At 43.6% G+C, this 60,948-nt stretch overlaps 2 protein-coding genes across 6 annotated transcripts; one reads left to right on the top strand and one right to left on the bottom strand.

Annotated features, from left to right (window-relative positions):
• Positions 1-3,757: 3,757 nt before the first annotated feature.
• Positions 3,758-25,796, top strand: ATP6V1C2 (ATPase H+ transporting V1 subunit C2). Of its 5 annotated transcripts, none has more exons than XM_037391404.1 (13): positions 3,758-3,847; positions 4,789-4,947; positions 6,506-6,573; positions 11,879-11,964; positions 16,674-16,768; positions 17,438-17,529; positions 19,818-19,916; positions 20,973-21,041; positions 21,982-22,074; positions 22,470-22,563; positions 22,857-22,954; positions 23,352-23,481; positions 24,288-25,796. In XM_037391404.1, exons 2-13 carry the CDS (start codon positions 4,819-4,821, stop codon positions 24,381-24,383), a joined length of 1,149 nt encoding a protein of 382 aa, XP_037247301.1. In that variant the 5' UTR covers positions 3,758-3,847; positions 4,789-4,818; the 3' UTR covers positions 24,384-25,796. The 5 variants fall into 5 exon arrangements, with proteins under 5 accessions (XP_037247301.1, XP_037247303.1, XP_037247302.1 ...); XM_037391405.1 differs by lacking the exon at positions 3,758-3,847 and adding an exon at positions 3,868-3,936; XM_037391406.1 differs by lacking the exons at positions 6,506-6,573; positions 11,879-11,964.
• Positions 25,705-40,266, bottom strand: PDIA6 (protein disulfide isomerase family A member 6). The gene is made up of 13 exons (XM_037391403.1): positions 40,174-40,266; positions 37,206-37,347; positions 35,946-36,003; positions 35,125-35,251; positions 34,538-34,644; positions 33,008-33,141; positions 32,492-32,606; positions 31,536-31,676; positions 30,278-30,362; positions 30,110-30,182; positions 28,878-29,036; positions 26,895-26,991; positions 25,705-26,185 (listed from the first exon to the last, which is right to left on the bottom strand). The coding sequence occupies exons 1-13, from the start codon at positions 40,205-40,207 to the stop codon at positions 26,117-26,119; spliced, it is 1,341 nt and encodes a 446-aa protein (XP_037247300.1). The 5' UTR covers positions 40,208-40,266; the 3' UTR covers positions 25,705-26,116.
• Between the last annotated feature and the right edge of the window lie 20,682 nt (positions 40,267-60,948).

Genomic DNA, 60,948 nt, shown 5'->3' with positions numbered 1-60,948 from the left:
GGTCAGGAGGACTGAACCTACAATTAATTCCTAGATGTGTAAAACACTGGAGATTCTTACAGACTGGAGAATTCTATAACTTTCTTTAGATGAGACTGCACAAGGATTCCTGACCTTCTTGTCCATTCTGTAGATGCATTTAACTGATCACAGTGCAAACAAAGAAGGGCAGAACTCAGAGGTTCTGGCTGCACAGCGGTAAACAGTGCTTTATTTCAAGTTGCTTGAAATTAACTTTTTGTTCTTTTCAGTCAAATTTAGTTTTCAGGAAGAGCTGATATATCTGAGCCTGGGCAGTCATACATTTAAGACTTCTTAGAAAATCAAAGGAGAAAAGATCAACTAGAATGTGAACTACTAACATTTCAATCCAGATAACTTAAGAGCAGCCAAATCTGCCTGATACACTTGCTACAGAGTTAAATAAGTCGGGATCTAAATAATGCAGGAGAAGCTTTGACAAAGCATTTTGCTTCCATATATAATGAATCTTTGTTGTGTGTAGTAATGATATGCTTTCAGATTTTCCATCCAGATGAACATAGATGAGGAGGTAAGTATACTGACTGAAAACAGGTGTGATACAGGATGCTTTCAACCAAGAGCAAATCATTTTGCTTGCTTTTTCTTTCATTCTTTTGTCAGAATTTGCTATGTGCATTACCTGGTGACAGACATGGTGGTGCAGTGTTGTGCAACAATGTGGTGATAAGCAACCCGCATGTTACCTTTACTGATTCTGATGACGACTGCACAGTGCCCCTTCAGCACATACATACATTATGTTAAGTACAAGTTGCCACGTACATTCACATTGAAACAGCATTTCATGTTCAGTGTACAAAAGCAATTCATCAGGGAGGTTCTGCTGCACTTAATGTACAGAGACAGTGATTAACCAGTAGTCCAAATAACATATTTAAGAAATAGATACACCGCTACGGAATTATAATAAAGAAGTCGTTTGCACACTGATCTTAAAAGTACACAGAAAAATATTTCCATTCAAATAATAATTTATTACCCATTATCAACTTAGTTAATAGTTCCTTCACTGAAATATATTAGACTGTAATTTTAAATACATTGCTACAATAATAATAAAACACACAGAACTAGGAAATAGGATTTAAAAGATTCTTTCTAAGCAGAGGAAAAAACCCATACACATTACTAGAGGACTAAATAGGTAATGCACATGATAGATGTATAAATTGTTTTATAGAGAACTACAGCTCTGTGGTTGCTGATTTGCAAGCTTAAAACATAAACTTAACATTCCCATTAGTGTCAATGTCATAATTGTCTAGGTAAATAATTTTGGTTATCCATTAGAGAAATTTGCCTTGGGAGATACTTCAAGTAGGATATTTCAGGACTCTTAATGACTGTTTGGAGACAGAGTTTTGCTCCTTAGTGTGGCATCTGAGGAAGTGCTCATAAACAGAGAGAGAGGCAAAGCCAGAGAAAGGTTCAGTGTCTTGATGGATCAAAGGGAGCAGAAAGACACATGATGATCATGGGGGAATTAGACAGCTTTGAGATCACATGGCATCACAAGGATCAGTCAGGGAAATGGCAGGGGAGATATGAGCTGTCACAGCTGTGTTACCGCCAAAGTGTGCGGCGCACTCTCCATATCCCATGGCATGTGGTGCTGCATGCTCCTTCCCTCCTCCACCTTCACTGCTGCTTCATACAGCCTAAAAAAATGTATAATGGGGGGAAAAAAACGTTTAAAAGTCACAGTGAAACCAGAAAATGTGATAATAGAAAACATTCAGTCAGACATTGCTTAGGTATTAATATAATGTTTCTTTGATAATTTTCTATTAAACCAATAAATTAAGTAGCATAATATTTTCCACTGTAATAACAGTAACCAAAAGCAAATGATTCCATATGAAAAAATAAGAAAAGTGACATTGCTGCAATAAAAACACTTAGGAAGGAAATAGCATATATTGTAGTATCTAGAAATCTGACAACCCCTTCAGCTTGGATTTTACCTTATTCACTATAATATCTGTGTGTACAGAAGCATCCCCAACAGCTAGCGCTACTGCAGCAAGTAACATTTCCCGTCTGTTAACTCTAGTGTCAACTGACAGAATTCTAAATTTAAGAAGCTTATGAGAATGTAACATTTCTAAAATTAATCATGCAAAGCATCTCCATGGCTTGAGACTGCAGCAAGGATCCAGTGAAAACTGTACTTGGTTTGAGACAGGAAAGAACTGCCTTATCTAGGTGATGATGTTTACTATACCTTTCAGACCCTTCTTATGGGTAGAAATACATGATGTACGTACTGAAACATCAGCTAATTCTGTTTTCATTATTAAAACATATAGTCTAAAGAAACAAAAAAAATAGAAGATTAGACAATCACTATTTCTATGAATGCCATCACACAAATCAATATGTTAGGGTTTTTGCACAACTTCTGCAAAGTCCTTTGTTGTGCCCTAGGGAACACCATGGTTGAAAAGAACCAGAATAATCACGGTTATAAGCACTGGATATTTAATTAGCCTAAAAAGGAGAAAGAATAAATGGAAAAAAACCAGGGGGGGAAGACAAAACCAAAAACCAGAGAGAATAGTTATTTCAGCCACAAATCGTTTTGGTGTCTTTTTCTGGAGAGCTTTCAGTAGAGACTTTCCTCCTCCACACATGACATATAAAAAATTGCTTTTTTTATATATCACTAAAAACGTTAAAGAGAAGCAAGGGAAGATGAATCCTGGGCCAGTCTAAAGAGTCTATCAATTTAGAGTCTGAGCCTTTGGCCTGCATGTTAGCTACCTAAAGTACGATTTAGATGGAACAGTCCAGGTCCAAGGCTATGATTCAGGATGTCTTACATCAGCTGCTTTTGCCTAGTGCTGGAGGTACAGAAGCCTGTTAGGGGCCTTCATTTAACGTTCTTGGAAGTGTCAAGAGCTCTGCTTCTGTGCATGACCAGACCTGCCTGGCCCCAGCATCTCAAATCCTCTCAGTTCAGGACAGATCACATGGAAAGCCAAGAGCATCTTTCTGTTTACTTCCTTGTGGGGCTTCATTTACATTTGATATGCAGAGACATGAGAAAAAAAATTCAGTCTTTTGAAGAAAACCCCAGTAACGGGAGAGATTGCCCGAGCGCTGTAAGACAGCATGGTGATTATATCACCCAACTGGAAAATGAGAACGGGATGCACCGTGTACTGTCTGAGGGGGTTAAATTCCTGCTTGCAAAGATGCCGCTCAAAGGTACCTGAAGCGTTCAGACGTTTGTTTCCTTCGGGGCTCTGGTGTGGAAGGCTCAGCAGAACAGGACTCCACAAGACCTAGGACACAGTCCCAGTATCTTAAGGAGGTTTAAGGCAACGTAAGGCAAACTCAAGACTTCGTAAGGACTAAAAGCCACAGGGAAGAGCATCACCAGGGGAGGAAGCACCGCTACCTTGCAGACTCTGCACCGCGTATTTGTGAAATACCGGGAACTCCCGGCAACGAAGGTATCCTAAGAGTTTCTTGAATTATTCCAGAACCTTCAGACTTGCTAAGGGCAGTCAGCGTCTGATAACAACAAACGGCCGCTGCGCTATTTTGCGCGAGTTTAAAGGGCAGCAAAAGAAGCAAAAAAGACAGCTGCCAGAGCCGCTGCCGGCTGCGAAGGGGCTGCCGCGCCCCTACAGCCCTGCCCGCCGGGCGGGAGCCTCCCCCGCACCCCCGCCCCTCGGCGGCGGCCATCCAGCGCCCGCCCGGCCCCCGCCGCCCCGCTCCGCCCCGGCCGCCTCACCGGGCACGTCCGCCCCGGCAGCCGGGCTGGCAGCGGGGGGCAGCGCGGCGGAGCGCGCAGGTAGGGGCGGCGGGCGGGATCCCACCGCGGCAGCCCCCCAGCCTCCCCGCCGGCCGGCCGCCCCCAGCCGCCCTCCGTACCGGCAGCCGGTGCGTACCGGGCAGCGGCCGCGCCTCCGGGCCCCGCGGCGGAGAGAGGGTCCGGCCCCGGGCAGCAGCCGCGCACAGTCCCGCGGGGGGGGGCGGCGGCCGCGCCGTCTCCCCACGCACCGGGGGGCAGAGGCGGGCGAGCGGGCGGGGGGCTCCGCGGGGGAAGGGGGCGCGGCGCGGGGGTCTGCCGCTCGCTGGCTGCCCTGATGCCTGCGGCTAACGCCGGTGGGGTTGGCCCCCGTGGCTTCTCGCCGCCGTTGTAGCTCTGTGGGTCTGCCGGTGCCTGGGCGCCGCCGCTCGCCTTCCTCCAGCGCCTACCTATCCAGCCTGGGGAGGAAAACACGGGGAAAGAAGCAGTATCGCTTCCCGCCGGCGGCATCTTCGCAGCCTGTGTGCTCGACAGGGGTCTTTTTCCGTCTTGCTTTCACTTTTGCTTACAAGTATCCAAAAATTTGAAAGGGACCATTTATCAAGCAGAAAGCCTTATTTATGTTCAGATAATTTAGTGAGGTCCCCGAACTCCACAGTGGAGACTGGACTTAAGGGTGCAAGGGGAATGGGAGAGGCTGGGAGGGAAAGGGGAGGAGGAAGCTTCATTTCTTCATTCAGAAACTGGATGGAACAACCCTGGGAAAGGAGGAACAGACGCACTCTTTCCGTGACATTCTGGAGAAGGTCACGTTCCATTTCAGTCTCAGATGTAGGACTGACTTGCTCTCCTGGTGTTTCTGGAAAAAAAAAGAAGAGAAAAAAAAAACCCTCCGTGATCCATTCTGACTCCTTCTGTTCTTAGGGAAGAGAACGTTTTGTCTGGTGCTTTTTTAGCCACTTACCTGCTTTCTCTTTCCACAGTAACCGGGAGCAAAAGGAAAATACTAGATCATGTCGGAGTTCTGGCTAATTTCTGCCCCGGGAGATAAAACAAATCTGCAAGCATGGGAGAGAATGAACACAGTGACATTGAAATCCAACCTGTCCAGCAACAGCAAATTCCATATTCCAGACTTAAAGGTAAATGAGGAAGAGGTTTGTGTATGGGTAATACAGCAGCATTAGCCAGGGCTAAAGACTTTTGGGGTAAATGTGGGTTTTACCTTTTGGTGTAATACGCAGAGAGTAGAAGAAGATTGCAGTTGGGGGATGAGTTCTGTTCAGTCAACTGAAAATTGATCAGAGAGAAAAGCAGTCATTGTGCTCGAAGCTGACCTTCACATTGGAAAGATACACATACAAGGAGTGAAGATGAGTGGGATGAGTTAAATAACTAATCTGTTGCATTTGTTCTACCCTTTACTTCCAGTCATGAAAGTCGTATGGCATACATCTTGGGTCACTAATGCAAAGCAAGTAGCTAAGTATCTAGAACCGTGCCAGTAAGACGGCTGACAGAGAGAACTGTGCTATAATGCACATTACTCCTTGGGAAATGGATGTGTATGTTTATTCAGCTACATTACCCAGCTTCATCTCATCATATAAATAGGAAGATTATTAATCTGTGATTTCTTTAGTATCTTTGCATTATTTAATCCTTATTTTATAAGACCTGCACCTTATTTTTATTTTACCTGTGGCTATGAAAAATCCAAATACGCTACGTTAAAGTCAACAGAGCTACCGCAGATGTAGAACTCGGTTCTTTGGGGCATTCCCATCACCCATCGCTTAATGAAGTTACACTTTGTGCATCCAGGGTCTGGCTTTAATCCAAAAAGATTAACAGTTATAACGCGAGGTATTCCGATTACATAAGGATGCAAGTAAAAGGGGAACATAGCCTGTTGTCAAGTAAGAACCTACTGAATTGTCACGTTAATGTTTCAGTCTGAGAGTGTTGCTTTTTGCATGTACACCTAGTATTTTTGCTGTCTACGGGCCTTATGCAGCTGGTGTTGGTGTGGGTCTGCTAATGTTAAAGGAAATAAAGCATTTGCAGTATCTGAAGATACAACCAGCCCGTTAATATTCTGTTAATTGTTCCATATAAAATTTGTTTCTTCTCCTTCAGCTTGACCCTTCATAATGTTGAGCTGGCAACATTACAAGAAAAGGTTCAGCAATGTATTGCAATACCATAAACATGGGGTTATGACTGTGACAGTCACAAAAAGCAGATGTTGGTCTTGGAGGAAATGGCTTTGTGAGAGTCTTAGTCTTTGGCAATAGCAAAGAACGCAGACAGAGACCCCCTTTTGAATAAGTGCTGCTTCCCTTGGTTCTCTCAGTACATCTGATTTGTTTGTATGTATATTGTGTGCATTTCTAGTCACTATTTTATCAGGTTAAAGACTAGTTTATGCAACCTGATGGTACAGGAAGGAAAATGGGAAGGAAGTCACTGATGTGTAATCTTGAGGTTATACATACTTTTTTCCTTTACTGGAAAAGGCTTTTTATGCCCTAGGTCTCCGGTAAAGGAATTGCTTCTATTTTCCACCAAGGAAATATAAGTTTTGCCAAATTGTTGAATTCACAAGTGCTAAACACAAGTCGGTGTCCCTAAGACTCTGCCAACAGAAGCCTTAGACAGACTTGTGCATCTTTCACCTACTTCTCATCTTTTGCACAGGTGGGGACACTGGATGCTCTTGTTGGTCTGTCAGATGAGTTGGGAAAACTTGATAGCTTTGCTGAAAGGTAAAATAGATCTTATTTACTACCTACAAATGAGAAACAGACATTGTTTTTATGGGACGGTATGTCCTTGTGTTCACCTTGGTCTGACTCTGTTCAGCCCAGACTATTACCGGACTGAAGTGGATAGGCTTTGTTTAACCCTTGTGTTGATTGTCATGGAGTCATCATGAAGAAAGGATCATTCCTTAAAATTTAGCTGAAATAAGTCCATGATAGCTTTGCCTGCACAGCAATCTGTTTGAGTGGCAGTGCTAGGGAGGCTGCTTCTTGAAAGTAAACTGCTTACAAAGGTTCTTTTTTTTTCTTTTTTTTTTTTTTTTTTAAACAACATCCTCCCATCCAGAAACTTTAATTATAAGAAAAGCATTTAGAGAATATGAAGCCCTCCCTGATCTTATTTTCCCCAGCATATTTCTATGAAGCTTTCTGCCCCTTTTCTACCAGATACAGGAGTTCCAAGGAGTAAGTTGTGAATGAAATCTCTCAGGCTTTTAAACTCCTTGAAAACTACAATATTGACTTACATTGTATCAAACCTACTTAGGCAAAGACTCACTCGTTGGTGATCATTGCCTAGTTCGCTTTTTGGGCCAAACTGACCTGGGTGTACAGAGAACAATACAGTACAACAAGCTGAGAACATGCCAAGTTGTAAGATTGTTCATGGCACAAGGTAGACTTTGTTGTTGAGGCAATGAAAGTATAAGCTGGTCTGTGTCTGTGTGTGTGCATGCGTGCGTGTGTGTGTGTGTTTTTTGTGAGGTTTTTTGCTTTGGAAGCATACCTCACATGTAGCTGTGGTCTTGGTCACAGAGGCATGTGTTAACTCTGAAGCTTTTTGCCTTTTTCCCCCCCCAGCCAGGACTGATACGGATTTGCTTGCCTAAATATGCTTGATACTTTAACAGATTTTGTCTGGCAATTGCCAACACATACAGAAACACCTATATAAACTGTTTACATCCATGCTAGACAGTCTAGGTAAAAGTAAGTCTGCTAGAGTACCTTTCTCTGTAGGATTCTTTTAAATTTATTTTATTGTACTGGTGCTACAGCAGGGCTGTATTAGGATGATTGCATTTAATCACTCTGGGTTGCACACAACATTGTTATTTTTACATTTTTTTTAATGATTCATATCTTGAGTTGGAAGAGACCTGTAAGAATCATTGACTCCAACTCCGTGCTCCTCACAGTACTACCTAACACTAAACCATATTAGTTTTTTCAGGATCTTTAGCAGGACAGAGCAACTTAATTCATCAAGAAAACCTTCTCCATTGAGACTCTGCCAAAATATCTGCCCCAAATTCTTTGTAAACATGTTCAGGCCTCTGTTTTGCACTGCAGAGATTCTTCATGAAGTGGGAGCGAGGGCAAATTCGGGAAGAGATAGTGCCGATACCTGCTATCTGTTCTAATGGAAAGTGTGTCTAGCCAGCACAGCAGGCAAACAACTGTGTGATCGGAGTTTGAGGGCTGCCAAAAATCATGCAGAATTGATTTTCAGAAGGGCTTCACTAATTCCCAGCTTTGTGAAGAACTAGGGCTTCTGAAAATCTGACTGTAGGATCCATGTAAGATCATGGAGGGTAGTTTTAAGTGCAATGTCACCATGAGCTGCCTAGGCTCACTGGCTCCTTCTTTTACCTTTGTCTTAATTTGATGACATGGTACAGCTCCTTGTTCAAGCCGAATGCTACTTTACTCCACTAATCGTCCCTTTAATGACAGTAATTACTTTTATTGCATGACATGCTATAGGCATCAAGCAAGGGGGTCAGTGAGGCCCTTCCACCATAACCTGCTGGGGTAAGGACTCTTCTTATTTGTCTCGTTTGCTTATTGAGCTAGGTAACCAAGAAAGATCAACAAGATTTAAAAAATAAGAAAAAAATGTGAAAAAGAAGAAAAATGCATTAGAGTAAAACACAGTAAGTGTATTAACAGATCAACTCCCACAAGAATAAGATCATCAAAAGCATTTTGTGTTAAATAAATGCCCATGGTTTTTAGTCTAAATTGTGATTCAAGGGTTAAAATGCCAAGCACCGTGCTTCATTGAAGTAAACTGCATCCAGAGGGTTACGAGCCTGTTCAAATGACCTGAACGTTTAAGTTCCTGCTCCTCTGAAACAGCTACCTGCTAAAGTGTTGCTAGATAAACACAACTGCAGTAAAGTCAGGCAGTGCAAACCTGTCAGCGCTGCCTTCTGCCAGGACAGCAGAGAAGGGGCAAGAGTTTGCAGGATCTATTGTTTCCACATACTTTTATTATTTATTTACACAGGGAGGTGGAGTGTTTTTCCGTCTCACCGTGTGGCAGCATGAAGCTCTCTCAAGCTGACAGTCCCCTCAGTCACTCTTACCTGGGGGCTCTCCGGGGTCCTCAGTCGGCAGAGCATTCTGCGATGGCCTTAGATTGTGGGGCTTCTGCTCTCCGCAGTGTTTCAGAGGCCTAGCTGGTAGTACCTTTTAATACACACTATAATTTAAAATTTTAGACTTTTTTTTTTTTTTTTAATGAAAGTAATGACATTGCAGCAATTTTGGAAACAAAATGTGAGAGTCTTCCAAGCCATAATAATAGGCTTAAATGGAGTTACTCTCTTTACATGTTTTTATTACTGCTTCTTGAGCCAGTTTAGCTGAAACCCTCTCCTATTATAACGCATCATTTGAGCATGGTATTTGCTCAAGGTGGGATTCATATCATCTCAGCCAGAGGTTTAAGAGTTGAATATGGAAGCTGCTTGCGGCTGGATGTCGCTATAGTCCGTGGGGCAGCTCCGAAGGTCTGATTCCTCTCGCTTGCTTCAGATATCAGTGGTGCACAGGGTGCGAGTTCTGTCTTTGCATGGGGAATGTATCAGATGGGTGAATCCCACTTGCATTTCACAGGGGGCAAGGCAAGGCACAGAGACTAAGCCAGGACTGGAGAGCATTTCTCTGACTCATATATCCTGGTCATACCCTGCTGCAGAGACCTTGGGGCATGTGGGCTGGAAAGGAGCCAAGTTTCGCCTGGGCAGCTGGGTCTGCCAGGTGCGTGGGAGCACATCCCTGTCCCACCATCTATACCTAGGGAGAGAGACCAGAGCTAACTGTCTCCCAGCTGTCAGGTTAGCTGCCAGCTGCACTGAACAGTAATAAAAGCAGCTCAGGCCCCTTGGAAAAGCTACTGGTTTATACACTTCCCTGTTGCCTGCTTTCTCTGTAACATCTGTAGGCTCCTGCGGTACTGGTCTTACCAACTGGGCTGGAGTTGTGTCTTGTTCCAAGTTCCTTTGGACTCCCAGAGCATCGTGAAGGAGCCAAAAACCAGCTGTGTCTACAAGCTGAAAATTGCAGAAGTGTTTGGCAAGTTCACAGCTGACGGGGAACGGCTGTGTGCATCCCTGCACTGTCCCTGCAGCCCAAGTGTGGGCAACGTGCTGTATTCCAGCAGCGCTGAGCTCGCACTGGGTCCCTAAGTGGCTGCAGCCAAATGGTGAAAAACTGCAGCAGCCCTGAGGGAAGGATGTGAACCGGAGTGCAATGGTGTATATTCCTCCTACAGGCACTCCGAACTGCGCCTGTTCAGGGTCATGAGAAGAATGGTTTGGGTTGGAAAGAACTTTTATAAAGATCATCTACTCCACACCACCTGCCATGGGCAGGGACATCTTTCACTAGACCAGGCTGCTCAGAGCCCCATCCAGCCTGGCCTTGGACACTTCCAGGGATGGGGCATCCACAGCTTCTCTGGGCAACCTGTGCCGGTGCCTCACCACCCTCGCAGTGAAGAATTTCTTCCTAATGTCCAACCTAAATGTGCCCTCTTTTGGTTTACCAAAACTGTTACCTCTTGTCCTGTACTACAGGCGCTGGTAAAAAAGTCTCTCTCCATCTTTCTTATAAGCCCTCTTCATATACTGAAAGGCCACAACAAGGTCTCCCTGGGGCCTTCCCTTCTCCAGGCTGAATGATCCCAAGTAGCAGGAATTCTGACTACTCCATTCTTGGCAGCATCAGCGATCTCAGATTTTTCCTCCCTGTCGCAGGACTGGAAAACCTTTCCAAAGATTAAGTTTCTTAACAGGAATGGAGATAGAGGAAATCTTTACCTCCATGAATTACTGCTTTTAAATGGCCCATGTAACTGCTTTGCAGTACATCAAAGAAAATACTTTTCTCTGATGCTTCCATGTTATCTGCACCTGGCCTGAAGCCCCTTTCCTGAGCTCTTGAAAGCCAGAGGATGTCACAACACACATTGTCCAAACACTGTAGGTGCCCTCTCAGTCTCCAGCTGACCTGCAGCTGTAGTAATCTCCCCTCTGTAAGGAAAGAAAGAACCCTGCCATTAAGCTCCGCTCCCTGTCCCTATGCCAAGGATTATGTCCACTTCATGTCTCTGCTGTTTTCATCATTATGCAGTTACTGTTGAGGTGTTGCTTTTTTTTTTTTACAAAGAGTAGTCAACCTGAAATGGTTAGGGACCTGAGGGCCGAATTCTGTGAGTATTTCTGACTACTGTAACAGTATAGTACTCAGTACTTGCTATAACGAACTGAGGCTACTAGAACAGCTGGAAAGGCTCTTGGCCTGTATGAGATAGGTACTTCGACTAGAGCCAGGGGGATCTACTTCTGGAAGGATTTAATAAATCTTCTTTTTAAAATAAGCAAAGAATAAGTAACTCGGTTGATATAATGTTCTCCAGGAGGTGCTCTGTTCAAATCACTGCTCTGAGTCAGGCAGAATGAAGGTTTGAATCTAGCTCTCCCACACCTTAAAGGAGTTTCTTGTCCACCATGCTAAAGAGAAGAGAGAAAGAGCACCCTAAAGAAGAGGAATAAGAAGGAAATTCTTTCTGTCAATCAAGCAAACATTGTCATTTTTCCCGGAGTACTTTGTAAGAAACTTGTCTCAGCAAGCCCTAAGGGTTTATTTAGCATCCTGTGGAACAGATTTTCAGTCTTGTCCTCCATCACTTTTGGAGTTTTAAACATGGGTTTGTTCCCTTCTTGTTTCTGCTATAAGTATCATCAGTGTAGAGAAGACTGAATCTTGGTCTTCTGAAAGTCTAGAGCATTGGGGAGATGATATTACCTATATGTTTGTAGAGATCAGTGTATTTAGAAGTAAGGCGTTTAGTTCTGCAGTATGCCATAGATAGTTTATCATCATTTGAATTGCAGATCAACCTGCTTGCTTCAGAAGTGTTTTGTTTGGGCATCTCCATGTTTATCAGATCATTGTGGAAACTGTTCTATATTCAATTTGTTTCTTCACTAACAAAGCCTCTCTTGTTACATCTAAGCGTAATAAAGAAAATAGCCCAGTACATAGGAGAAGTTATGGAGGACTCAAAAGATAAAGTCCAGGAAAATCTTCTGGCCAATGGAGGTAGGTGCTGTGAATGTGTTTTTTTTTTTTAATGCATTGATGCTGCTTTTGTTTGCTTCAGAATATAAACATGTGGAATTGAAACACACGTTAGAAAGGACATCCATCAGCAAAGTTTTTTAAGAACACACCTAGCCTGCTTCCATTTTTCTCAAAGTTAGCAGAAGCTATATCCAGCACCAGTTTCACTTCCAGGACAGTGTTTAGCAATTAGTACTGGGCTAGTTTCTAATGTCAGAGCTGAGGAGTGGAGAGGAAAGCAGGAGACATCCTTCTTCACTCCTAAAATGCTCTAGCACCTTTTTGTGCCCTGTATGGGCTTGGTATTTTACAGGCAGCTAAATCTCATTCAGTGTGGCTGCATGACGTCCGTCAGTGATCTGTTAGTGATTTGCCTTCCCTCCTACTGGGCTGGGATGGATCACGTTGTTAACTGCAGATTTCTGACGTTACAGGTGGATGTGTCAGGCACCAGCTCCAAGATGTGAAGCTAGGGCTGCACTCACAGGTTGCGCCAGGGGCTGGCAGGACATGCACATGCTACCCCTGTTAAGAGGACGTGTCCTCCAGTGGTGTCCTGCCCTGGCTGGCAGCAGTTGTGTAGCAAAGAAGAGCAGGCAGTGACAACAGGGACACTTCTGATATGCCAAAGGGCTGTGAGAGCCCACTACCTGTGTGCTCCCCAACATCATCTCTAAGCAGTCAGCGTGGTGGTTTTATAACCTCCATGAACTAAATGTCCCCCTTTATTATCTGCTATGGTACTCAAGGCCCTAAAGGGACCCTGTGTCAAGGACAAAATTAACGTTTAGAAACTGATTGCCCCTAGATCTCCACATGTTTTGTTAGACCCTGAGTGTGTTTCAAAGCAAATTCCTCCCCAGCTATCCTGGAAAAGTACAACAAAATTGGATGTGTTACACATGCTAATTGCAGGCTTGTAGAATTATGCTTTTAATTAAGAGTGCACACTCCATCCCTCTTTGACTGTTTGCAATGTTGTATTTCAGATCTGTATGAGTAAAGGATGAGGAGGAAGTTCTTCTAGAAATGTCCTCCTTGCATGACATAAGGCTGATATTGGATGAGGGCAACTGCTTGACAAGTACAATAATCCCACTTACTGTGTTTCAGGACTAAAGGATAAAATGAAATGTCTCAAAAGTATGTTGAGGATTGATGATTGCTGTGTTGTTACAAGCATGCATTTGTGTGCATTAGTGCTAGAGACAAGTCTTGGTCTGGTTGTAGAGATACAGTGATCAGGTTACGATGGATTTCTCAAGTAACAACCTCGTAGCTTGATCACGATATCCCTATGACTTGAGAAACAACAGGTTTCACTTATTTCCTTTGATTCCTCTTTATACACCGTTTTCCTTTCCTATCAGCTCTGCATATGTTGTAATAGAAGGATGTGGAAATAACTTGTATGTGTTACTAATTTCTGTCCTCTGGATTTTGTCATCCAAACAAATCATATTAAACTAAGACATTAACCTTTCCAAGATTATTGACTACATCTTAAAAAATTGAGGATTCCCCTAATATATTGCAGTGTTGTACTTCATAAGCAGAAGCAGCTTTGCTGTATGAATTTTTCCTCCTTCCCTTTCTGTTTAGCAAAAGGACCCTGAAATTGAAGACTTCCTTGAGGTCATGAAATCAGAAACAAAATATAAGAACAACTTCTTGCTGCATGGTCCCATTTCAGACTATTAGACCATCCCAACTCACATTTTGTTATGTTACACAAGTTTTCTGATTTTAGCTCAATTGTATATAATCCTGACAACAGTTTGGTGCACAAACTGATGAAGATGTTGGCTGTGTGTCTACCAAATTTTTGGTTAAGTTTTTGTGAAGAAAAATGCAAAATACTAGAAAATCAAGCACTTTTAGTTACATGAACACACACACTGCTTTCCAGTGGACAACAGTCAGAAGCAGCCATGCGGAGATGTCTCTCAAAGAGGGAAATATGTGTTTGTGTAATAAAGGGAGTTTTAGTATATCACAACAGCAGGAGATGCTTTCTTGCTTATGGCAGAATAAAAAATGTGAAATGTAAGTAAAGTTTTTCTTCAAAGATTTGGACCAAATTCTCTTCCATTTATAGCAATGTTAAACCCAAATGAATTTTAAAATTTGGTAGGTGGTGGAATAACTCCATTCTTTATAAGCTCAAAACAAAGCAAAACAGGAAGCATAACAATTTTGAAGAATTAAGTGTTTTGAAGGGAAGGTATTTAACATTGTCTCTTAGAGCTGAGTTAGTAAATTAGAATTACAAGAGATTCAGGCTGTGGGGTTCCTGGGCAGCTGTGAGTGCATTGGGGTAGGTAGGAAGCATCTGGGCTGGATAGGCAGCTATGTGAAGTCTTTGAGAAGTGACTTGACAGGTTCCATAAGTGAAGGGTGCTGTTCCAGGAACAGCAGGGTGTTTGGACTGCTTGGCATTTTAAGCTCAGTTCTGCTAGTGTGTTCACAGTAGTTTGTGCCATCCCCAAGATCAGGCTGCTTAACTAAACTGTACCAGTGCCAGAGCGCTGCTCAGGAGTGAACCTGTAAAACAGGCTGAGAACTCCTGCTGTGCTTCACTGCCTAACACTTGAATTCTGCTGAGATTCCAGGAATGCAAGGATAGAAAGGGCATGTGTAGGTCTTCAGGGAACTTTCATATCTCTTCAGCTATAAATAGGTCAGTGTCCGTCTTTAAAGAGCCTGTTCCTCCATGCAACCCAGTGATACCGTGCCCTCTTGCAGGTGTTATTCCCATTGAATTTAGCAAAGCCAAAGCAAGAAAGCTTGAAAGAGGGGCAGCAGGATGAAATCCTTGTGTCGCGTACCTCATGCTGAAAATGCTCGGTGAAATTTGCCGCTCAAGTATTTTTGACTTCCCTGCCTTCCCCCTGGAGATCATGAGCAAGCAGTGCCGGAGAACTGCACACCAGGAGCTGTGGGATAGCTGTCCCTGCCTTCTGCAGTTTTGCCCACTTTCTGCACCCTCCCAGTGCAGCAGCATTTATTGATTCCCAATCAGGCCCTAGCAGGAAAGGTTAGATCTTTGCCTCGTGACTCCTGTCCGTGGGATGTGGGGGAGTTTTACACAGCTGCGGTTTTGGAAAGAGGGGGAGAACACCATCATGCTGGTGCTCTCTGCCTCCCAGGCAGTTTAGCCCTTGCTAAGAAGCCTGATTCCTCCTAACATGAGACTTTCCATACTTTGGAAATCTAATAGGGTAAACTGACTCTGTTGTGGGGTGAGAGAAGCCCATGGAAAGGATAGCGCTCACCTGCCAAAGGTATTCAGTATCACACAAGACTGGGTAGTACCCTCAGCCTGGTCATATGGCAACAACTTTTCACACTCCTTCTCATGCATCTCAGTTCATTAAGTTTTCCCCACATCCTGGAAGTCCAGCCCAAAGAAATTGTGCTCAGACCTTGCTATGGGACTGAATTAACTCTGGACAAGGCAGCAAGGAGCACTGAATGCAGCACGCCCCTCATTTTACTTGGCACCTTGAACTTGTTCTGCTCCCCATCTCCCCAGAGCCACTTCCCAGATACTCTCCATGTTTACCCTCCTGGTCTGGAAGGAAGCCCACCCTGCAGGTGACAGTGCCTCTGGCTTCTTTGTCTAGACATTGAGACCCTGCCTGCTGCCTTCCTCTAGCTTCCCTAACCCACAGGGAGACAGCCCCAGTTCCTCTGCTTGTTGTGGCAGGATGTGTGATTTCATCCCATCCCATAAAGCTGCCCAAGAACACTATGTAGGGGTGTGTTTGGCATCCTGAAGGCTCTCAGACTCAGGTAAAGAGCTGTCTGATTTCATGAGCTGCTAGAGGAGAACTTCTGATTTGGTACTGTAGGGTACCAAGCCTTAACATTTTCTAATGTTAAGGAGCTTTGGTCTTCAGAGTGAAACAGCATGATCCCGTTCTGAGAGCTGGGTGTTGTACGTGTTGTCATCCCTCGATCCTGGGGAGCAGCCTTGGCTCCCCATGGTCCAAGGGTACCTTGTTATGGGAGGCTGCATGCTCAGGGTCTTGCTGTGAATTTCTGTTACTGGATGCTGTGACTGGATGTATCCATTTAGGGAACTGTGATATAGCTTTGTGCAAGATGGAGAGCTTTGTGTGCAAGGTCAGTGAGGAACTCCTCATTGCACCTGAATTTGTTTGATTTCTAGTGAGTGCTTGACTGAATCACAGAGAAGTGACATCAGCTATGCTCTTAATACTTTTGATTAAACTCAACAACCCTGAGTATTACTGCTGGTCCTGGGAATAAAGTATTTTTCTGATAGCTCTTGCTGGGATTAAATTCAGGCATATTGCAATAATCAAGACTGAAGTTACATGAAGCTGTTTCTGCTGGGAAGAGGAATGGCTGCACGTTGCTGTGTTCTGCTGATACAGCTAATTTTACAGTTAACACTTGTTCTGTACTGTTGAGTATAATGCAGAGAAGATTTCTGGTTCAAAGTTTGCAAATGTTTAGAAAGATAATTAGATTTGGCATATGATCTGTGTGGATTTGATCTTGATCAAATTTCTATGAGGATTCAGAGGTAGGCTTCTGGTTCACTCTTGTCTCTAATGTTAATCAAAGTTATGCCTAGGCTATAGCTGGGGACTACTACCCAAACTTTGACCTGCCATCTGGTGAGCTATCTGCTTTCATGCATCTCTTTGCATTTTCAGTTGACCTAATTAGCTACCTGACACGGTTTGAGTGGGACATGGCCAAATATCCCATAAAGCAGCCACTGAAGAATATATCGGATGCATTAGCAAAGGTAAATTGTACTCAACATTTTAAGATGTCAGCATGTCCTTTGGCAGTTTTTGGTCTCTCCTCTCATGCCAGTCAGTGAGAGCTTTGTGGTTTGGGCAGGCAGAAACACACACTTTGCACTGAAGCAGTTGATGCTATTTTAATTTCTACTGTAATAATAATGGTACATGTATTTAAACCTATCCAGTCTGTAAGTATATGGCCCTTTATCAGATTTACCGGATTACATTGACATGCTTTCTGCTCTTTAATCCCCCTTCATTGTAATATTTGTCTTTCCTATGCTGCCTTATTATTCTCCATTTTGGAGTTCTTTTGTAAAATTGTTGGCCTGACATTAAATCAAATGCATTGCAGGCTGGATGAATTATTTAGATTGTCAGTCCTTTCAGAAAGATGTGATGTGTTGCTCAAAACAAGTAAGATATGAAACCGTGAACTTGCTCCTTAGTCACAGCTGTAACGCAGGCAGCAGCAGCTCCCTGAACCCTGCTTTCTGCAGACGCCTTTGCCACAGGGGAGCTCTGACACCGGCTCCCTCTGGGCCACGATCAGGTGGTTTTACAAGGGGCTGGCAGCTGTGACCTTGTCTTAAGGTGCAGAGGTAGTGGGAGGGGGTGAGGACAACACCTCAAGCATTGAGTCACTTTGGTTTTTTGCTTTGTTTTAGCAAGTGACTCAAATAGAAACAGACCTAAAGACCCGATCAGCTGCATACAACAACATTAAAGGAAATTTGCAAAGCCTGGAGAAAAAAACTGTGTAAGTATAGCACATGCCTGTTTGCATCTGGAAGGCTGCAGGGCTCAACTGAGGACAGTGCACGCTCACACCCATTGCTGTGCAGTGGACCACGTGTGTTCTGGTGGGAGCAAATCTTTCTGCCTTTGGGGCATGCTAAGCATCTGTAGACCCAGAAAAGCTGGAGACAGGGAGCTGGTGTGATCAGCATATCTCAAAATCAAGAATAATAGCATCAGCAAATCTCAAATCATCACAGCTGCAGATCCTAATAAGATTTTATTGGCGGTGTGAGCAGACAGTCTTGGAAAGAGTCAAAACCAAATGCACCATACTGTTCTGGTGAGATTTTAGGGCATTAGAAATTAGATGAGCTGGGTCAGCTGGTGTGTTCCTTTGCAAGATGGAGCTGTTTCCTATGTTCTGAACAGCATTTGCAAAACTCCCATAGGAAAGAGCTCTGTCTTGCTTGTTCCCGTACCTCACCAGCATCCCACTTACATTTTTCTTTTTTTATTCTGTTGGTTCAGGTAATGGCCTGTCAGGGCTTCCCGGGCATTTTCTCTCTTGTATTCAACTGCTTATGGTCTTTACCTGTCAGTACTGATACTTGGATTTTTTTCCATGGTATCACTGGGGAGAATATTAAATCCCAGTAAGTAGTAAATTTAAAGCAACTTAGATGATGCTATGCAAGCCCCCAGCCAGCACGTGCTCATGTGGGCTGCTCTTTCCTACTCCAGCCCCTTGCTCTGGGTGCAGGACACAGGTCCTCACCTTCCTGGCACCGCAGCCAGCCAGGCTGGCAGCCGGCCCAGAAACCAGCCTTTACTCAAGCAAGATACTCACAGGGGCTCAAACCAGACTCAAGGGTAGTTGGAATTTTGTCCTGAATGTGGAGCTAAAATGAGCATGCCTGGCACCAACGCCACCAAACCCAACCAGAAGCCACAGAAAAAATACTTCCAGGTGGTGGTTCAGAATGAGTTTGTCAAAAAGATGCTATCCCTCACGGAGACCTGCTCAACATGGGGACTGCAGCGCCCAAGAGGGTCGGTCAGCAGAGCCATTTCACAGTTACATCTCCCCCTCTCTCTGCTAAGTTCCTGTGGCCATGCCTCACCACCACCCCCCAGCACCACTGGCCTTTGCTTCCAGCTTGGTATAGACAAGCGTAAGACACATTTGTCTCAGGCTGTGTGCATGTGGATAACCACGGGTAGGAGGGACAAGGGGACATTAGATCCCATTTCCCCTTTTTTGATGCCGTTCAGATTCCCAGCCCACTCTTGCAGCATCTCTCCAGCTTCCACATCAGCTGGAGAGAGGCGGGAGCTCTGGGTGGGGAACATGAGCAGTGCCAGACCTCCAGCAAGGCAATGAGGGAGAATGGAGACCTCGTGGTCCAGGCCTATCTTCCTCTCACTATCCCATCCACATTTAAATGCTGGCATCTCTGGTTGTCTACCGGTGCCGGATAGCTTGGGTCGAACAAACATCTAGTAACGTGTTACTTGCCAGTTAATTAACGTTTAGACTGGCCCAGCAAACCTCAAACCAAAACCTACTGATTCAGGTCATTCTTCACTCCTGCCCAGCGACAGGGAAGGTGGCTGCTTTCTGCCCATACACACCTAGTGCCTCCCAGCCGTGCCCGGCCAGTCCCAGCCATCTATACTTCCTAGGTGTGCGGCACGAGTGGGACTCAATGTGATCAAGTGGGCTTAGGCTGTGAAAAGACCCCCCCCCCCGACAGGTCCCACCTGCATATGAACACTGCTCCCGCTGTCCTTCAGCTGGAGGTGTCTCCGTGTGCTTGTGCACGGCAGTCCAGGTGTGCCAGGGTTGCTTTGATGGCTTAGGTCCATACTAACATTGCTTACATGGACTGAAGCATGGTCCCACAGGCAGCTCAACAGGCAGCCTGAGAAAGCAGGTGCCTCCCACAAGGTGCAGCAAGGACTGGGAGCGGGCTGGTAACCTCAGATGTGCAGTTCCCAAGGATCTGTACCCTCAGTGTAGAAACAATAGCAGCAGAATGGTGCGATTTCACATAAAGGGCATAAACTAGCCTAATGCTAGTCACCAATATCCTGCCGTTAGTATTGGTTTTTTATTCTTTTTAGTTGCAGTAAAAATAACTAAATGGCCATTTTAGAAGTATAGGTGTGTCCTTTAGAAATCTCTTTCCTAGCCTGCTTTTACCCCAGTATATGCTATTAGCAGCTATACCTGCAGCACAATACCTCTCATGTGCCGCTGCTAGCTTCCTGCTAGTGTCATATTATTCTTTGACTTCTTCACCACAGGGGAAATCTGCTGACCCGGACCCTAGCAGACATTGTGCATAAAGAAGACTTTGTTCTGAATTCCGAGTATCTTATCACGCTGCTCGTCGTGGTGCCAAAGTAAGGCGATAGTGCGTGCACATGCGCTCAGCGTGGCGTGGAGTTTCAGGCCCGAGCACCGGATCCAGGTGGTGCTGGGTCAGGTTGGGGCAGCTCATCAGCACCGTGGCTGGGGCATGGGTGGAGCTGTTAGCGAGGGGGAAAGCACGGTTTCTGCCAAGGGTGGTCCTGGCATAAAAGCAAGAGACAGACTGCTCCAAACTCGGACCAGGATAGAAGTGGGATGTAGGTTTTTAATGGCTACAGAGTGGGTTCTCAAACAGCCTCTTGATAGGATTAGTACAAGTTAAAAAAAAAGAGAAAAATAGATTCTTGATGAACCTTAGCCAGTTTATAAAAGGGATTAGACCTGTCAAACTCAGAAGGCCTTTGCTGGCTGTGTATTTGTAAGTGCCTGCACAGAAGTCACACGATGTCTTTCTCAGAAGCCCCCACAAAACTTTTCCTCTCCCTATAGCCCTGTCCCAACACACACATGCAGTATGTACCATCACTTTCCTGTCTATGAAAACCATGTTACAAAAAGCTATCTGAGGTGAGTTTGTTGAGTTTGTTATCTACATTCTTTCAGATTCCCCTTGTAAACAGTGTTCTCACTTTGCAAACTCTTACCATCCCCCTGGCCCCTCTCCCCAGCGGTGGCAGTTGCGGTGTTTGCAGTGTAGCACCAGATCAGCTCTGATGTTGCACACAGCAGATGTACCCTGTGGATCGGGGGCAGCTTGTGCAGGCTCCTGGAGCATGGGATGCTGTGTGGCAGCCTGGAAGTATGTGCCAAAAGCCACGCTCTTACCACCATCAGCTTCCTGCTCTGGCTCCTTCCTCATGCCAAGACCCAAAGTGAGGACTGAGGGTGCATCGTTGCGGGAAGTGTCTCCCTGGCTGGTGACTAGGAGAGGAAAGGTCAGGAGAGGCTTAAAATACCTCAGTCATATAACCCAGCATGAAGGGCTCTAACCTTTCTACCCTAAGCCATTAGCTTAACTGTATTTATCAACACATTCGCTTCTAAGATATAGTATTTATTTACTGTGCTTTGTCTTGTGTTGCTTAAAGGTCAAGCTACGTACAGTGGCAGAAGACCTATGAATCCCTCTCCGATATGGTAGTGCCTCGCTCCACCAAGTAAGTGAAATCCCAAATTAGGCTCCCTGTATGTTTCAGACATCCCTGCCGTATTTCAGCCCCTCAAACGGCTGGATCCTGAAAGGAATCACTTGCCTAATGCATGGGCTCCTTGTTGACATACAGATTTACCCAATCTCATTCTCAACTGAAATCAGAAGTTACTCTGTTGAAGAGAAGTGCAGATGAAAGAAAAAAAAAATATTAGTCTTTTTTTACAGGTAGCTTGTTGTTCTCTTTATCTAGTTGTTTCTGCTTTCAACAAGGCCCTTTGCTTTTTGTGTAAAACATACAATTTTTTACAGTTATTCAGGCATAATTCAGACACGTGCAGTCACATACAACTTCACGGAAACTACTTTTTACAAAGATCAAATGCTGTCTTTGCATCTTTAATTGCTTTCTGCTGTAGAATAGGATATTTCAGCGTACTGTCATTTGCATTAGAAAATGCTGTATTAAATTGTCTTTTTGCCTGGAGTAAGAAAATCCTTCCTAGGAATTAAATATCTCACTGTTCAGCTCACACAGACCATGGGGTCCATTCCAGGGCACAAGAGGTGACAGCGCTGTTACCTGAAATGGAAGAAGTGGAAAGCACAGAGAAAGAAGCAAGCTGTTTGCTGCTGCCCGTCACCAAAACACAAGTGCATGGCAAGTGGGGGAATATTACCAGGAATCACAGAAAAAGCAGGCAGGCAGAACGTGTGTGTACTAGGATGCGTTCAGGAACTTAACTCATGGGAGTTTTACATTGGAGATAGCGTGGCCAGTGCTAGTAAAGTCTTGGTTTCCCATTTCAGTCACAGCAGTTCTTGAAAAGCAGGATGTTGTTCAGTATCGTGAATGAAAAAAAAAAAAAGAATTGCAAAAGAGGAACGTAAAGAAGGCATGAGGGATTTGCCATGTCAAATCACAGCAGTGGATTTCTCTCCCACAGAATGATTGCTGAGGATGCAGAGGGAGGACTCTTCACTGTGACCCTATTTAGGAAAGTGATGGATGACTTCAAGGCTAAAGCCAGAGAGAACAGGTAAGAAGCAGATTGCTAGGTGGGGTGAGCCAGCAAGCAGATGATAAGGTGAGGCTTGTTGCAGGCTGTACAGTTGCATCCATCACTGGTTTTTAGGACTTCACTGTTCCGGCTGCTGCTTGCCCTTAAGCCACTGAGAAGGCAGGGTGGGAAGGAGCTCTGGCAGCAGATGCAGTGATCTTGTTCTTTAAGCACCAAACTACAGATTCTGGAATTGTTCCTCCTGCTCTTGTGCTTTCTGGGGGTGACTTCAACTCCCACCCTCCACATACTTTAGTTGGTTAAACGGCTAGCAACTTTGAAACATCCTGTACCTGCTTCTTCAGAGGCAAAAGAAATAAGCATGCATATTGCTTGGACTGCAGCTTTTGAGAGCAAATGTCATTCAATTGTAGGTTCATGGTTCGAGAATTTTATTTTGATGAGAAGGAACTGAAATGTGAAAAGGAAGAGCTGATGAAACTAGCTTCCGATAAGAAACAACAATACGTAAGTAGCACGTAAAGTTGATGGCCCACACAGTGACAGCCTTTGCTACTGGCATGCCTAAGCACCTCTCACTCATAGCCTTATGGTTCCAACAGACCATTTAGCCCAGAAAACACAGGCACTGGATAGAGAACACAATTTTTCCAAGGTCGCTCGAGTTTCTGATAAACTGGGAGCCACTAACAGGCTGCCTGAGAATTATCTCAGCAGCCTGTGATGGCCTCAGTGGTGCTAGCTGCAGAACTGCTTCGCACCGGGAGCGGATCACAACGATGGGGTGTCTCCTCTCCTAGGGCCCGTTACTGCGCTGGCTGAAGGTGAACTTCAGTGAAGCATTTGTGGCTTGGATCCATGTAAAAGCCTTGAGAGTTTTTGTTGAATCTGTTCTGAGGTAAGTGGCTAAACACGCAGTGCTGTCAGACACCTGCAGAAGTCAAAATGTACAGAGCTCTTCCTGTGGCAGTTACTTTGTGGAACATCCCTTACACACCTCGTTCCAGGAGCTCATGGGAGACAATTCTGATGATCATAAAAGAGGTGACACAAAAAGCTGATGAAAACCAGTTCTTTGGGGAAACTTATGGGGACGTGGGAAAGAAAGATGCTGTTTAGTTGACTTTCAGCTTCAAAAAGAAAATGCTTTCAGATGAGGCAGCACACCACCGCTGCAACTGTTTCTGCAAACACACCGCCAGCTAGCATGCCAGAAGACTGAAGAGGGAGAGGGGCAGGAGTAGAAAGGTGTGTCCCTTCCCAGCAGATGATCGTGTACGTTGATGTATTTCAAGGTATGGCCTCCCAGTGAATTTCCAAGCGATGCTGCTGCAGCCAAATAGGAAGTCTGTAAAACGCCTCAGGGACGTCCTCAATGTGGTCTTCAAACACCTGGATGAAGTTGCAGCAGCAAGTATAATGGATGTATGTATTTGGACTGCACATGCTGTAGCCTGTCTCCACTTAGCCACGTGGGCACTTCCAGCACCCAGGTGCTAGAGCACGCATCTCCTCACACCTTGCAGTGCTAGGAGCCCTGGATGCAGCGCTAATCGCTGGAGGTTAGGGGTTGGATTAGGGTAACAGTCAGGCTCAGATCATGATGGAGATGCATAAAGATGGCTTATGTTTTCTGTTGAAGGGAGCTGATGCTTGCAGCTATCAGACTGAAACAGGTCTGCTCAATTATGGCAGTTCCTCTAGGTAAAAAGCTTCAGTTCTATAAATGTTCAGATACACACAAGGAAATTGACTTCAGAACTAAATGCTAGGACTGGGATGCCTCTGTCCCCCTTAAAAAAGCGTCACTGACTTCAGCAGGCAGCAGTACTTGCTTTCTCCCTCCCCGTATCTTGAGTGCACAAACAATTTAGGATAATCATGATAAACCAGTAGGGTGTTAAAGTAGCCTAAAACTAGCAAGTGTAAAGATTCCCAGTGAACAAAGGGAGGAGGAAATAAATGAGATGCTCTAGAGCTGAAGCACACAAGAACGCTACAATACGTGCTCATAAAGTTGCAGCCAAGCATGACATCTCAATGTTAACTGCATGAGGCAGCCTGAAAGCACCAAACACCACATTCTCAGTGGTGAGTCCCCTATCCTAAGCAGAGCAAATACAAAACTCTATTCCACCTGTGGAAGAAGAGTGCAAGAGCAGTCCACTGTAGCTTGGCACTGTGCAACAGTTTGTTTACCTGTACTAAAGTCATATTGTTTTCTTTTGCAGCCTGGCATGGACATCCCTGGTTTACAACTGAGTAATCAAGAATACTATCCTTATGTCTATTTCAAGATCGACCTTAGTCTTCTTGACTGCAGTTAAAAGAAAAATTGCTCGAGCTTTATCTATTAGTTTTCAAGACCCTTATGTTACAGTAAAACAATCTTTAGCTACTGAAAGTCAAATTAAAACGCAGATCCTGTAGCAGGGTAATTGCTTAAGATCTTCCTACCGCTTTCAGTAATTTCTGTGGTGGCTTCTATATAAATATCTTTTTCATAGTTTTACAAAAACATTTCAGAGGCAGGAGGTACTATAGTAGTATTTATTTTTTTTTTGTAAATTACAAAGATGGAATATCTACTGGACTTGAAATAAAGCAATTTAAAAAGTATGGTGGCTAATGGATCTACTAGATGTATACAGTCCTGTTTTTCTAACAAAGCAAAAAAATCCCAACCAAACAAAAACCTCAGAAAAAGTAGAAAGCATCAGAACAAAACCTAAATTTTTTTTTAATTTAAAAAACGCTTAAGAAGAAAGATCCTCAAAATTGCTATGGAACTTACTGTAGCATGACTTACAGCCCCAGGCACTCACAAGTTTAGTTTTTGCCAAGGCATTTCAGTTCGAACAGTTCCATTAGATTTCATCTGCGGGGATGGCTTAGAGCTGGAGCACATTTCCCACACCAGAGCAGTGGTCAGGTTACTGGGGCCACCTGTCGTTATTAACACTGCCCTTCAGAGGGGTGAGCTACAGGCAATCTCTTACAGACACTAGATGACAAATATCCATAGTAAGTTATTTCCTTGAAAGGAGGGAAACTTTCAGCTCTTACAGTTCCTTACCTAGAAACAAGCTGATCACATCAGGGTCACTTCACTAGACACCAAATACACAAGACATAGAAAGCAACAGAATATAGTAGTATTTCTATTAAAAAAGCAGCAGTAGTAGCCCATTCCCAGTTCTGACTCCTCTTCCAAGGAAACAGTAATTTCAAATCAAACTGGAGACAGCACCATGGTGTTTTTCCTGTTAGCACCTGGAAATCCTCAAGCCCCAAAAACGGGGATTAGCTACACCACTAATCCTGGGGAAGAGACCAACAGCTCCCAGTGTCTCCCACTGCAGCAGCAACCCCACTTCCATTGTTATTAATGATCTCACCAAGTCTGGCACAAAGAAAGAGAAAGCCCCTGAGAAGGAGTAGGAAAAGGAAGACTGAAAGAGCATTTAAAATGAGATTGTCCGTCTAATTAGGCTTTAGGCCAACTGTCAAGACTGTTCGCAGCAAGGGGGTGATTTAGGACTCCGCTCTACACCAGCCTCTCTATTCTACAGTTCTTTTTTCAAGAGTCATCCAAAAAGGGACAGCTTTTCTCATGTGCACCTTTGTTACTCTATACAAGACTAACACTGTGTGTCAAAAATATTGTTTTATTCTTTAATTGAAACAGAAGCTGACCAGGTTCCACCTCCATGAAAAAAAAAATAAATCACATTTAAAATTGGTTACACTAACAGCCTCCAGTATAACACTCAAGCAGTACACTATCAACAAAATGAAAACCAAGATGTTCCAAAGATATCCATGTTGTCCTCAAAATATTTGTTACACAATACAATCAAGTTTACTGGTTATGACAATTCATAGAATTTCTGCAATGTTTTCTTGAGATGCGTACAGTTCACTGCTGCAGTGCATCAAATAGCACAGTGTGTCATGTGCTGTGTCTCCGTAAAAAGGCCACTGGAATATCCATCTGATTGTGATCCAGGTTGCAAACTGCTGCACAAACTGTCCCAAGAAAAGAAGTTTCCTGAAGATCTCACAGCTCATCTTTATCCCAGTCATCCAGATCCACATCGCTGAGATCAATATCATCTTCAACTGGAAGCTGTGAAAAAGGGAATGTTTTGAGCATGTTTAGAAGCGCTTAATACCAGGACATTATCACAGACTTCGAAAGATGCTTACTCCTCCCTGAGAGTAAAGCTCCCTCCTGTCCTCTCTTTCATTCATAAAAATCTGTGTATTAAGCACAGCACAAGCACTCGAAGTTTAGATTACAAGGATGTTTCCTACTAATAAAAACAGTCCAGACAAACTATGCAGCAAAAATACTACCATATTCTGCATTTTAATTCCACCTGAAGTAGATCAAAGGATTGCAGTAACTTTGTTTTTTTACAGCGATGTTGAACCTTAAGAACACGCTTAGTCACAGTGTTGTTGGTTACACAGGCTCTACCTTACAAACTTTGATGGTAAGGTCAGCATATTGCAGAACCCAAGCCTCCACAACATTCAGATCTTGAACATGTACACTACCACCTCCCTTTACTCATCATAGGTAAACACACGATTTAGCCTCAAAGGGGTTCAACTTTCAGATTACATCCTAACAGTGAGGCAGGAATATCTGCCCACAGTGTCAGACTATGAATCTGGTGTTCGATCTGGTGACAGGATTTACAGTGGGCAACCATCAGCACAACTTGCCAGTCTTTGGAGAAGACTTTTCACACTGCCAGTTCTTAGTTACTCTATCCAGTCACTTCTGAACCCAGCAAATCAGCACTTTTAAGAGATGGAGCACCTCTTACCTCACCATCTTTGCCATCCCAAGGTTCAACTGAATGAATTTTAGGAAAAGCTCCACCGCCCACTGGTGCTGTAGAGCCACGACCAACAGATAGTTCCCTGTGAAAAACCAAGTTAAATTTAAGAAGTTTCTCCAGTTTCCATCCACCTGGAACAGTGCCTGCTTCAGAAAAAAGCAAGTCAACTTTGAGATCTTCATCACTTGAAACAAATCTAAACTGTCTATCACTTTCTGCTTCTCAATTTGAAAAGCTTTTGTTTCCAAAGCCCTTAAAGCAGCATTACTAATTTACAATTAGATCCAAGGAGAACAAGTAAGTGAGCTACACTTCCGTATTTCAGCAGCATTAACAACCATGGACAAACACAGGCCTTTAACATTATGCTGTTTATCACTTAAGGCAACTCCAGGAGTCTATAATCCTACCTTTGAAAGTCACCTGTAACTGGTACTTGAAATCAGTAGTAATCTTTTTTTTAGTGGAGACTGAGCCTCCATGGGTTACAATGGGTATAAGGTAACCAGCTTCTGCTGGTTTGCTCAAAGAGCCTAACATTAAAATCCTGAAGAGCTAATCCCTTTGCATTCTTTCAGAGACAAGACTGAATAAGCATTCCTCCCTGGGTGGAATATACAGTTCCTATGCTATTCTCCCTATTTCCTTACTTTTTGTCAACACTGTTGAGACTGCCTATTAGATTACAAAAGCTGCACACAGCAAGATGAGTTAACAGCCAGCTACACCAACTGTGATTGTATTGCTTTCTCTAGGCAGTACAGCTGAGCCGAAGCGTCAAGAGATTATTGTAACAAGTATTGCTCTGCAGTAAGACAATACGTAACAGCTTATATTGCATTAAGTAATTGGTTAAGTCAGCTGTTGTATCCTGGAAGCACCATCCACACTCACCAGGAGAGGCTTCACCAAGATGGATTTTATAGACTGAGAATTTGCCACACGAGGGGCAGACATTTCTTTCACATGCGTTAATACAGACTGTTTGGTATTACTCTTCCTGCACCCAAATCCTAATTTTTACTTGATCCTCTAAGAACGTTCCCTTTTTGACATTAAGAAAGCCTGGTCACTTACACAGGTTAAGAGAATGTAGTACTGTTCCACTAGTCCAGCTGGAACAAGGTTCAGTTAATGTGCTTCTTACGGCAAGGTGGGGAAAGACTTGCAATTCTGACTGTCTGCCATTCTCCAGGCAAGGACATGGAAATAGCTGCTAATGTAAGCTCTCAGAGGCTCTCACGTAGCTTACGCAGTTTAGTGTTTTACCTATAGAAGCAGAATTCCCACTTCACTTTGACCATGCTTATGTAACAGTTAAGCTTAGCTACTGTTTCAGTGTTGTTGCTGCCTTCCCTCCTCCTCCTCTTTGTTGCCTTTCACCACTCAGTTCTTCTCAGCACTGGCTCTTGCCCAACTACACGAGAGGCAGTTTCAGGGAACCTGCGCTAAGAAGTCAGTAGCTTAGATTGATTGCTTCAGCTTCCCCCACTTAGTTTCAGATGCCATGGAATGGGGAAGGCAGAATCAGACCAAACCAGAAAAATGAACAGCAACATACAGAACCTCAAGAACCTTAAGCAGCACCCGCTTAAGATTCCCAAACTGGGAACTTTCCAATTACTAATTAGAATGCACCATTTGAATTTAGTATTGATTACCAAGTCCCATTAATTTCTTAGGCTACCAGAACCAGAATTTCTCAAGATCAAAACTACTTCTGTTTCAAAGCGGTTTTAAAAGGCTTGTGCTGAAACTACCATGTTAAGTCTAAACGGCCAACTTTTTAATTCTGTCCACCACAAAAAAGCAGCAGCTGCTTTACTAGTTGCAATTCCCACTGAAATCATTCCATTACTCCAGTTCTCTTACCTGTGCAAGTTTTGCCTGCTCCAGGAGAGCCTGATTTTGGTCTAGAGAGTTCACAGCCCCTGTTACAGAAAGGTTTAAGTCACTTAAATTTCATACCTGAGAAACTCATTAATCCCTTGCTCGCTGAATGATCCTTTCAGAAGGGCAAATTTCATCTTCCGAGCATTAACAGCTGCCATTGCTGGATAGCCAAAGCCTCCAATCCCTAAAGAGCTCTCAAGATCTGACTGAGCACCTGCTTCTGCCCACAGCCACCTTGAGGAAAAGACAAAATAGAAAATGCATAATTAGGATACACACTACAATCATTTGAAGTCACACATACCCTGCAATTCTGCAGAGGTCAAGTTGGGCTCTGAACTGCCCTTGACTGTGTCAACAGTTACTGAAGCCAGCAGGGAATAGCAGCGGAGTCTCAATCTTGAACAATTCAACAGAAGAAAGCCCCTCCCTCAACAGCACCTCTAGGCCAGCCCCACAGCCACTGAAAGCTGGATCAGAAGAACAGCCATGGAAGACAGTCCAGGGGAAGAAGTTACCAATCTGAACAAATTGCTACACTTATGCCTATATCAGCCATTTTAAACCTTGCTTAAAGTCACAGAACTGAACATGACAAAGTACTGCCCAAATCCCACTGTAGAGGATTCCTGGCCTAAGACTGCAAGACCTGTATTTCACTCTGTATTTGTTCCTCATTGGTCAGGTCTCAGTTCCTCTAATGCTTAGAAAGTCCCCTGAGGAACCTCTGGAATCAGCCAGTCTCATAGCTTCCCCCCACTCCCGGCAGGCTTTCATGCCATTTTGACCCCTTTTCACAGCAGTGTGTCAGAACAGCTTTTACTTCCCAGAGATCCTAACCTCAATACTTGAGTGGAGGGGGAGAAGAGGCAAAGCCTGCTGGCCTGTTTCTTTGACAGCATGAAACTTGTTAATAAACTGCATGTAGGTGTCGTCCCCCCCCCCCCGAGAATTCAGTCATAATGGCAGACCCACCTACCAGCAAGGCTCTAAAAAAACTGGATAAACACTGCCTTAAAATATTTTAGCATTCAGGACAAAAGACTGTTAATCTGACCTCATTAATGCTTAGTTATCACTTGTAAATGCATGATTTGAAAGGTGGATGAAAAGAAAACAAATCAACAGTTTATTATAAAACCACAGCACCCCCTCCCACAGCACAGTTAGTGAAATACCAAGATACACTAACGTGAACAAGGAACAGCTCTTATCTGCAGTTAAATCGTTATCATACAAATTCCATCCTGTTACCTCTAAACATGCTCACATCTTTCCTAAGACAACCACTCTGCAATGACACTTACCCCCACATCTTCTTTTTGTATTTTTCAGCCATTTTTAACATGACATCCAGGTAAGAATTCCTCCCCGAAGCTCCTGTTTGTTAGACAATTGGACAAGTTAAAACACACAACTACATGCTCTAAGTGACAAATTCATATAGAAGTCTGTCTGCTGGCTTGCATGTCTACCTGTGTCAAGAATATGAGGCAGAACAGAAATGATGCAGAGCTGATGAGCATCACAGGTACTCTTCAGAACATCTTCACTAATTATCTAGAAGAAAGTAGCAGAAAGTCAATGAGACTAAGACCTGGTTAACCAGCTATGACTGCAGTTCCCTCCGACAGCCTATCAACTTCATCCTAGAAGGCAGTAAGTGCTGAAGCAATTTGACACAGAAGCTTACAAGCCTCTCCCACTTCACTCGTCCCCCCTCAAAACACAAAACTAATTAGAAAGTTCACAACGTCTTCTGTTAAGACTTGCAGCAACAAGTAAGCAAGCAGTACCAAATACAGCTTAGAGAGAGCACAGTAAGATGCCATTTCTTGCTCAAAATCACACCATCTGTGGACCAGGGCTAGAAACAGCACACAGACCTATGCATGTGCCTGTAGGTTTCATTCATGGCACTGCTAGCCTGAGGTCAGCCAGCACGGCGTAGCATTTGCTGAAGATCGGGACACTTCATCACCATTAATAGATCAGTAACAGTTTTGTGTTATCTACCTTAAAAAATGATCAACCTGTTTATTAACATCAGTCATCTGCAAAATTTGTGTACCCCTGCCAGTAAAAATTTCAAAGCAGGCAGCCCCAATATATCAGTTGTATACAAGTACTACTGTACTAACATTATGTACATTATAAAGAATACAGAAGAAATTTTAAAATTATGCCATATGAAATAAACACCATTTTAAAATATCTGTAAGTTCATTAATAGGCAAACATTTTCTTCCTCCTGCACCTCAGTGGGCTGTCTTGCATGCACCCCACTTTGTGGACAACTGATCACCATTTTAAACCTACCAACATCAACCTGAGACTAGAAGTCACCATAGAGAGGGTGCAGTTTTTGGACCACAAGCACCTCCCAATGATGGCTTCAAATGACAACACCCTGCCCTCTTGTAAGAAAAAAGGATGGGGCACAGAATCCTACTTTTTCACTTATTCCTCAAGAGAGAATCCCTGGTACCGTACCACCCTGTCAGTGCCTTCACTGTGACTGAAAGATGATCAGAATTGATAATCACAAATTCACAGTAAAAGTTAGACAACAGAAAGCTGAATGATCAGACTCGTCATCCTTGACTTTCTGCTGTAAAACAGTGCACAAGCACCACACCTAGGCTGTTTTATTTACAGTTAACAGTCCTGTAAAAACTGCTTCAAAGGACATGATGGAAAGAAAAGCAGTTTGAGAGAATGATGTAGAGGTACCTCCAGGAGCTCAGGTGGTGGTGCATTATCAGAAAACAGATCCAGAGCACGAGCAATGATATCAGATCTAGTTCTTCCACCATCATAATCAACAGGGTCTTCTCCTTTCTGGAAGATTTTAATGGTAGGAAATCCACGAATCTGCAAGGCAATTTTAAGTCATCAGCTCAAATAAATCTGAATATTTATGACAGAAGTTATCTGCTACTCTGACATGTTCTAGATTGAAAGAGAGGGAAGACATTTAACATCTACGTGAAGACTCACATAGCCTTATGACATAACTTGAACATTTTGTAGCTTCCAACTTGTGCAAACAATTCAAAACAAGGTTAACATGCTGAAACACTGTTTCAAGTTTCAGGCCTGATGAATCAGCCATGGTCTCATCTCGGTTTAGGTCCACCAAACACTGCAGGTTTAAGTACCATGAGGACTATCTTCGTACTTTGTATTTATTAGACATTAGTTTCCCCATTTGGGGTGTGTGTAGGGGTGGTCAGCACACCTTCAGCTCCCTTACTGTATTACAGAGTATCTGTTCACTTTGGGCACGCAGCATAGCTGACCTGGGCAGCTAATATTGTTGGAACGATCCCAAATAACTGGCTCCCAGATGTACAGGTATGCGTGGGTTCTGCAGATGCCCAGCCAGCATACCAGCAGTCTGAAAGGAGACACCTCTCACTTCAGATGATAAAGCCATACAAGATCTTATGAAATAAACAGCCTTTTTAATCAGCATTATCCAGATTTATTTCTTTTCTCTTACCATTTATATTGTTACTAACATTCAGGAATGATTGATTTGTGGAAAAATGGTATGTGTCACGTAAGTGTTTTGTGCTAAAAGTAACGTTAAGTGGTACTACATTAAGGAACAGTTCAGTAATTAAAGGGAAATACGACTTACTAGAGATGGAAGGGAAACTGCAACCACTGCAGAGCACACTCACCCCGTATCGGCTTGCCAGCATCTGATTGACTGTTGCATCTACTGCAGCCAGCTTTACTTTTCCCTTTGTTTGTTCCTTCACCTCAGTGGCAGCAGCTGCCCATTCTGGCTCCAGACTGAAAAAAACAAAGAGTATGAGCACTCTGAGCTCTCTCCGAGCTAGCAAATGCATAACACATGCCAACATTATGTAGCATACTCCACTCAGGAAAAAAATAAAATCTCTGTAAAGAATGACAGCTGGGAGGGTTATTCCAAATGAGACTGAAAACCTCCATCTGAAGGAATGAAAAGGTTAATATAACTTCTGGTTCTTATTTCCATTGGTAACTAGGAATTTTAGTACGGAAGAATGCAGCCAGAGCAGCACCAAGGTGCCCCGAGCAGAAGCCCATGTATTTTTGAAAACCCCACTTCTGATATACCAGAGATGCAAGGTGTCTTTTAGGGGATTAAGGCTATTGCACAAACACAAGCATTAATGGGAACTGAACTGCCAAAGAAAAGCCTCATTTACTTTTTGCAGTGCCCACACCACGGGGCATAAAACTCCACCATCCACACATCATCGCTATTTATGACGTTCTTATCAAAGCTGTCATCAGTCAACTCAATCACATCCTTCTTATCTCCACCTCCACTCTCTCGGCTCTGCAAGAAACAAACAGACCCTCACATAAGTAACCAAAAATAAGCTCGCTTGTGTGTCACGTCATACCAAATGGCTTTTATTTGAATAAGATACAAACCAGGCAGTATTAGGTCATACAACTTTTCCATTTCAGAACTGACATTACACACTGTCTACTCCCACAGCACTTTCAGAAAACAGCAAGTGAACCTTCTCTTAAAGGGAAATCAGGTCAAACTGACAAACAAGAAGATACAGGAACACTTCCCCAGTTCTTCATGCTCTATCTATCCAAGAACAAAGTGCTCTCCAACCCTCAAAATCTACTGTGCCCTGGTTTCCAGGCAAAAGAAACATGAGAGTGCAATACACACTACAGGGTACTGTCCACGCAGGTCTTCCATCTGGCCAACCTGAGGACGTCAGAGTACTTGCTCCCTTATTTAGAAACAGCAGTAGGAGCTAGAAGCTTCTCTATTTAACTTCAGGGAGAACTCCAGCAAGCCAACTTCAGAAGAACACTACCAAATTAAAAAAAAAACCTTCATCCATCTACCTTAGACTAGGCAAACGGTACTTCAACCAGCTGGAGAACGGGGCTAACGGGGACCTCAGAGTTCAAAGGGACACACACCTGGGGAATAAAAACCCCATGTACTAGTACATGCCGAGGACTGACTAGCCAGAAATCAGCTTTACAGAGGGAACCTTGGGGGACCTGGTGGACAAGTTGGACATGAGCCAGCAATGCACCCCTGTGGCAAAGGCAGCCAACAGCCTCCTGAGCTGCACTAGGCAGAGTTGCCAGCAGGTCTGAGGAGGCGATCTTTCCCCTCTGCTCAGCACTGTGAAACACCTGGAGTGCTGGCACTCCCCAGTATAAGAGACATGCAAACACTGGTGAAAGTCCAGCCAAGGGTCAAAGCTGATTAAGGGCTCTGAGCATCTGACATGTATGTTGAGAAAATTGCAATTGCTCAGCTGGAAAAAGAAGGCTCAGCATGGATCCTATTCATGTATATGAATACCTGGGTGGAGGTGACAAAAAACCAAAGGCAGACTCTTCTCTGCAACACCCAGTGACAGGACAAAGAGGACATAAATTAAATTCATGTATTTCAACTGAAAAGTAAGAGAAATCTTTTCTACTGCGAGGGCAGTCAAACACCAGAACAGGTTGCCCTAAGAGTACAGTCCATGTGGAGTCTCAGTCTTTGCAGATACTCACAACTTGCTGGGACACAGCCCTGAGCAATCTGCTCTAGTTGATCCTGCAGCCAGTAGGGGGTCTGGACTAGACAACCTCCAGAAGTCCCTTCCAACTTCAACTATTCTGTAACCCAAGTCAGCAACACAAACTCTGATCTCCTGTACAAGACAGTCTCCAGTTGAAAACACACACGTTCACTCAAATACCTGTTTGCCAGAACTATATCCTCCACTCCTGCCACTAAGACGCTCTTTCACCAGGGACCGAACAGCACTTAAAGCAGCATCAACAATAGCATCACTTGTCCTGCCACCTGCAACATAGAAAAATGAGTTATTAAAGCATCAAAAGGACAGTTTAAGGTAGGCCCCTGACCTAATTACAAACTTAATACTCCCTCATCCTAAGGATTCTTCAGAAAAAGCAGAACTAAGCTATGAGTGATATGGTACTAGTGGTAGAACATCACTGACTTAAAACACGAGCAGCAGGACTGACTTCACTTTTTAACTACCCACCTTATTCAATGGTGGTGGCTGTGCTAAGCTCCCAGTAATTAGAAGAGAGGAATAATTTGGAACTGCCTATTAACCTCCACCCAGTACAGACTGCAGATAGGACTGTTAGCCCATGCTAAGACACAAAATTTGGTCAGACCAGTCCCACCCATCTGTGTCTCAGTTACTACATGCACTAGACAGAAACACCACACAAGACAGCATAACAGCCACCATAATTACTGTATTCAGGGAAGTTTTCAGGCATGCAACATGTGAAAGGGCATCACGCTTACCCTGATAATCCTCTGCTTTGTTTTTGTTGGCTCCAAATATCTTGATGGTTGGAAACCCTCTGACTCCATACTGTCCACCCAAGGATTGATGTTTATCTGCATCTACTGCACCTACTTTCACTACACCCTGTGGAAATAAAAACAAGATCCAAGATAAGACTTCTACAGTGTTTTAATACATTTTATACTCTGTGCATTCTAAAGTGAGTTATTAGAAGAGTAAGAAAAGTCACCACAAGAGAGGCGTTATCCCCCCAGAAGCACTGAACTACAGACCAGCATATCTTTCTTCACCCTGACAAACTAAAGTTTGTTTGGGGTTTTAGTTTGGGGTTTGTTTTTTTTTTTAAAGGGGAATACATTTTACATAGTTCAGCAAATCGCCACATGACCAAGTTTTCTGTAATTAAAGAAATGTTAATCATGAACAGCTTACAGAACTGTTTTCAAATATTCAGTTCCTGCTGTTCCTGTACTTCAGAGGCAGGTAACAGGACAGCAAGGAAGAAAAGCGGAACATGCTATTTTGGGGGATGGCTGGATTGTAGCATCATCTGGTGCTGTTAAAAGCAGCCCTGGAAAACAGTAGTTGGAATTCACAGGGACAGAACTGATTTGCTTCCTCTACAATTCAATGGCTTCTTTAAAAAAAACCAACACAAACACAAAATCCTGACTTTTTAAATGCCTTTGACTGGCTGAACAAATATAATCGACACAGTTTTGGAGACCAAATGCCACCTTCATGTTCCCAAGCCAGATGACAAACAGCCAAACTCCTCCATCTACTGCCACAAGCACATTTGAAAGACTGAACTTACTTTTAATGCTGTTGCTGCTTTCTTCCACTCAGGGGTTAGTCTCTGACAATGACCACACCTTTTAGAAAGAAAAAAGGAAAAACCACCAAACCATTAACTGTCATTCAGATCTGACAACTATTTCACAAATAACACTGATCTTTTTGGGTCTGCAATTACAAAACAGTCAACTCACAGCAAGCTGTAGGAGACTTAAGACCTACTCATGAAGAGGGGATGTTGTGGCATAGCCTCTTCACATCTTTCATGATCACCATGATCACATGAGTGATGAAAAACCCCCACAAGTATTATGCAAATGCATACACATATGCCCATATCTCAAAAGCTGCCTGGCTTCCCCAACACAGAAGCAAACACGAGCACCAAAATCCAGATTCACACACTAGTCTGCCTGTTGTGAACTAAAATGGGCCTGTGATGAGGCCTGAAAAAAAATATTCTAGAGGTTTCTTAATTAGCGAGAGTTTGTGGCACACGATTTCCTAGAGGTGTCTGGGCGAGAAAAGCAACAGTTGACTGGCAACTAGTGTACCATCACAGGTCTGTAGGGAAAGAAACTGCCAATTTACTTACACCTGTTCCACACTATTGCCATTATTCAATAAAGCTTTCCATTCCCCATAAAGCTGCAAAAACTCTAGAAGCAGCACAGCATCCTTTCCCCTAAACTTCTCAGTTCGGACCCAGCTAGGCTGTTGCAATGAAAGGCCTCTTCCTCCAGAATGCGGAGCTTTGGACAGCAATAGCATTGAGAATTTGTGCAAAGATGGAATATACATCACAAGAATTTACATGGAAGACACTCCATGCTCTGCATGCGAGCAGAAGAGGAGACAGAGGTGCTATATTAAGATTCACAAAGCCATTATTTTTCAATGAAAATTGGAAATACTAAGTGTGAATTTAGATTTGTGCTTTCACTTCAGAATCAAGTTAAGACAGACGTGAGGGGACTTCTCACTCTCCTACTGCACTTCAATCAGTCATTTTTAATACTAGTTTCAGGGGAAAAACTGAAGTAGTAAAATAGCATATAAGGTTTTTTTATTAGACCTTATTTGCCAACTTGAAACCAGTTCCTGCCTTTTTCCCTCATGAGGATATTTAAAATAGGAATCCCAACCACAGCTATATTGCTAGTCATGAGGCTATCAAACCAGAACTGTACTGCCAACAACTGAATGAAACCCTGAACAGCAGATTCCTACGCTGCTCTTTCATGACAAGCAGCAGCAAGTAGGCAGCTGTAATTCTTACCATGGGGCGTAGAACTCCACAAGCCACACGCTCTCACTCTGAATGACCTCTTTGTTGAAGTTAGTTGGTGTTAGCTCTATCACATCATCACTGGCCGAATATAAACCATTAACTGCCAGGAACAACGTGCAGCTCACTATGCCTAGAACAAAAAGTAAAGAAATCAGCATTCCTGCAGAACATTTATGATTTTCCTGTTGCCATAGCTAAATCATCTCCCCACTCCCTGCAACTGGTGGGAGGCATTTCTATTTGACCGGAAAAAAGAGGGAAATTACAGCAAGATATAAAATTTCCCTCCTCACTTAAATCATGATTCCACAGGATCATACAATATATTCTCTATGCCTAAAGCTAGATGGAGTTATGCCACTCCTACTATGGCCCTTCAGAGAGGATTTTGTCAAAGCTCCTTACCCTAAATACTAGTGGTACCAGACCAACAGAACTTCTACACAATCAGCCACATTTTATTTCAGGTCCTTCTCACAAAAACTCCTAAGTTAGCTGCTCACAGCTCTTGCACAGCAGGAGCTCAAACACATCTTTCACAGAAGCACATAATGCAGGACCACCCCAACTAATCTTCGTACAGTCACACTTATTTTAGTACCAGCATTTGACACACTGGTAGTATAAGGAGCTCCTTCGTTCTCACTCATGAAGATCTTTGTCTACCATTGATTTATCTCTCCAGCAACAGACTGAAGAACAATAGCTAAATCTCTCTGGTTAACAACTCAAGCACTCATAGAAAGCTAAAAAAATTTAAAAAGCTGCAAGGATATTGCTTTCTCTTAAGACAGACTTCATGCTTCTGGATTTTACTATTGCCTGAGACTTTGCACATAAAACCTCAGAACCCTTTCTTCTACCTCATCAGAGACTGAGAGATAACTTGATGAAAGATGACAAGCATCTCTAACAAAAAAATCACATAGCAAAAGACTCTTCTTAATCCACCAAAGACGGGGGGTGGTGGTGGGGGTGGGAATAAGAGCTCAGACACTGAAGTCACAATTAGGCAAAACCCAGCTTTGCTGTCACTAGTTAATAACTTGCATAGGAAGCTGTTAACTTGCATAGGAAGCTGCACATTCTCAAGACTGAATGCGACGGGAAGATACAGTTGAGTGATGCAGAAACACCACAGCACACGGTACACAGACTGCACAGCATCACCTACACTTTATCAGTCCCACTCAAGAAAAGCCAGTTTCATTATACCTATTCTGCAGACGAGAGCAGCTGACAGAAATATCTTCCAGGTTATTCAACCAGAGATCAGGACTGAGTTGCCAAGCTGCAACACAGCGCCCTATCTGCTACACCACTCCCCCTCCTAATGGCTTCTTATAACCCTAGGACCCAACCCTTTTCTTTTGGGGTTATCACCACCAGAATCTGGTGTTTCCACCACCAGACTTACACCTTAGAGCGACTCTCCCTTCAGTATGCCCACACGCAAACAGAACTTCGTCCACACTGATCAACTGACTTCCAAGGCCATCCGTAGCTGTCACAGCATGTTACAGTGACCTACAGTAGCAGCTGCTGCTGGGGCAGAGTAAGAAAATAAGGATAGAAAAAGCTACTTGACCCTTACAGTCACTCTCAAGAGAAAAAAGCCTTGTCTAGACAGAATGAGACCATTAAGTTGAAATCAGCATATTTTGGCACAACCTAACGACATCTCTGGCAGAACACATTCAGAAGCTGAAGAGTTCACTCAGCCATTTCTGCCACTTCAAATAGAGAAGTTCTAGCTTATGCAAAAACACCTGCTAAAGAGAACTCACATACGAAAGAACATGGTTAAATCCACCTAGTCACGTATCACTGCTTTCCCCCCCCCAAGACTATGACTCATGAAATGGCGGCATTCCTTCATATAGTGAAATATTCAAGGTTTAATTCATCATACAAAAAGATCCATTTCCTACAAGCATCTAAGCCAGGAAGATGCAGATCCATCCTTGATATTGAGGCAAAAAAGAAAAATCTCAGATAAACTGATTTCAGAAGTCGTTTTCTGATGTAAGCATGTTACCTAGACAAAGGCATTGTTAAACCAACTAAGGCAACTCCACACTGGTATTACTAGCCCTCATCGAAAAACCAAGTTGTAACTGAAGACCTGGGGAAAAAGCTTTTGCTATGGGACGATGATGATGATTCTGTGACCTCCTCCTTAGCACACGCACCCCTGCTGCAGCAAAGCTGGGCGTACAGAAGCTCACCCCCCACACACGTGCGCTGGGTGAGAGCCCCTCGGCCCTGTGCAGCGCGACCAGCACCCTCGGTACTGCCATAAAGGGGTCCGAGGGGCACTACCCAAGAGGTTTACCCATGTATTCGGCACGGAAGACCCAGCAGCAGGGGGAGGGGAAGAGGAAGTACCGTTCCCCACGGGCTCCCCTTTTAATCATCAGTTATTACTTTCTTACTGCCCTTACAGCACTGGATCGCAGGCGAGGGCAGCCAGGCAAGCGGAACTTCACCGCTTGCTGGAAATCAAAGCGGTTAAGGAGAGATAAGCACCGTCCCGGCTTTTTTGTTGTTGTTACTGGTATCTTCAGGCCATCTGCCCGCGACCCGGTAACCCACCGAGCGTCCCCCGCTCCCCCGCGGGCGGCACAGCGGCTCGGGCCGGCAAGGACCCGGACGCTACCGCGGGCGCGGCCACCGCGGGCGCTGCCCCCACTCCACAAGTCTCCCGCCCCGCCGAGAGCGGCCCGCACAGCCCAGGGCCCTCGCTGCTCCCCGAGCGGGAGACGGGCGCACGGCGGCTCCAAGCCCGTCCCCGGCGCCCTCCTGCCGCGACAGGCCCACACCCCCGGCGGGGTCCGACAGGCCCAGGAGGAAGGAAGCCGCGGCCCGCCGCTCCCTCTGCTTGCGGGCCTGCCGGCCCACCGCCCCCGCGGCGCAGCCGGCCCATCCGCCCCCTCAGCGCCCCTACGGCTCCTACCCCACCAGAGCCGGCCGGCTGCGCACACCCCCATGGCTGCCTCCAGCTCCCGCAGCCGCCGCCGATGGAGCCTGCCCGCCCCGCCCCGCCGCCCACGCGCCGCGCGTTCCCCGCCGTGGCCGCCGCCCATTGGCGGAGCTGGCGCAGGCGCACTAGCGCAGCCAATGGGGAGCAGCCGCGTCAGTCGCTGCGGGGCGCGGGTGGCCGGAGGAGGCTCTGAGGGGCGGGGCAGGAGGTGAAGGTGGGCGGTGGGGCCGGGCCGCGCTTGGGCTGGGCCTGGGCGGCCGCCGAAAGCAGGGAGGAGGCAGCGGGGGGCCTTGGGGAGCGCTGTCAGCAGGGTGCCGCGGGGACAAGTGGTCCCAGCCTGCTTCTGGCAGCTTCCCAGTATCCTGCTACAGCCAGAGCGCCGTCAGCCGCTTCCCGCCTTGCAGCGCTGGATGGGGCCTGGGGGCCCAGGACTCTGGGCCTGGGCTGGAACACACGCAGGCCTTCAAGGAGAAGGCAGGCGTGCCAGTGTTCAGGCCGAGCTTCACTTGTACCACCTCTAAATGCAAACATAAGCCTCAAGGACTTGACAGTCGAAATGGTGTCACAGTGAAGAGCAAGGCAGGCATCTAAGTTGGAAGAGAAATGGTTTGCAAGTCACAAGCTTGCATGCAAAAGTAGGAAGTAGCCCAGCTGCATGTGCTGTAGGCCGAGGAAATAAAAGTGGCCAAGGAAATAAAAGTAGGGGCAGGGGAGGGCTGGTGCATGCTCATACAAGCAGTTAAAACCTGGATAACCTGCTTTCATCCAACAGAGACTTGGAAAGTTTGGGTCCAGCAGCATGATTTCCCATGAAAAATCATTCCAATTCAAAAGCTTCGGAAATGGATTCAAAAAGCTGGGGTTTTTTTCTCCTTCTATTGATTGCACACTGCAGGAGGGTACTAGAGCTCGGCACTCTGCTGTTGATGGGCGTAGATCTAGACAAAGGTTTTTTGCAGAGCTAGGATTCAACGACTTAAGTGAGCTGTGAAATTTTTAGTGTAGTGGTAGTAGCGGTAGCTGGACTTAATGTACTATTGACACAGCATTTTTCAGCAGCTGGATCTGAAGTGGTCTAAATTGCGCCCCCATCCACACACGTGTTGCTTCCCGCTCACAGCTAGAACTTTTCAGTGTGATCAAGTCCTGCTTTTTAAGAGTATGAAATTGTTAGCACAGTAGTGAGAACAGGCAGCCCTTTTCACCCTCAAGTTGTTTCAGAAATGAACAGGGATGCATGAAATAAAATTTTAATTAGGATGGCTACAAAATACTGGCATCTTGGCATTTCCATCCATAAAAGGGCAGCCTGCTGAGCAGGCAGGTTCAAATTTGTGGTGCTTCCTACATCTGAAGATGAAACATACCTCACCTCTTATTTTACTGACTTCTAGAGCAAACAGGACCTGCTTTGCAGACCATCTTTCCCAAGGGAATGTGCATTTCTCTTTAAGTTCCACCAGTAGGATGAAAAAAGTAAACATGACACCTTGGGGCACTATTGAGCAGTTAGCATGACATTAGACATTAGCTCCAGGTAAAATCCTCAAAACCAGAGGTAATTAAAGGATAGTTTTATGGCACGTAAATTAGCAGAGAAATTTGATAATTTGGGGGAGGTGGCATGGTTGGCTAATAGAAGGAGCTGCATAGAGGTAGCGTATTTTATTTTTCATCAGTACCATGCAACAGTAAGTTGAATGGCTGTGTTTAGCATTTCTGTAGCACCAAGAAGTATGTGTTGAAGTACTTATTGCTGAATAGGAAGCTTTTAACACAGCTCTTTACGTACTGTAAATTCCTAGTGAGTTTCTACAGGAAGCAGTTCTGCACAGGAACAATTCAACATTTTCATGTGTGTTCTGGAAATACGCATAAGATAGCGCTGATAAAACCTGCACCAAGACAAATATAAAAACAGTGATAAAGGGTGATTAAAAACAGGGAAACGATACAGGGTATTTGATAAATGAACTGCCTTCAGATAAAGACGTTAAGGGTTTTAATAAGTTCGCATGTGGCATTACTATGTTAGCAAAGACAGTACTTGAGTGGAGTCTCTGAAGGAGACTTAGATGCTGTTTCTCCATTGCAGCATGAATGTCTGTGATATCACTGGCAAAAAACCTCATGTGACTCATTGCTGCATAAAAAGGGGAAAAATGGAAAGATACTTTGTCTGCAGAGGTTAATGAGACAAGTTCTTGAGTCTATATTTACAAATGTGTGCGTAGTTGCAGGGACAGGATTAGAAGGGGCATTGCAGATTTCCGAGGTCAGCACACTGATACAGCAGATATCATTCCACATATAAGTCTGTGAGACCTCGTGGATGCGTGCAGGTGAGACGGCTGATAAAGAAGCTGAAATCAGTTACCACAGGAAGGAAATGCAGTGTTTGAAGAACGCTTGTACAGGTAGCGAGAGGATTAATGTTATAAATATAAGGACTATTCTTGTATTCCGGGGATCTTGCCTGGTTCCCGCCCTGGCAGATGAGTAGGAGGAGTGTAACGCACAGGGATTCTGGCTTTACAAGTTCTGGGTACTTTCTGGCTCCAAAACTGAGATGTGGTTGGGTGTTCCTGGAATGCAAGTTCATGGTAAAGCAAGCTTTGCCTGAAGGAGCACTTTTCATTTGTGTTTTTAACGTGCATTTCATCTTAGTGGCCTGTAATTACCAGAAAGTAGTGGACAGAAGCTTTTACTGGAGACAGAAAAAACAGGGGAAGCCTCAGAGGCAGTAAAAAGCGGTGGGGATGAGGATTGCTCCCTGGAACAACTGGCTTTGTTTCTAGCAGAGGGGAGCCAGCTGCTGCACAGCTTCAGAAGGAATGATGGATGGAGCTTAAGACAAGCTATTCTCTGCCTAATGAGGCTTATTATCTGCTTAGGATGAGACTGGGGTGAAGGTGTGGAAGCTGTAAAAATGCCTTTTGCTAGCTCATTTGATACATGTGACCAGAACTTACGGTGTTTGAAGAAGAAGGGGAAGACTTGGAGGCAGAAAAAGTTTTGAGAGGCCTTCACTAACTGGCAGATGTAGCCCTACAAATATTCCAGGCTTAAGATACCATAGACTGAACCCTCAGATTTCAACAGCAAAAAGAAAATGGGTAATAAGGGTCTAATTTGTTGAGGATTCCTCTGTGCTGATTGGAAACTTGTGAGCAGCAAGGGAGTGGATGATGCGGGAGGTCTCAGATCAGATACCAGGACATCAGAGAGGTTGCAACCCTTCTCTATTGCAAAGTCCTTACGAGAGGAAGAGGATTATAGAAGATGAACATCCAGCTTGGAATATCAGAGGCATGACAGCTTTTCAAATTCAGTCAGTTAACACATGAGAGTTTCCAAAATTTGTCCAGAAGAGTACATGATGACAATGCTTCCCATGCTTGCATTTCCAGAGAGTAGGAGAAGAATGGAAAAATAAATTGTTTTGCTGAAAAACATTGGAGGTGCTTCTGGGTCCATTTCTTTGTTTTCTTCAGCTGGACCAAGCTACTTGTAAATACAGCAAGTCTCAAACCTTCTAGCTTGAAGTACCTAACAAGACTTGGCAGCACAGAAACAGCATTTTCAGCAGCTAAATAAAACATTTAACCTCTTCCTGACAGATGGCCCAGAACATTCTGGACTAAAAGAAGAAATTACACTAAACGATTTCAACTAAACTAGGAAGTTTTTTAGAGTAACATGATGCTTGGTGGTCAGGAGACCATACTCCAGACCACTAGGTCCTTTAGGAATACCTCCAGGTGATTAACATTACTGCAGTTGGGCATAATTTTTGTGCTAAACATGGAAGCTCAGTCTCCATGAATCTCAGGGCTGACTAAATCATATATAGTTGTATAGAAGGCCAGACTGTCTGTTGCTTTGCAAGTCACCTTGGGATTGTCAAGAAAAGTCAAGTGTAATAGATACCTAATGTTATGGAAGCCCAGTAAGCTTCTTGTCGTTTTTGGTTTAATGGCTGGCTTCTTTTGTTTGACTGTTATGGCAAGAAGAAAAATGTATTGTAATAAAGCAAGCATAGCTGTCTTCAGAAAAAAATAGGTTTGATTTGAGTGTATCACTGTCCTGGTTTCAGCTGGGATAGAGTTAATTTTCTTCTTAGTAGTTAGTACAGTGCTGTACTTTGGCTCTGATGTGAGAACAATGTCGATAGCACACTGATGGTTTTAGTTGTTGCTGGGTGATGTTTATACTAAATCAAGGACTTTTCAGTTCCTTGGGCCCTGCCAGCCAGAGGGCTGGGGAGAGGGGGCAAAGAAAATTGGGAGGGGACAGAGCCAGGACAGGTGACCCAAGCTAGCCAAAGGGATGTTCCATACCATATGACGTCATGCTGAGTATATAAACTGGGGGAAGAATAAGGAAGGGGGGGACATCTGGCATTATGGCCTTTGTCGTCCTGAGTAACCGTTACGTGTGATGGAGCCCGGCTTTCCTGGGGATGGCTGAACACCTGCCTGCCCGTGGGGAGTGGTGAATGAATTCCTTGTTTTGCTTTGCTTGAGTGCGCACGGCTTTTGCTTTACCTATTAAATTGTTCTTATCTCAACCCTTGAGTTTTACATTCTTTCTGATCGTCCTTCCCATCCCTCTGGGTCGGGGGGAGTGAGCAAGCGGCTGCATGGTGCTGGGTTGCCGGCCAGGGTTAAACCACATCACATATAGGTTGACCTGTTGTATAGAAAAGCCTCACATGAGCACAGCTTGTTCTCCTCCGTGAGGAGAACCTCAGTTCTGCAGCTTGATTTCCCACTCTGCCTGTCCTGAGAAAGAACCAAGGGAAATATTGCAGCCAAAGAAAATTGCAACAAAGGAAAATCTGGTTAGAAGTTGGGAAAACATTTTTCACTTTGAGAATGACTGAGCACTGGAGCACAGAGATTTTGGAATGTCCATCCCTGTAGGTATTAGAACTCAGCTGAATGTGACCCTGAGCAACCAGACTTAACTTTGGCTCTGAAGATCACCTCCAGTGGTCCTAACTAATTCTCAGAAGGTACATCCCTGCCATCTGCCCTATGCAGGGAACACAGCATTACTAGCGTAGTTAAAGCTTTTTTTTTGGCGTGAACAAACTGTTTCTGTGCAAAGCTTTCTGGTAAGGTAAGTTTTTATAAGGGGTTTTGCTTAATAGCTGTACATAATTCTACACATCTAATCACTGTAACTCTGCTAGACAAACACTGCATGTGTATGCACAGCATCTCTATGGCCACTTAACATCTCCACTCGGTAAAGTCAAAGCATCAGCCCATTGAAAAGCCAAGGGCCAGCACAACAGACTTGAGTTAAAATACCTGTCAGATTGTATTAGATGGAATGTAAGTACGTTAAAAAATTGAAGTGATTTCTAGTTGTCCCTGATGGGCTGAAGCCACGTAAATCTTGTTACAAACATGTATTTCCACAGAAATCTGCATTCTCAGAACTCTCATGTGCAGCTGAGGAATCTGCCTCAGCTCCCCCTCTTGGTGTCTTGCTTAATAAGTCATTCAACATAGAAACCTGATTCCTTCAGCTCTTCTGGGCTATACTGATTCTCTTCTACCCCTAAACAGGAGAGTTTACCTTATACCCCAATAAACACATCTCACAAGGCCAGCCTGGCTTTGCCTGTGTTATAGTGGAGCTTTCAGAAGTGTTGATTTTAAAGGTTGATTGGGAAGAGTAAAGAACTGGGTGGAACAAGACTAAGAGAAAGCAGATACTGAGGGAGTTGAAAAATACAGCAGTGTATGTACATCAATGGAAACTGTAAAAAAAAAAGAGAAACTATCAAACATGGCAGTGAAGGGGAGTATCTCAGAGGTTTTACAGATGTAGATTTCTACAAGCCTGTTTGTGTTGGGCGGACAGAAGCCCAGTCTGGCTGGGAAGGCTAAGCCTGCACACCCAGCTAGCCCTAATGGTACCAGTATCTTTGGAGGTGCTGGCTGATGAGGCGGGTGCTATAGCCCCATCCTACTCCTCTTCTTTCAGCTGGGTCAGTCCAGGATGACAGTACACTCCACCAGAGTATTTCTGCACAATGGCGGGCTGTATTTTTGGCTGGTCAGCAGGCTGAGTGTTTACTGTGATCGACTGCTCTGCGTTGTCTTGTCCTGAAGGCACAGGCTCTTCCACATGGCTCATCTACTGCACCGGCAGGAATGCCTGTAGGACACTGTAAAAAATGATAAAAGACAGTGAAGGGAAAGTCAGACTCAAAAACATGGTATCAGGACTAAACTATGTGAGACATTATTTTGAAAGCATGGCCTGAATATGGGCCATCAGGCTGTAGACCTTATTGCAAGGTTGCAATAAAATAAAAATATGTCCTGTTAGAACCAGGATCAGGAACTCAAGGAAGAAAGTGCATCAGTGAGATCCACAGGCAGTATTATTCTGGAAGAAGCTGCTAAGTACAAAGTAGATCAAAGGCTTATGAGAATGATCAGCAAGATCAGTGAGATTGAATCTGGAGAACTGCAGGCCAGTCTTCCTGGGAGACTGGCTCGAACCTCTGGCACTCTGAGCCATCAAAGCCTAGAAATACCTAGAGGTATCTACAGACCATGGCTTCAACAGAGGAAGGATTTTTATTCCGTTAGTTCTGGTAAGTGGCAGACATAAAGCAAAGGTAAAGGCACTTTATGAATTGGAAAAGCTGAGCTAGTTTCTGTTCCCATGTAACTCCAAAGGAGATATGACTGAGGTGAGGAATAAGTAATTGAAAGTTGTAATTTTCTGCCTCGCTAGCAACACGTTGATAGATTAAATATTAATGTGGTGGTAAGAAGCTGTTCTGTGTAACCTTGTGAAGTTTTATTTTAACTTATAGTAGAAGTGAAGGAGTTAATTTGTGAGTGACATGGAGACAGTGGAATGGGAACAGCTGCTTATTGTGTAGTACAAGAACTAGAGTTAGTCATTAAGGATGGAAATGAAAATAATAGGTGCTTGGTTCAAAGCCAAAAATATAGATACTTTTTTCCTGTGGGTAGTTAAACTCTTTAAGTCCTTGCTTTTTTTTTTTTTTTTTTTAATAGTAAAAATTTAAATGGATTAAAAAAGTGACTGGACAAAATCATGGAAGGAAAAGCCACTCATAGCTGGTTAGCCATGAACCTTGTCTTGGGAAGTCTGCTAGCCACATAAAGGTGGGAGCTGACACTGTGCTGGGAGATGGTTTTTGTTTTGCTGTTATTAGCTCCTTCCAAGGTACAGTGCTGGATGACTCCTTGGCCTCATATTGCTGTTTTATGTTGTCAAATGCTTATCTATCTTTCATTAAGAAGCTGATTACTTTGGGGATTGGGTTGGAGAAAGCTTGTGTAGAGCAGTTACCACCAGCCTTGTTTGCTCTTCTGTAGTTTTTTAATGTGAGTTGCTAATGGGCTACAGAAATTCCCCCATTAGCGGAACAATATATAAGCCTGCGTTTATTTGCACCATAAAAGAAAAAAATTATTGCACCATAAAAGAAATATAAAAGAAACAGTTTTGCTAAAATAAATCACCAATAGATGGAAATTGTTTTAGAAAAGGTCATCAAGGTGACAGAGATTTATAAAGATGAACTGGAATGACCTATTTCCTAAGTAATGAGTAAATTCTGAGTAGGTAGATGAAAATAGATGACAAATATCTGTATAGTACAAATATCAAGGTGATCAAGGAAGCTTTTTACTAGAGTATGTGGAAGCAGAAGGAGAGGTGGCAAGAAATTAAGGTTGAGTTCACGAAAGGTGTTTTTTGTAAGGGTTACTGAGAATAGCCAAGTCTGGGGGGTGGCCCCTGATGCCAGAGGTTTTCTCTGCAGTGAAGAGGGAGGCAGAAGGGCAGATCTCTGGATTTCCCTTGCCCTTTAGCTGTTTTTATACTCCTCTGTCTCACCACTGGTGCAGGGTATGGCCCTAATGAATCATGAGTTATTGCTAGGTATCAGCTAATGCAATGAATACCCATGAGATGCCACTGTGCCACTTCTCAGTCTGTGTAAGACTATGTGCCCTTTGCAGATTGGAGCAGAATATGTTCCTTTCAGTGGCAGCTCTGATGTTTTTAGCTGACAGCAGAACATTTGAAGTTATGAGTGGTTTTGTGTGCATATAATCCAACAGAGACTTATGACAACACTGTCATAGAAAACAACAGGATAGGTTATTCATTAGTGAGATAATGCTAATGAGACTACTTATTATACAACAGGAAGCAGAAGTGGCCATTACTTTATAAAAAGTTTGTAATATTTTTCTATAAGCTCTTATTTGTGCTCAGCCTGAGTTGCCATGTGCCAGTGCCCATAAGCTTGGGGACAGTCAGTGAAATCCTCACTCAGGGCTACTGCATAGGAGCACAGATGTACAAGAACTCCATAACGCACCTAAGCATTATTAAAAAAACCCTCCTATAGTTGACAACTTCTGTGTTCCAGCAAATTGTCACCTATTTAACATTGTTTCATGTTGCCTCTGTTGTGACATGTTACCTCCTTGAGATGTTACTGGCGCTGTTGTATGCAACCTCTTTAATTACTATTAAATCAGGAGATTTTAAGGAGGTGTAGAAAGTTCTGGTGGGCATAAACCACACTATCCCCAAGATAAGAGCTTCCTCTGGGCTAAATATTGCTTAGAGATTAGCCCTTTGTTTGCTTTGAATATACTTTCCTGTCCCCCTACAGCTGTAGCTTTGTGCTGGCTTTTTCTCTCGGCCTGACTGTAAGCTTAATCCTAGAGTGTCCATCTGACAGGGCACCCCAAACCTTCTCCCAGTTATACCATGTCCAAGGCAAGATACTTTTTGCAGCCCTCTCTGTCTTCTTCCAGCACTGCTCCAACGGTGGTTTTGCTCTTGCTCTCAGACCTAATCCTGGCCCTAGCAAAAAGCTAAGCCATAGACCAGAGACGCTGCTCAATCCAGGGACAAATTATTCCTCAGATAAGAGCTCTAGTAAAGCCAATGCTTTACTTCAGTGTTGGGCTGAGTGAAAGAGAAAGCACAGAGCTGTAGGAGCAGGGCTGATGGCCTTCTTCCAAAGTGACTTCTGGCATCAGCCCTTAATTTACTTGGAAAGACACTTTTCAGCCCCTAACAACTGTAGCTTTGAGTTTGTCTCTTGGCTCTGAACTGAACTGTAGTCCTTGGCTGGACCTTAGGCAAGGTACCCAAGCCTTTCTTCCAGCTAAATTTTCTATGGGAGAGATCTTTCTGCAGCTCCGAGCTTTCTTTGGCAGCCACTGCCCAGCTCCACCCCAGCTGAGCTTGGGGCTGTCTCTGTCTCTCAGCACCCAACACCAGGCTGAGCCATCAGCCAACAATCACTTAGATATGGGGATGAAATCAGCACCTCTAATTCGCTTCAGCTAGTGGATCTCTGACAACAAAACTTTGTAACAGACTTGTGTGGGTGTGCAGGTTTGTTGAGTTCCAGAGAATTTGAAAAACATAACAAACTTGCAAAAAGACCCCCCCAACAACCCCAAACACTTGAACAGTACAGGTTGCTCATTATCAAGCTAATAATAAAATAAGAGTATGTAAATGTTATACATTGGAAAACAGAAAAAATGGCTTTTATCTTTTAAAGGGTCTTGTAACTTTCTCCTATGCATTCTGTTTTGCTCTTGGCCTTGTTTGCCAGATGCAAATCTTTGTAAGTGTATGGATAGTGAAGGCTACCAGTGCAGGCACATGTCTGTATGGCAGCTCCGTGTATGTCTGATACTGTGACAAAGACAAGATGTGAAAAATCCAGAATTTCTCAGGAAAGATGCTAAAATGAAAAGCAGCCAGTTTCACTGGAGTCCTTCCAGTACAAAACCTTTAAATATAGTCAATTCAGTGTTAAAAACAGTGCAATTTGCAGAAGACCCATGGAAAGAGAGGCTGAGCATGAGCAAATTTACAACAGAATGTATAACCACCGTGAAAGCTACAGGCGTCCCTTTTGTCTGGCAGCTAGCCAGCCTGGCCAGGCCAGTCGTGTAACAAGCCAGAAGCTGGTCATCCCAGATGCCTATGTGTATTTTTTGCTACTCTGTTTTATTTAGTATTCCAGTAACTTGATGTATGCTATATGACTAGAACCATCTGGGGTCCTAACTCAGTGCTGCTCCTCTGCCTACACTTGTTGGTTTAACAGGTGGAATCCATACTTTCTCTGGAGTGATGCCCTTTATTTTTCAAATATTGGTTCAGTTGTCTTGTGAGTTCTGCATTTTTTCATTTGAGTGATTGACAAATGAGTGACGAACAAGAAATCAAAGCACCTTATCTCCAGACACCAGCTGGTACTCTGTCTGGACTCAACTGATGGCATTTAGAAGTATGTGAAATCTGTATTAAGCATCTGAAAAGGCATCTGTTTTGCTTGTGTTAATGTTTGGATCCTGCTGGATTCTAGTTCTTGCTGTGCCACATGTTTTCTGTGCCAGAATTTACAAGTCTGCAGACTAACTTTTCTTCTCACTCAATCTGCTATTGTAACTAATTAAAACATGTCATCCATGAGAAAGCTAATTATCACTACTGTACAGAGGAGCTGGCGGAGGAAAGGGTATTGCTAGGAGATCAAAGCTGTGGCACATATTTATTCTTTGGAAGCTAAAGGTCTGGGGGACTGTCTCACTTTTGCCTTTTGAAAAAAAATATTATTAATTAGGGAGGATGACTTGGAACAAGTCCTCAGAGGGGTCTAGGAGGCTCTTTTCCTAACTAACCTGCTTGTGTACTACCAGAAAATGAATTGCTTCTCAAAAGTTTTTAAAAAGTGTATTTGGAAAGTCTCTAGCCATCTGTTCCTGTGCAGGGAGGCATGTTCATTCAGATTCTCACACATCTGGAAGGGAGTGTGTCTGGGTGAATGGAGGGAGTGAAGGAATAGGCATGGATGGACTAGAGACCCCCCCTGCCCTATTTTAGAGATTCTCTGGGAGAAAAATTGCAGGATTGTTTGGGATAAGAGAATATTGATTATCTGTGAATGCCTGCAGTCAGGTAAAGGCAAGGTCTCTCTTATCAGATACCCATCTTGGACCTTAGAAAACTTCCCCCCCAAGTCTTTAAATTAAACTAACATATTAATTTTAATGCTTTTTTATTGCAAGAAATCAAAATGTTTTGAAAAGTATGTTGTAGTTTGATGCATTTGAAAAATTATTAGTTTGAGTCATGAATTAAATTGATGGCACATGTACAGATATCTTTACTATAGGCCATTATCAGGGAGTGTGTGGGGAATATAATTTTTCCTTTTTTCACCCACTGCTACCACAGGATTGCTCAAGTTCCAACCTAAACGATTCTGTGATTCTAAGTTCAGTCTGAGCCTGCTGCTTCTTGCACTGCTCTGAAAGGGCTGGCAGATGGTGCTGCTTACCTTTGATATACAGCACATTTTATCATTGACTGTTGGTAATGTCAACACAGTTTGTCCATACAGCTGCTGTATGCTGGAGATCAGGGTGGGAGGAAAAGAGTAAAAAGGAATGAACAGGAGTGAGTCTTACAGTCTTTAAGATTTTGATTGAAAGTAACACAAGTAAGATTAGTCGGAGCCACTGTATTAACATGACAAGTTGCATTGTTTGCTAACATTACAATTGAAAATCATATGTGCAAAATTAGACATACTATGTCATATTTTTTAACTGAGTACTCATAAGTTGATGTAGCCGTCAACTTTTGGGCAAGAAGGGTTCATTCCACTAGTCTGAACTGACCTTGGTTAAAACAAAGGTCCTTGGACTTCCCCAGATTAATTCTTGTCTGAGCTAGTCCATGTCTTTTAGACAAGCAGACAACTGCAGTTTAAAAATGAACAAAGGTCGAGAGTTAGATCGGTATTAATTTATCTCAGCTGAGGAAATGATACATTACATTTTGTGCACTGAATTTTACAGTAGAGGAAAAAGCTCACATTGCCTCATATTGCATCACGCCGTTGTAGGAAATAATGCTGCACCGTTGTAGAAACAATGCTATAAAACTCAAAGCCAGATGTTAAATGGAGGGAAAGGTTGTTTTATTTACAAAAAATCCAGTTTCTCCCATCCTCTTACCGGCATGATCTCAAGCACCAAGACACGTTTGTCCAAGAATCTTGCCCAGCATTCAGGCATCTAGAAGGTGATCTGGTGGATCAGGTGGACAAAGTGGTCTGGTCCATATTCCTTGTGATGAAAATATGTACAAAGGACTCTGATTACTGAGTACTGATCATGTCTTCTGGGTTCTCCTTAGGTTGATGACCATTTGATAGTTTGGGGTAAGCTTTTTTGTGCCCACAGAAGCTGATGGTGACTTTGATCTTTTGCCTCACCATCCTTGCATCTCACTCATTAGAATGTAGTCATGGTTCTTTGTCTCCTTATGAGGGGATTTTAAGGATCCAGCCCTGTTAGAATCACAGAATAGCTGAGGTTGAAAGTGGCCTCTGAAGATCATCTAGTCCAATACCCCTGCTCAAAGTAGGGTAAACCAAAGCACATTGCTTAGCTTTTTCTTATGTTTAAATGGAATTTCCTCTCCTCGTTTTCTCACCATCATCTTGTAATGTCTTGAGTCTTTGTTTTAGTCTTGATGTAGGCTGTCCTTTGGTTTATGCTCTTTTTTTCCCCAACCTGAGTGTGAAGCATGCAGAAGCTCTTGGTAGATATACTATGATCTTGATGATGTTCTAATCTATGTGCCATCAGCACATGCCATTCTTATACCTCCATTTCTTCCATGCATTCTGATTCATTCACATCCAGACATTTCCCTTCCTGAAGCTTCTGTTACAAATCTTATCATCAATGTCATATAGGGACACTCCATTTAAATCAGGCAAATGTTAGCACAGTTACCAGGTGTAACGGAAATTAATGTACCAGAGTAAGGCATTTTTCTTCTCACACAACTTAGAGAAATAAACTTAATTGCAGAAACAGGGAAATGTTTCAAATTAAAAACCATGAGCTCTCCTGTGAGTCTATGACGGGGAAATAAGATCTTAAATGTTAATTTAGGAGGCTGATAATGTGGTAATGAAGGGGGATGCAAGAACATGTCCTTGCAATGTTGCTAAAAGCTGCAACAAGTGGTTTCTTGAATGCTGATGGACATTTATTTAATGAGCAGAGTCCCATATGGATGCTAAGAGATTCAAAGGGAAGACTCATGAAACTGAGTGTATTTATCAGTGAGTGCTTCAGCACATCTTCACTTTATTCAAAGGGAACACTACCCATCTAGGAAGGTTCATGTACGTGTAATTATCAAAATTGGTCTGTATTACCATTGTGAAATGCGAAGTTTTAGGAACACAGCATTCTTCGTCTGTTATGAGAATTACTATGTGAGATGTAGACAATATTTATGTACTTACTTGATTTTTCCCGATACTGATTGAAGCACAGTCTTGAAAGAAAATTACGAGATGTTTTGCTCCTGGAGACCTGAGTGCCACAGTTGTTCACAAAATGCTGGTTTTGGTTTTATTGGCACATATTCACCTTTGGGCTTCAAAGAGCTTTGCAGCTACTATATTGGGCTGTCATGTGAGCAGCCACCAATATGCTGCCCTTCAACAGGGCAGGGGAGGAAAGGCTGCCTGATTTTATGTGCCACCAGATCTACTGTGCTCAGGTTGGGGTGGCTCGGATGCCAAGGCTTCAGTACATCAGGGAGAGGCCTGTTTTTCACAGCTCTTGCATAACTAAGGCTTCTTCTGAAATCATACTGACAGGACAGCAATACAGTAGACAGATTGGATAGATTTAAACGTCTGCCTTTTATCATCTTATTTCCACAATTATGTCCTTAGCCTCTGGAGGTGCCTCACGAGAAGCAAACAGTATGATCATACCAGCTGGTCACATATGGCAGAGTGATTAGTGAAAGGTCAGTATGCAGGTACACATTATTAGGAGGAAAGGTATAATTTGGGCAAGTATCACTGTTGTTAGAACATGAGTTTGAATGTGTGCAGCTTTGGTGTTACACTTTGGCTCTTTGCTCTTGCAGTAACCTGACCAGAATATTTCTGCTAAACCCCTCAAAAACCCCAGGTGCTTTCCTTATACTGCTGCATATGAAACAGTAACACCAACAGTGAATGCAAAATCCAGAATCTAGATTTCACAAATGGGAACAATTTATGGTTAGTTTTATGTTATATTTTTAGCCTTAAACATATAAGGCAACTTCTTTTTGCCACCGAATTGATCAAGTTCAATGTAATTCCAGCAGAACTGTTGAGGGGATAATATGACTCTTTTGGCTTCATGGCTTTGGGCTATTGATATACTGCAGTTATACCATTACTGGTAAACTAAGCAAAACCTGGGTCCCTTTTTGGCCTTGAGGCTAATTGGCCCGGTCTGACCATTACCACTGTATGGAGCTCTTTAGCTTCTGAAAAATATTGTGTGCATCTGGATTGATCCCCGGCTTGCATTAACACCAAAACTGTACCCAAGGATTATGTAGAAAGTGCTAGGTGGCCTGGGACAAAATTGTGCCATGGATTGTTCTAATGATGTAGGCACCCTAGAAAATCAAGTGTCCAGGCCTACACCTGTAGCTTAGTTTCTTAGTATACTGATACAATCAAACAGGTTTCAGCATAGCTGGGTTTTTTTCACAGTAGTAGGTCCTACATGAATTCTAGAGCCAGGAGACAAGAGGCAAAGCACAATTTCCATGTGACTTTTCCTTCCACAAAACCCAATAACTTTTATACTAAAAACAAGTAATTCATATTTTTAAAGCTGTTTGTTAAGTGAGTTTCTTTCTGATTAAAAAAGCTGAGGGGAGAAATGCAGAAAAAGAAGCATCTGGCATGGGAGTTGTCTGCTTGACTTCCATGTCAAAGAGTTACACAGATGATGAAGGGATCTTAGGCTGTCTTTGTAGTTAAGAAAGAGAGATAACTACTAATTTCATACCAAAACAGGTATCAAGATAGGTCAGGTGAGCTGCTTATTTCTATCCAGGGACTGTACCAAGAATCTGGGTGAATGCAATATCTAACCTTCAGACAGATGAAACATGAGCAAGTGGATTCCTGCCCATTAGGGCTAATATTAGTTCCTCCAGATACTTTGCCCACATATGGCAAAATCTTCAGTTGTTTTGGGAACCTTCTGTTGAAGAAAACCCAAATGATTTTGGTGGCTGTGAAACATGCTTGTGGAAGCATCTACCCCTGCTTCCTCAGGGCTGTTGCAGGCACCACCAGAGCTGTGCGGAGCTGCGGCTTTCCCCTTTGTTTTACATAAGCTGTGCAAAAAGAGACCTTAAACTTGCTTTAATCATCAGTGATTCATCTCCCCTAGTTTGTGTCAAAAAATAATTAACTTTGGTTTGCTAATCTGCATATCTCATTAATGCAGACTCTAAAGACAAGGAAATAAAGAGCTGTCATTCAAAATCACTTCATCCTGTCATGCTGTGAGTTGCTGGGGAGCAGAGCTCTACAGCTGGGACAGGTGAGCAAAGGGAGCTGGGCATGGGAGTCGGCATGGTGGCTTGGCTGAAATCACTGTCTCCATCCCCCTGCTCTAGTCTCATTTTCTGTTTCTTGTTCGTACCTCCTAGGACAGGTCAGTGCAAGTCTTGAATGCTGGTACAGGCTGAGGCTGCACCTGGAATAAGCCACAGAAGCAGGAGAACAAGTTGTTTCTAGTGAGGCAGAGGATACATCCTGACTTTTCACTCCTAAATCCCCCGAGGCCAAGCAGGAGGGCAGCATAGGAGAACTTCTGGATAGAGAGGTGTCAAAGTAACAAAAGCTATGAACTTCCTGCTGTGCTCTGTCGGAAAGGCAATGATTCCCCAATGTGAGCTTTTGCCGGCAGAGAAAAATTTGTCTAGTATTCATGTCAGGTAAACATACAGAGGTCACATTCTTGTGGATGAGTATTAAGCTGATCTTTATTTGAAGAAGTGGTCTAAAAATGCATCTAGGCTGGGCTGCAGATGATGTGAAGAAATCCTTAAAGCTGAGACTGAAATCCAGGATGGAGAAATTTAAATTGTTCCCTAGCAATAGTTGGGGGAATATTTTTCTAAAAATATGCTACAGACAATTTAATAGTCCCCTGAAGAGTTACTGCAGGAGTTATGGAGACAAAATTTAATCATAAAAATACGAACTAAAGGGATTTAGCGCTGCTTTAATTACATATTTCAGTGAAACATGTGCTCTGACTTTGCTACCAGGTCCTTCATCCTCAGCCATGACACCGTTCATTCTTTCAGGGCCAAAGCACATCTATTAAATTAACAAAGGACTTCACATAATTTGGAGAAGAATATTACTGTTTCCTAGAACAGATAGCCTTGGGCTTTCATAGTAATGGCAATAAAAGCCAAATAATGCAATAAATAATTATCAGCTGCTCCTGGCCTGAGATGAACCTGCATTTCTATGAGTAATGTACTTTGTTAGGACTGGAGGTCACTGACTGGACACTGGCCTGAGATGGGGCTGCCTGAGTGGGGTGTGGAAGACTGTGGGATGTGGCATGAGAAATCGTTGTATGTGGCAGTTAGCAGTGTGAGAGACTGCCAAAAGTTGCAGCTGGCACTGTGAGGCAAGGCTGGATATCACAGGTCCTTATGGGGGAGCTGTGTGAGGAATGGCCGAGCTTCACAGATAAATGGAGTTTTGTGGAGTACTGGGGACATCTTGGGGAGCAGAATCTTGCAAGTCCAGCAGTTCTTAGAGAAGCACGTCAACAGCATTATGTACATTCAAGGTGACCTAAACAATAGTATCAAAATACCAAATTTGGGTGCAGATGCAGCAAAACTGGGACACTAAGAAAGCATTTAGGGATGATTTTGTTGAGAAAAGGCTGAGGTAGAGAAAGGGACATACAATGGTGGTGAAAAGAAGTGTCAAAAAATGCGGAAAGGATTGACACGGGACACAAATCTTGTGAGTGGAGCTGTCTGGGAGTGCCCAATGGGCAGCCCTGTGCCTGACCACAGCTGGAGCAGGACGTTAAACCAGGCACGTTGCTCTGACCACATCACACCAGCCAGTTCTGCCTCTGTGATCAGGGGGATCAAGATGGGAGAGAGGAGGGATACTCTCCCAGCCAACAAGCAAACACCCAGATAGATGGATTGAGCGTCCTGGTATCTCCTTGTTAGTGCCTGTTCCAGACCTGATGACTTTGGCAGCTGTCTGCTGCTTCATAACACATTTACTGTGTTATCTGGAAGATGACATAGCTATAATACAGTCCCAGCCATACCAGCATAAAAGTTGAGTCACTTTGCCCATTTGAACACAGGTAGGATTTACCTAATCTGAGTAGGAACAGAACATCTTTTAAAATATTTAATTAAAGTTCACAATTTCGAGACAAAGCAAAGCAGTAAAACAAAGCAGCAGTACAGCTTTTTCCAGCCCTGCTTCACATCCTGACTGTGATCTGGAGGATATGTCTTTCAGGTCAGTTGGCTGCATTCTGAAACGCACAGTGAAGCTGCAGAAACTGTGCAAAGGTGATGGTGAAGTTGATGTTTCTGGCACCGTTCCCATATTTCACTGCACTGGCTGAGCATTAGGATAAGAATGCATCAGAATTCATGTCAAAAGAGTCTACAAATTTTTTGAAAGCATGGGAGATACCTCTTATTTTTTCAACTGCGACCCAGACTGTGGTACATGGCTTACGTACTGGTTTTAATGAACACTTTGGTTGCATCAGTGCTGCTTTAGAACACATGCAACAGTGACCTTTCCTTGAGCCCTGGAGCCTAGGACTTAGAACAGTGAATTATCTTTACAGATAGTTTCTGAACTCAGGGTTTATCATCATTTGAGGGGAAACTATGTCTGTACTGCACATGGCAAATATCCATCATAAGTAGAAATTTCTTTGTTTAAAGGAAAATAGGAAAACCTCTTTGTAGCATATAGTATGCTACTTGCACTAACCGACAAGCAGAGTACAAAGCATAAAAAAAAAGGAAGAAAAAACCCTCAACCAAGAAGAGCCCACTAGTAGAAAACACCACAATAACTTTATCCCTACAGAACTCTGAGGTTACCAGGACACATACTAGTGGCTGATACTCCACAGCTGAGCCAAGACCCAGAGGTATCGGTGTGGGTAGGAAGGTTTGAAAATTGAATGGTTTTGATTTAAGAGCACTGGTTTCTTTTTCAACCTTAAATGAAATATGTCTTTGCATCAAGATATCTGGTATGTTCAAATTATCTTGCTTGCAAACTTGCAAACTATAAAAATTAAAACCTCATTGTAAAGACTGTTCTGACGTGGACCTTTCTAACCAGTCTCGAGGCATAGCCAAGAAACTTGCTGGCAGACAGAGACCCCACGGTTATGAATATATCTTGAAGGTTTAGGGTGTCGCTGTGGGCCTTGCACACCACCATGAGGAAATGACATTTTTTGTGGTGGGCAAATGACTTGTACCCTTGAGCATGAAAACAACTTAAACTATATCTTGGGAATCAAAGATCTAAATCTTCAAAACTCCCATGTGGTTGCTACCAGAGATGCTTGAGCTTTGCAGGCAGCTCAGTTCTCTACGATAGTGTAACCAAGTGCTGGGACTTCTCCTGTGCATGCCTTGATTTCTCTAGGGCTGTGTGGAGTTGTTTATCTCACACCCACGGCCTGCCAAGACCCAACAATTCTGCAGATTTGGCAGATGCCCTACAGAGCTCAGTCCAACCAAAGCAATAAAACAGGATATGGGGAGATTATTTATTCTGTTATCTTCTTTGCCCGAGAAACTTCAAACCTACATCTCATGTAGGAAAAATAAGCATTGAACGATGTGGTTTTGGATGAAAAAGAGAGGGTGTTGAACCCCTTCTATTGAAGCTGTTCCTCCTTGCACAAGAGGCTAGGATTCATTGGTAAGTGGGCAGGGTAAGCAAGCAGCAAGTTAGTGCAGGCAGGAAAGCTCTGGTTCCAGTTCTGAAGAACAGTATCTGCTGTGGATGGGAGCTCTGTAATGATTTGGTCTTGTATGGAAACAGCATCACAGAATAATGCCTTTTGTCTATGTGTGTGTGGGCACCTCATTCCCTCCAGGGATAAAGAAACGTTTAATAACAGATGGAGATGTGTGCAGTCCTTTAAATTACCAGCTGATGGCATGTGATGCTAAACTGTGATTTGTCTAACAACAGCAGTTCAACAAAGCAATGTAGTCTATGAGAAGGTGTTGATTCTGAAAATTCCTTGATGTCCTGAGAAAAGAGAGAAATAATACATTTACCAAAATTTCCTGATCATGAGTCTATTTTAGCACTTAAAGCTGAGGGAGAAACACAGTATCAGGATTCTCTTAAAGAGTAACCGTGGCACTCTGGGTACATACATTAAGTAAAGCAACGAATGCCAAGACCTGGGCCAAGGACTGGGAACTTGGTTGCCCACATTGTTAACTTGCTAGAGAAGTCCTTAACATAGTTTTGGTCTCATTCAACTAGCACTCCCCCGAGGTGGTTGTGAGAACTGAGGACAATCCCGGGCTAGGGACTCTTCCCAGTGAGCAAGCTGCACATTGCCACCCTTTCCTGGAGGCTGAGAGAGCGTTTACCTGGCCTGCTCCTGCCAGCTGGCCCCGATACTGCTTACATTAGCATAGATATTACCTTTACAGGGGTTTGTTTGTTTGTAGTATGCATTTAAATCACTGTCACTCTCAGCTCTGTGGTGAGAAACAGGCAGTTTTAAGATGTGATTTATGTCATCTTAACGTAAATAAATCAGATGAATCACAGCCTAAAACTTCTACATGCCTTTCCATTGATGATGGCAGCACAGGTGACTGATTCAGCTGGACCACCTGCATTAGCCCAGACAAGTCCTTCCCTTGAAGAGCAGAGACCCAGTGTCTGTAGCGTTAAGGAGAAAGACAGGACCAGAGTGTGAATATAAGTGGACCTGGAATCTTGTCCCTACTGCACAGAGAGGCACTGACAGCCATGCAGACACTCCTGCTCACTTCAGAAGGTAAAGGTCCTACTTCTTAATACCTAGATTTGTTTCTATAATCCAGCTGTGCAGTCTTCTTACCATTGACATCTTTTATTAATGTTTTTTCCAGACCTAATACACGAACACTGCTATTTGCCAGTGTGGTCACCCTAGAACCAAATAGGTTGTTATTCCAAAGTTACTAGAGCTGAAAACATGTGGTAGCCTTTTCAGGCTAAGTGGAAAATACAATCAATTATCCCATTATGTATTGAAATTTGGAGACAAAAAGCTACTTGCCAGTGCTGTGGGCAGCATGGTAAAGTCAATCACAAGCTAACATGATCAGAGTGTGATGAGATTAGCAGCAATGAGTCTGGTTGTGGCTTAAACTGTGCCAGATGAAGAAGCAGACAGCAAGGGGAGCAAATCTGAGTACTTGGCAGAGGGACATAGTGGCCAAAAGCTACAGGAATGTTTCTGGTGGACACTGGGTCGTGTTGTTTGCAATGTGTTCCAGGAAAACATTAAAAAATTATTAAAACAGACTGGGGAAACTAGGAAAAACTTTTGTACTGCTAACTCACGAGAGGAAAGGAGTAGGAATATCTTAATTTGGGAATGCAGCATCCACAGCTAATCTTTCTGTAATAGGCAATTGAAGACAGATTGTTTTATTTTCAGTCCTTTAACTGTCCTGGCAAGATGAATGTTACCTTTTGGATAACACCTTTGTACTAAATTGCTAATGCTAATTAGACAGTCAAAAATCTAATACAAATTA

The sequence above is a fragment of the Falco rusticolus genome, chromosome 6, assembly GCF_015220075.1.
Source record: "Falco rusticolus isolate bFalRus1 chromosome 6, bFalRus1.pri, whole genome shotgun sequence".
NCBI lineage: Eukaryota > Metazoa > Chordata > Aves > Falconiformes > Falconidae > Falco > Falco rusticolus.
This window is presented reverse-complemented; position numbering and strand designations above follow the sequence as displayed.

Coding starts and splice junctions, on each gene's coding strand:
- PDIA6 (XM_037391403.1), bottom strand. CDS start 40,207: ATGGGGGTGTGCGCAGCCGGCCGGCTCTGGTGGG. Junction 36,004..37,205: donor GTGGAGTTCTACGCCCCATG/GTAAGAATTACA, acceptor TCTTTCTAAAAG/GTGTGGTCATTGTCAGAGAC. Junction 26,186..26,894: donor GGGATGGCAAAGATGGTGAG/GTAAGAGGTGCT, acceptor CCTTTTTCACAG/CTTCCAGTTGAAGATGATAT.
- ATP6V1C2 (XM_037391404.1), top strand. CDS start 4,819: ATGTCGGAGTTCTGGCTAATTTCTGCCCCGGGAGATAAAACAAATCTG. Junction 16,769..17,437: donor TATCGGATGCATTAGCAAAG/GTAAATTGTACT, acceptor GCTTTGTTTTAG/CAAGTGACTCAAATAGAAAC. Junction 22,955..23,351: donor TTTGTTGAATCTGTTCTGAG/GTAAGTGGCTAA, acceptor ATGTATTTCAAG/GTATGGCCTCCCAGTGAATT.